The 71,069-nt window shown below is 47.3% G+C and overlaps 4 long non-coding RNA genes and 1 pseudogene across 4 annotated transcripts; 3 read left to right on the forward strand and 2 right to left on the reverse strand.

The window, feature by feature from the left end:
* Positions 1 to 5,955: 5,955 nt before the first annotated feature.
* Positions 5,956 to 23,748, forward strand: LOC121134149. Its single transcript, XR_005871180.1, has 3 exons — positions 5,956 to 6,044; positions 6,194 to 6,331; positions 23,011 to 23,748. It is a non-coding gene; the product is annotated as an uncharacterized LOC121134149 (long non-coding RNA).
* Positions 12,945 to 14,882, forward strand: LOC101841954 (annotated as a pseudogene).
* Positions 23,749 to 29,847: 6,099 nt separating the features above from the next.
* On the reverse strand, positions 29,848 to 31,653 carry LOC110340312. Its single transcript, XR_002382095.2, has 3 exons — positions 31,530 to 31,653; positions 30,871 to 30,953; positions 29,848 to 30,511 (listed from the first exon to the last, which is right to left on the reverse strand). It is a non-coding gene; the product is annotated as an uncharacterized LOC110340312 (long non-coding RNA).
* Positions 31,610 to 34,278, forward strand: LOC110340313. Its single transcript, XR_005871181.1, has 2 exons — positions 31,610 to 31,733; positions 33,133 to 34,278. It is a non-coding gene; the product is annotated as an uncharacterized LOC110340313 (long non-coding RNA).
* Positions 34,279 to 59,046: 24,768 nt separating this feature from the next.
* On the reverse strand, positions 59,047 to 60,153 carry LOC110340285. Its single transcript, XR_002382066.1, has 3 exons — positions 60,104 to 60,153; positions 59,777 to 59,877; positions 59,047 to 59,438 (listed from the first exon to the last, which is right to left on the reverse strand). It is a non-coding gene; the product is annotated as an uncharacterized LOC110340285 (long non-coding RNA).
* Positions 60,154 to 71,069: the final 10,916 nt, after the last annotated feature.

Below are 71,069 nucleotides of genomic sequence, written 5' to 3' on the forward strand. Positions count from 1 at the left end.
TTTCTCTGTGTCTTTGGATGCTGTCCTGGAACTCACTTTGTAGACCAGGCTGGCCTCGAACTCACAGAGATCCACCTGCCTCTGCCTCCCAAGTGCTGGGATTAAAGGCGTGTGCCACCAACGCCCGGCTCACAGGGGTTTTATTTAATTGGATTTGTTGTCAAGTTGACAACCAAGAATAACCATCGAAGTGTCCGTGTATAGTATTTATCTTTTTGCATACCACTACACATATGTGGAGGTCAGAGGATAACATTCATGAGTTAGAATTTCGCCTGTCACTTTTACCTGGGATCCTGGGACCAAACTCAGGTTGTCAGATTTGAGCAGCTGGCACCGCTGAGCCATTGCTTTTTCATGTGTGCATGTGTGGGAACATTAATAAACTGGTATTTTATTCTGTGTTAAAGCCCATTATTATTATCCTTTATTTCTTAAAATATCACAGTAATGTCATATGTAGCATTACTATTTAGCCTGCTTTTTATTCACCTGTTCATTTATTTTGGGACAAGAGTTTATTAAACCAATACATTTTTTTTTCTCTTTCCAAGACTTTTCCAAGCCAAGTGTGGTGATGCACACATTTAATCTCAGCACTCGGGAGGCAGGGGCAGGCAGATCTCTGTGAGTTTGAGGCCAGCCTGGTCTACAGAGGGAGTTCCATGATAGTCAGGACTACATAGAAAGACCCTGTCTCAAAACACCAAAAAACAAAACAAACATAAACAACAACAATGAAAACAAACAAATAATCATAAGACCCTTTTCCTGCTGTCCATCAAGGCCCTGCTGTCATCACAGGACTTTAAGCAACTGGTACTCCCCATAGTTTGTGCAGGAATCAGGAATGGGTGGTGCCCAGTGTTCAATGACAGGATTCTCAGAGAGCTCTTACACACCTCCTTTGGGCCCTTGCCTTGAGCAATGGGAGAAGAGGTTCCTAGTATTCTTCAGAACTTCTATCACTGGGCAGTTTCCAAGGGACTCATGGTTGCTACACAGTGATGGTTACATGATCCGTTTCTCATAGGTCTCTCCGTCTCTCTGTGGTGTTGTGATAGCTGCCTGTCGCCTGCTTACTCGGCAAACTTCTTTTTTCCTTTGGTTACTTTGCCTCCAAGTTTGGAAGAGCTGTCTGCCCCTTATATAGTTCTAGCTCATGTTCCAAAGCTGGAATGTTGTGTGTCCCTCAAAGTCCATGTGTAGGCTTGGTCCCCTGGGGGAACCTTTGAGAGGTGGGCCCACTAGGAGCCCTTAGGTGGCTTGGGTAGGGAGGATGCCACTGAAAAGGATTTCGGGACCCTAGTCCATTCCGTCCTCTCTGCTCCGTAGCTGATGGTTATGAGCCATTGTGGTCCAACATCGAAGCTTCTCATTGCCCTCTGGTACCCACTCCCAGATGCTAATCTCGGAATGGAACCTCCAAAATGGGGCCAAAATGAATGTCTTCCTTATTAGGAAATGACCTCAGGTATTTTGTAGAGATATGGAAAACTGACTAACGTAGCATGTGATCTGGCAGGGACTGGCCCAATCTGACCGCAGAGATCACCAGGATAATGCTGAAGTAGGCACATGACCTGAGCCGGGCTCCTGAGACTCAACACAATGTTGAAGCTTTTGGGAAAAGTGTTTTCCTGGGCTAAGGTTGGTAGACTGCTTGCCAGCTTCTCCAGAGACCTGAGTTTGATCCTCAGTTCTGCATAAGCCACGTGTGGTACAGTACACATGTGCCTGTCACCTCAGCACCGGAGAGGTGAAAGCAGTAGGAGAAGGAAGTGAAAAATGCATTGTTTTCTTTCCACTGGACTCGATAGTTACAGGGAACCATGTCACATGGGATTTCTGGGAGCTTTGTTGCCCTCATCAGTGACCTTGGTGGAAGAAGGGAAGTTGAGACAGAGGACAGGCAATCTTGGCTGACACTAGATTAGCCTTGATCTCACTAAGCCAGAACCCACCTACTCCTGGACATTTTAGTTTGAAGAGCTAAATAAGTCATTTTTCTTTTTGCTGGTTTGATTGAGGGCCCCTTTATTTGCAATGAAATATCCTAATTAAACTTACTTCCCAGAGCTTCAGATCCTCATGGAGTAGATAATTCACCCAGGCAGGACAGCAGGAGGCAGCGTCATGGCCAAGCATGTAAGGAGATCATGATAAGGCTACACTCTGGATGCTGAGAGCCCTGGCTGTTTATTTTCTGGGCTTTAGCTAGTCTACCAAAGCCTGCACCTGGTTCCATTCAGTTTTGTCTTGTTGGTGTGTGTGTGTGTGCATATGTGTGCACAAGTGTGTGCATGTATGTGTGCGTGTGTATATGTGTATATGCATGCTTGTATATGTGCCTGTGTATGCGTACATGAGCATGTGTGTATTCTTTTTCTTTCTTTTTTTTTTTTTTTTTTTTTTTTTTTGGTTTTTCGAGACAGGGTTTCTCTGCATTGTTTTGGAGGCTGTCCTGGAACTAGCTCTGTAGACCAGGCTGGCCTCGAACTCACAGAGATCCGCCTGCCTCTGCCTCCCAAGTGCTGGGATTAAAGGCGTGCGCCACCAACGCCCGGCTATGTGTATTCTTTTTCTTAGCTTGCAAGGTAGCTGTAAGACTCAGGTAGGATTAGTGCAGGCACTTACTTACCCTGTGTCTTCTCTCCCTCTCTGACTCTGTGTGACTTAAGGGTCTAGGTATCTTTGAATTTCCAGCATCCTGGATAAGAAACAGGGTGAGGGCCCAGTTGCCAGAAATTTGCACTAGTTGTAATTGACTTCTTCTGCTAGAGTGAGATATCTCATTACTGAATAACTTTATGTCACATATTTATGCAAATCAGTATTTGTCTTTGAGCTGACAGCCCTAGTCCTTGTTTTGTTCCGGATGCTGCAGCAGAGGCCAAATGTGCCATGTTCTTTCTGGTGATGGCTGCCAACTCTCCAAATGTCATAACAGGCATTTCACATGGGAGCAAGTGCCTGTGTTGAGGGTGGCCAGGAAGCATTTATGAGCTTGTTTTTTGTTTTCTTCCTCCCTTTTCTTTTTGTAATACATTTTAACTTTATTGAGCTTGTAGAAAATCATTTTATCAGTCAATATAGATAAATAAAAAATTGCTTTTTCCTAGTTCAACCCTGCTTTTTCCAGTAAGCAATGTAACTAAAGTCATGTATTTTTCTACACTTTTCCACGCACACATTTTCCCAAATTTTAAAATACGGCTATCCCTTTTAATTTTGTTTTGTTTTGAGACAGGGTTTCTCTGTGTAGCCTTGGCTGTCCTGGAACCCACAGAGATCTGCCTGCCTCTGCCTCTGCCTCTGCCTCTGCCTCTGCCTCTGCCTCTGCCTCTGCCTCTGCCTCTGCCTCTGCCTCTGCCTCTGCCTCTGCCTCTGCCTCTGCCTCCCTAGTGCTGGGACTAAAGTTAATTTTCAGTACAAAAAACTATCATCATCATTTATTTATTTATTTATTGAGAGAGAGAGAGAGAGAGAGAGAGAGAGAGAGAGAGAGAGAGAGAGAGAGAGAGAGAGAGAGAGAGAGAGAGAGAAATAGCTAGCTCAGCCCAACCTGGAACTCACAGAGATCTATTTGCCTCTGCCTCTGGAGTGCTGGGAATAAAGGTGTACACCACCACATTGGGCCTTACATTCTGTTTTAAAGCTAATAGTTATCATTTTTGGGTCACTGTTTATAGATACTGTCTTCTATTTGTGGGCATACCAAGCTATTTCTCTAACTGGTAGTTTATAGCTTTTTTTGATACTTATTACATGTAATGCTAAAATAAATAACTTTGCATGCAAATATATCTGTTTATGTCCAAGGAAACGTTTGGTAGTTCTACGCTCTTGGTTTACATATTGGAACCAAAAGACTGTTCCTATGTCAACATCTCCTGTGTCCGTCTGTCAGCAACACAAAACATCTTCCTGACCTTTCTAGGACATATTTTTGTTTGTTTGTTTGGTCTGGTTTTGGTTTTTCAAGACAGGGTCTCAATCAATTGTTTTGGAACTCGATTTATAGACCAGGCTAACCCTGAACTCACCTGCCTCTGCTTCCCCGAGTGCTGGGACTAAAGGTGTATACCACCACCTCCCTACTCTAAGGTGTGTTTTTAACAGTTTACTGAATGGAGCTTAGCTCCAGACCTGACAGACAGCCATAGTTCTGCCCTTCTCTTTCCTCTGCTGCGATGCCCTGAGCATATCAGCAGCCTCCATCATCAATGACAAGACGTTAGTGCCTTTGAAGTCTCTAGATAAGTGAGACAATAAACCTCTGCTAGCTGGGGATGCTGGGAAGGGTGAGACTACTGACTGGCCTCAGCAGTGCTGTGTGTGTAACTACTTAGCTAATATGAAATGAGAATAGTCAATACTGTGCCAGAAGTGTGGGTCAATTCTGAGACCTGAGAAGGAATGGACCAGATAACTGAAACCCACACACGAATTTCAAACCTGATCTTAAGAGCTAATAGGTTCAGAAGCTTTACCCCATTTTTTCTGGAACTGCTAAAGTCAACCCCTGTTTTATTGGTTTCATTTCCACGGAAATTGAGCTGTGAAATGGCCACCAAGATGAGCGCATCAGCAATCCCGTGAGATGAGACAGATGAGATGTGTGTGATGTCTTAGAAGCAACATCTGAATCACTCAGGTCAAGGCTGCCAAAGGGCCAGGCTGACGCGCCAAGAGACTTCTGAGCTGGGTGGAGCAAAAACAGCAGGATCTAGGGAAAGACGTAAATGAGTCTTGGTCTAAGATTGCCTGGTACGGCTTCTCGGTTATTCATCCATTCCGGCTTTTAAGACCGGACCTGAGTGCATTTTAGAAGGGACCTCATCAGGTCTCTGTATTAGGTTGCACCTCGCTCTCCTAGGCCACAGCAGTGGCATTTGCTATGGTCCCTTCTGCAGAGCACGGGGGGGGGTTGAATTGTAGGATTCCAGGAGTCCTCTCCTCCTGCTGCCTGAAGAATTCGGCACTGCTGCTCCACGGAGGGTGAGGGGAAGCGTTCGGCAGGAAGAAGGGACAGATGGCTCCTGCTGGACGGTGTTCAGAAACATGGTGTGTGATATACAGCGTGAATGAAGTGTGGTGCCCTTTAAACATAGCCTCCCCCTGTGCTCACTCTTCCTGGCTCGCTGGCTCTCATTCACCGCACACCGCCAGTCTCCCCCAGGCAAACCTTTAGACACTTTTGCACCGGAGCCTACACATACACCGGCAGACTCTGACACACGCTCTGTGACTCACCGCTGATCCATCAGTACACACACAGGGTGACTCAGCAGGGACCCTCACAGGCAGGCTCATAGGGCAACTGATGTGCACACACAAAAGGCCTCTGCAGTGGTAGCAGGCACTCCCGCCTCCCACGCGGGGTTCTTGGTTGAGCATCTCACCGAGGCCTGCAAATGATTTGCATTCTTGGCTCCTCAGAACTGCCTGTTCTTTGTCTTGTGTTTATGGCTCAACCCTTTCCTTACCTTGTTCTACTCCCCGGCTGCTTTGGGAACTCAGCAAGCGATCCCACAGTGGCTGGCTTTTGTTTCTAAGAAAGTTCTAGCCCTGGTGAGGGATCCTTTCCCCACAGGGGATGAGACCCCATTCTTCCTTGACCTGGATACCTCTGAGTGGCTTCCCAGAGCCCTTGCTGGGAAAGTCTCCAGTATTCATGTCATTTGAGTGGTACCTTTGAAAGAGGAGGGGGACTGAGGGTGAGTCACACAGATGGAGAGCCCTAGGTACCTGGACAGACGGTGATCACCAGGTCCCTGGTCCCTGAGGGTCTCCTCTTTTCCCAGAGGTCCAGACTGAGCAAGACCAGCTTTTTCTGGTTGTTTTTTTTTTTTTTTTTTTTTTTTTGTTTTGTTTTTTTGAGACAGGGTTTCTCTGTATTGTTTTGGAGCCTGTCCTGGAACTCGCTCTGTAGACCAGGCTTGGTCTCTCGAACTCACAGAGATCCACCTGCCTCTGCCTCCCGAGTGCTGGGATTATAGGAGCGCGCCACCACTGCCCGGCTGGACCAGCTTTTTCCGAAGGTCAGAGCAGGGAAGGCATTACATGTCTGTGTATCACACAGGCTAAGGGCCTCAGCTCCTGTGTGGACCTACCTTTGAGCGGGCGGGCTCCAGGCGGAGGGGAGAAAGTGCAGATGTTACGGAGGGCCTGTTTTTCTTCTCTTCCACAGGGTATCCCAAAAGAAGGATGGCCGCAGAGAAGAGCGTGAGAACAGGCTGGTGTGGCCAGGTGCTTCAGCCTTCATCTATTTCTCTCATATTTCCCGGCCTCCACCGCTTCAACACTAGAGTGTGCAGCAGCATGCTGGGTAAGTTCTGGACCGCTGAGCCGCATTCTTAGCTCCTCTCAACTCAACAGCCCTGAAGCCCCACTGAGCAGCTTTCCATTTGAGCTTGCGCCTTTGGTTATCAAATGCCCACAGACCCCTTTCTGTCCTTTCTTAAAGATGTGTTTATGGGAGCAGGTAAGACCAGTGTTGTGACCAGGCCTTGGGACACAAAGTGATATACAAGAAAAGCTAGTGAAAGGACTTGTGCCACCTACGCTTGGGAAGGCAGGAGCGGCTTCCTATAGGTCCCCCCTGACCACAGCAACAAGTCACAAAGTCCTGCTGACCTCCTCCCCTAGCCCAGATGGCACTGAGTTCTGTCCCGGGAGCAGGAGTGGGCTGTCCACAGGAATCCTGGCCAGGAGTCCATGTTCGCTTATATCTGCCCTATGATGCTTTATGCCTAGAAGCACAGGCATCTCACGCTAGTTGCTTATATCTCAGGATTGAAATGTCCCTTTCAACTCTAAAATTTTGAGCTTGGTAGGTCTTGGTTGTGCTTTTTTTCTTCCTTCGCTTTGTTTGGAGAATGTTATCTTTGGTTACCTTTGAGCCATACTGCAGAGCCAAATTCAAGAAGGAGCCATCTTGCTTTAGCTGAGTTTCCATGTCCTCAGCCAACACACTGCGGGAATTTCCAGTCATGGCTTCCCACAACTAATCTGTGGCTGACTTGGGTTCAAGACTGCTTTGCCTAGAATAGCGGAGAACACCAAGGACATTGCCTGACAGCCTCAGCGAACCCTGCTCCCATCAAGACCCTGGGGCTCCCAGTCCCTGAGGTGGAGAAGTTCCTTGTATACTGAATGTTGAAAGACAGGGCTGGTCCAGATGGATAATGTTGTGCTCTCAGTGGAAGTGTGCGGGAGTTCCTCCGCAAGCCCCTCCGTGCTGTGAGCCTTCTTGCAGAGATGATGTGGCAATGAGAACAGCTGCTCTATTTAAATCCACATGCATGGATGTGGAGGGAGGCCAGCTCACAGCTCACACATACCAGGTATAGAAAGCTGGCCAAGATCCACAACTCTAAGACGAATTTTCTGCTGTGGCTTCTTACAGTGCAGGTAATGGAATCCCCGGTACTGCCCCTAATCCTTGTAAGATGTGATTTATACCTCTGTTCCAGATAAATTTGACGTATGGAAATGTAACGTGATGTTTATTTAGTTCTGTTCTAACTTACTGTCTAAGCGCTTTTCTACAATATTGCTTCACTTAATTTTCATAAAACCCCTATGAAGTAGGCTCTCCTGTGTGTGTGTGTGTGTGTGTGTGGAGACAGGGCTTCTCTGTGTAGCCCTGGCTGTCCTGAAACTCAGGCTGGCCTCCAACTCAGATCTGCCTGTCTCTGCCTCCACCTCTGCTGGGATTAAAGGTGTGAGCTACCATTGTTAGAGGAATAAGGTCAGATGACACACCAAAGGGGATATGTGCAGTCCCCGGCGGTGAGTGTGGAGTACCTGTATGCCATGGGTGGTTAGCTTTGACCTGTCCCAGTCCTGGGCCCCCTGGTAAGTGCCTACAGAACCTTTTTCTCCAGTTGTCAGCCTCCATCCTCCTAGAGTTGTGGGAAGTGGTCACCTATGAAATGCATGACACCTTTGCTCTGGCCCCATCTTCTCTTCTACTAACACGTTGCCTTTGTAGGCCTCTTCCTTGGCCCTTCCAGGGGCAATGGCCACTGGAAGCAAAGGCCACACTGGCTGTGGTTCCCCTCACTGCCTGACACCCTCTCTCGGAGGCCCTGCAGAGCCATTGTTCTCCAACCTCAGTTATTGGGCCTCTTTTGGCAAGGCCTTACTGGCTTCTTATTTACCCATTAACAATTAAGCTCTAGGCATTTAACATATAAACATAGACAACATCAGCATAATTACAGAGATTTCAAAAGCTTTTGGCAAGGAAGGGCCTGAATATTTACTTAACAAAAGGATTTCTTACTCTAGTCTTAAGAAACTAGACACAATAGGATTTAAACAAGCTAGCTTCTCTAGTAAATTAAAAACATTCTTTTAACTCATTCAAAATATGATTTGTGTTTTTCAAACATGCCTCAAGCACAACTTTTCCTGAGAACACTCACTGCCTCAGAGCTCTAGACTTCCCCCTTTCTCACTAGATGGGACCTCCCTGAGTTCACTATGTGTGTATGAGTGTGTGTGTGTGTGTGTGTGTGTGTGTGTGTGCCTGCATGTGCATGTGTGTGTGAAACCCACCATTGGAGATCCTGTTGTAAACTTGTCTCCTAAAGATGAGCATCTTAGATTACCAAAGAAGACTATCTGTTCTGAATCTTGGCTCTGTCATGCATTTCCCCTGTGATTAGAGGAACTTAGGTCAGTCTGTTGGGTTCAGGGTTGAGGGGAGGGAGACAGAATGAGAGAGGCCACCAGTGGGGTTTACTGGGACAAAAAGGGTTGGTTCTCCATTCTCTTGTTTGATCTTCTGACTATCTATCTGTTATTGTTAGTCATTTGGGATGCAAGAGTAAATAAGAAAACAGGATAGGTTAAAAAGCGACCACAAGGTCGGCTACACAGTTCAATGGGGCTAGATGCCTGTTCTCCCTTTTTGGCCTTGGTAGGTGGATGTAACTTGGAACAGTTTGGGTAGGGCTGTGCAGAGACCACAATGGAGTTTTAGAGGATGAGGAACAACAATAATAAATTAATGCATGTGCCACATTTGCTACATTCCTGGCATTGAAGCATAGACATTGTGTGTATGTGGGGGGGGGGGTCGGGGTGGTGGTAGTGATGGTCTTGACAGGGTCTATGAACCACTCACAATTCTCCTGCCCCAGTCTTCTGAGTACTGAGACTACAGGCTTAAACTACCACATTAGGCTAGCCAGCATCTTACGCTTTGAGGTCATATAACCTTCATAAGAATAGCCATAAGGGCAGTCGTGGTACGAGCCTTTAATCCCAGCACCCTGGAGGCAGAGGCAGGTGGATCTCTTGTGAGTTAAAGGCCAACTTGATCTACAGAGTGAGTTTCAGGGTAGCTAAGGCCCCATAGAAAAACCCTGCCTGGAAAAATAAATAAATAAATAATAACCATAAGGAATTTTGTTATGGTTTGGATGTTGGGTGGTATTCCAAAAGCCATGTCTCAAGGGCTTGGTCCCCAGCCTGGTACTACTGGAAAATAGAATGGTTAGGTGGCGGGACCTAATAGTAGGTCGTCAGGTAGGTCACTGGGGATGTGATCCTGAAAGGGAGTACAGAACCCTCATCCACTGCTTGCCTTTGCTCCCTGGCTCACCATGTGCCAGCTTGCTCTGCCATACAGTCCTTCCATGATGGGCTCCCCATGTGATGCCCCTCCTGCTACCATAGGTACAAACCAGTGGGGTCACTGGAACCTGTGCCAGAGCCTGCAGAATTCTGAACAAAATGACATGGCCTTCAAGAGCACCGCACACAGACACAAACACATGCATACTAATGAAAGTATATCTTAGCAAATTGTGTGTGTGTACACAGGTACACGTGCTTGCGCATGTGAGCACACGAAAGGCCAGAGGCTGATGTCGGGGTGTCCTCCTTTGATGGGGCATGTCCTTTTGTACATATGTTTCTCTTATTGGTTGATGAATAAAACACTGTTTGTCCAATGAGGCAGGAAGATAGGTGGGACTAGGAGACTCAGAGAATTCTAGGAAAGGTAGATAGAGAGAGAGACCACAGGGATAGGAGAAACCAGTCTGGGCATTCTCTGGTAAGCCAAGACCACGTGGAAATACATAGATATATAGAAATGGGTTAATAATTAAGACAGAGCTAGCCAATGAGAAGCCCTAGCCATTGGCCAACAGTTTTATATTAATATAGCATCCGTGTGTTCATTTAGGGCTGGAGCAGGCAGCGGGAACTGGAGGGACAAGAAGCCACCCATAGCACTCTTTAATCTCATTCCACTTTGGTTTTAGTTGGACCTCTCACTTAACTGAATGGCTGGTGAGCCCCCAGGAACCCCATCTGTTTCCCAGTGCTGCACTCTTCGGCACTCTGGGAACTGCTTGGTTTTTTTTTTGTTCCTCGAGACAGGGTTTCTCTGTGGCTTTGGAGGCTGTCCTGGAACTCCCTTGGTAGTCCAGGCTGGTCTCGAACTCACAGAGATCCGCCTGCCTCTGCCTCCCGAGTGCTGGGATTAAAGGCGTGCGCCACCACCGCCCGGCTGAACTGCTTGGTTTTTATGTGAGTGTTTGGATCTGAACTCAGGCCCTTGTGGCTGTCAAGCGGTTCTTTACTCACTAAGACGTCCCCCCCCACTGGCTGGGTTTTCCTTAAAAATAGGGAAAATGGCGGGGGTGTGTGTGTGGTGGTGCACGCGTTGAATCCTAACACTAGGGAGGCAGAAGCAGGCAGAGCTCTGTGAGTTCGAGGCCCAGGTACCTACTCTATATTTCTAGTCCCAGGCCAGCCAGGGATGCACAGTAACACCCTGTGTCAAATAAACAAACCAATGAATAGGTAAATGCTTAGAAATAAATAAATGAAGGGAAGGGAGAGGGAAGCGAAGTGTGGAGGCACACACTACAACCCCAAACCGGGGAGACTGAGGCAGGGGGACCACCGTGAGTTCAAGGCCTGTGTGGGCCACATATTAAATTTAAGGCCAATCAGTAAGACCACATCACAAAACAAAGCAAGAGGCAGAAGGGGCTGGGGGGAGGAAAAGGGGGGAAAAGAAGGGGAATTACAGATACGACTGGCACCCCTCTGTGTACTCTGTCCCCAATGGCCCTTCTTCCTCCTGATGGCTTTTATAGTCTCCGTGGTGGTTAATATTGACTGTCAGCTTGACTGGATTAAGAGACTCCCATGAACCAGGTGGTGGTGATGCATGCCTTTAATCCCAGCACTCAGGAGGCAGAGGCAGGAGGATCTCTGTGAGTTAGAGACCAGCCTGGTCTACAAGAGCTAATTCCAAGACAGCCTCCAAAGCCACAGAGAAACCCTGTCTCGAAAAACCAAACCAAACCAAACCAAAAACAAACAAACAAACAAAAAAACAAAAACAAACAAACAAAAACCCACCCATGGTATTAATGAGGTATGCCTTTGGATGTGACTGTTGAAAGGACCAGGGTTGTCATAGGGACACATCAAGACCAAGTTCTCAACACAAAGGAGATTTATTTGTCCCAGAGGGACAAAGACAGGGGATAGGAGAGAAGGGAGAGAAGAGATAGGGGCAAGGGAGAGGGGAAGAGATATTTGCCTTGATGGACAAAGGACTGCCTCTGGATAGAGAGGAGACGGAATTGGCCCATAGGCAGATGGTCATTTATGAAGGGAAAGGGGGAAACCGTGCTAGGATAGTTGGCTAATTCTGATTGGACATGTTAATTAGGAATCAAAGGGGGCTTTTGATTGCTGGGCTTCAGGACTTTGACAGCAGCTTCTCAGTAGTCAGCCTCAGGAGGAGGAAGAGGCCAAGAAAGAGTCTAGATGTGGGTGGCTGGCTTTAAGAATATATTAGAGAAGCCGAGGGAAAATGGGGGAGGGCAAGAGCTGCCAGAGCCATGTTTTGCCATGCTCAGGCTCAGGAAGGATTGACAGGGGTCGGGGCTGCCTTTCCCCTTCCCGTGGGAAATAGGAAAAAGCCAACTGCGAGCCAGCACCCCCTCTCCCAGACTCTTGCTCATATGAGATATGAGGAGCTACCTGCTGTTGATTCCCGACTGTGACGGACAATGGCCCCTTAAGTATGAGCCAAAGCTGGTCTTCCTAGATGGACGTGTGCAGATCAGGCAAGCACCTACCATGGAGCTACACCCCCAGACCGTAGGCACTTCTTGTTAGGTACTTGGTCACATCAACAAGAAAAGTGACCAATACAGAAAACTGCTGGGAAGCAGGGTCATCGTTGTGACACACCTTTCTGCTTGGTTCTAGGGCCTTTGGAATTGGTTTGTAAGGAGAATTCAGGAGACTTTGGAGCTGTGGGCTGGAGATGCCCTAGCATACTGAAAGTGGAGTTTAGTGGAGCATTCTGGTAGGAGCTCATGAGACTTGGTTGGGAAATGAGCTAGAAGCTGCTTGGTTTATTCTTGCAAAGGAGCTGTGTGTTGATTATTTTTATGTCAGCTTGGCTCTCTATGGCATAGTAATTAAAGCTTTGGCTCTCACAGTTAATCTTGCAGAAGACCTGGACTCAATTCTCAGCACCCACATGGTGACTCACAACTTTCTTGTAACCCTGGTTCCGGGGGATCTGGCCTCTGAGAACAGGCATGAAGGAGGTGTGCATACTTGCATGCAAGTAAAACATTCACACACACACACACACACACACACACACACACACACACACAAGGTGAGAAAGAAAGGAAGTATCTTCCTAAGTGTCCTGTGGGTAATTCTATACATTTTCTTGATTAATGACTGATACGGGAATACTCATAGGCAGGCAGTCCTTTGTCATATAAGAAAGCAGACTAAGCAAGTCAGTAACAGCACTCCTCTATGGTCTCTGCTTCAGTTCCTGTCTCTGGGTTCCTGCCCTGAGTTCCTGCCCAACTTCCCTCAGTGATGGAGTATGACCTGAGAGTTGGAAACAGAAATAAACTCTTTCCTCTTCAGGTTGTTTTTGGTGGTGGTGTTTTATTCCCAGCAATGGAGACCCCGACTAAGACCCTCTGGTTCCTTTCTGCCCATATCATGAGAATTTGAGAGAGGCTGAGTTCAGAAATGATTGGCTAATTTGTTTGGTGGTAATTTAAAAGACAGTACAGCATTCAGATGGTGGCATAGTTATTGCTTACCGTGTTTACTCAAATTTATAATGAAAATAAAAGGAAGATCTGGTAAATGTGCACTTCAGCAGGGAAAGGAATGAATGCAGTTCCAGTTTTGAACAAGGTAGATGGAAATAGCACAAAGGTGACTGCAGTTGTTAGATTGGTGTCATTAAAGAGAATCCTTTGCCAGGACAATAAAAGGTCTCTTGAGGGGACCCCATCCAATGAAGGCTCCAGCTTATTTAAAATTTAGCTTTATTGAAAGGAAGAAGCTGAATTGAGCCTGCTACCAGAGATGCTGTTCCCTACTCCATACCTGGAGAAGTGTTTTCCTAGGTTCAGGCTCAAAGGCACCTGGAGGATGCTGCAGCTGCGGTCCAAGGTGGCGGTGAAAAGGCAGGCTCTATCTAAAGCTGGCATCATCCAAGTGTGTCTGTTTTTGCAGATATGCTAGATCCCGGAATGTAGGTGTCATGGTTGCTTTCCCCAAGGTTCCAGAAAGTCTCTGAGACCAGAGACTTAGCACAAGCTGGAGTCATCTGAGAGGAGGGAACCTCACCTGAGAAAATGCTTCCATAAAATCCAGCTGGGGGAGAGTTGCGCTGGCCTCCGGGTCTGAGAAGAGCAGGAGGAGGTGGCGGCCTCGGGAGGATGATGCTCTTTGGCGTAAATTGCAATCGATTAGGGATCGTTTCTCAGACTGGAGTTAGAGGTGAGAGTTCAGATAAGTGAGGCCGGCATTGCTGCGTTGAACACCTCAGAAGGGGAGAATGGATTTGTTAGGAGTGAAAAAGAAGAGCTTGCTAGGAGTCAAAGAAAATAATAAATAGTCCAGCACTGGGGCTCCTTCCCCTACCAAGCGCAAGGATGGCTCTGAAGAGAAGTCCAAGGATCGCTCTGAAGAGTCAAGTGAGAAGGATGGTGGCAGGGATAAGACTCGGAAGAGACGCAGGGCTTCAAGTGGAAACAGCAGCACCAGGTCTCGATCCAGCTCGACCTCCAGCTCGGGCTCCGGCACTAGCACAGGCTCAAGCAGGGGCTCTAGTTCCTCTTCTGCATCCAGCCGCTCAGGAAGCTCCAGCACCTCCCGAAGCTCCAGTTCTAGCAGCTCTTCCGGCTCCCCAAGCCCTTCTCGGCGTGACAATGGGTAGCGTTCCTGCTCCAGATCCAAACCACCTAAAAGAGATGAAAAGAAGAAAAGGCGGAGCCCTTCACCTAAACCCACCAAAGTGCTCATTGGGAGGCTTACCAGGAATGCGACCAAGGATCATATCATAGCTACTGCTGTGTTGGCACCCTGGCCTCGACCACACCCACGGCGATTAGGCCCACCCAGGAGAATGCTTCCACCGCCTCCCATGTGGCGCAGCTCACCCCCACGGTCACCCCCACGGATGAGGTCTGGATCTCCAAGGCACAGGACTCCTGTGCGTAAGAGGTCTCGATCTCCTGGCTGCCACCACCATAGGAGCGGCTCCAGCTCCAACAACTCCTGATAAGCAGGGATATTGATTCGTCTGTCTGTAACTTATGTTCCCCCAACTCAATTTTGTCCTTTCTCTAGCCAAATACATACCAGGGTGGTCTTTGAAGACAGCAGTTGAGATATTTCCTCTTCAGGAGGATTCTGGCTGCAGAGGTACTGTTGATTCAGGACTGTGCCCACAGAGGTACCCCGTAGTTTTCTGACTAGAAAGTTCACCCCTTCCAGTTCCTGAAAGCCCAGTTGGTAGCAGAGAATAGCTGTCACAAGCAAACCTCCATAATGCATCACACCATTTTCCACAGATGACCGAGGACCAGGCTGTGCCACATCTGCAGACAGGGGACCAAGCGGCTGTGCTGTTAGGTTTGACCATGTATCTTTCCCTGTCCCCATATCTCTGATACTCTCTGAATTCGGTGAGCCAGTTAGCTCTACGGGGTCCTCATGGAACCTACCACCAGCCGGTTATCACCTGCCATTCATGATGATGTTGCAGGGTTACCTGCATCCATTGCCTCTTTTTGCTTTCATTGTACAGTCAGTACTATAAAATTTGTTTTGAGTTTTATAACTTTGTAGCATTTTAGATAAGGTTGTGTTCCTACTTGTTTAGAAAGGACTGTGTTGAATAAACCTAGGATTAGAACGCAAAAAAGATCCAGCTGGGGATATTTTCTTAATTAGAGATTGATAGGGGAGGAGCTAGCCCATTGTGGGTGGTGCCATCTCTGGACTGATAGTCCAGGGTTCTATAAGAAAGCAGGCAGAGCAAGCCATGGGGAGCAAGCCAGTAAACAGCACCCTCCGTGGCCTCTACATCAGCTCCTGCCTCCAGGTTCCTGCCCTCCTGGAGTTCCTGCCCTGACTTCCTTTGATGATGGACATGATGTAGAAGTGTAACCCAGATAAACCCCTTCCTCTCCAAGTTGCTATGGTCACGGTGTTTCATCACAGCAACAGTGACCCTAACAAGTTTATACCAGAATTGTGGGGTGTTGCTGTGACAGACCTGACCATGTTGCTTTGGGGAAGGTTGTGGAAGGACTTTGGAACTTTGGGCTAAAAAAGAAGAACCCACCGTTCAGTGATGAGAGTTCAGTGAGCTGTTCTGTGGGAGCTTGGAAGAATGTTGAGAGCAACACAGATGATGGAGTTCTGGCTTGTGAGGTTTCAGAGGGAGCCAAAGACTCCCCAGGCCGTCTGTGTTAAGAAGCTGTGGTTCTGGTTAGTTAGGGACTGAAGAATCAGCTGTGATTAACAAGGTACTAGACCCACTAACATGAAATCTTTTACTTTGCTGGGCTAATGGATGCTGGTCAGCTGCGGCTTTCGAAGAATTGACTGTTATTAAGAAGAAACCAGCATCACTGAGGTGAAATCTGGGAAGTGTTTCCTCAAGGTGAGCACAGAGGGCTGTGTTCCAGAGGCAACCGAGGTTGAACCTCCTTTGGGAGCTGAACTCGGTGGTACGAGAGTTTCCCAGGTGCTACTGGTTTTGAAGGCATGAGGGAGTCATGGAGAGTAGCTGAGGCATGGTACTGTGTGGCAGGGCTGGAGTTCCTGAAGAGAGCTCAGGAGAGGCTGTTGGTGAAAGTGCAGCTTAGTTACTGAAGATACGCAGCAGTAGGTGTGGAGAGCAGCTGGCCTGAGCCTAGGAGACCATCAGTGCGCTGCAGAGGGCAGAGCCAGAGAAGTGACCCAAGCCCTTTGGAGGAGCCCAGGAAATCGTGAGTGAATCCCAGATTGGATATTGAGTTATTTACACTGTTGGAATTTGGTTTGGTTTTGTTCAGATTGTGACTGTTTCCTGGTTTTTCCCTCTTGAAGTAAGAAAGTATTTATTTTGGGTTTTGTTTTTTATTTTATGTGCGCTGGTGTTTTTCCCTCATGCATGTCTGTTTGAGGGTGTCAGGTCCCTTGGAACTGGAGTTACAGAGGGTTGTGATTGCCACGTGGGTGCTGGGAATTGAAGCCACGTCCTCTGGAAGAGCAACCATTGTTCTTAACCACTGCATCATCTATTCAGCCCGAAAGACTGAAGTTTTAAAAGATTTCAGATTTTGAAAGCAACTTTAGGTTTTTAAAGAGACTGAATTTTAAAGTGTTTGAATTTGTAAAGACTGTGGGTCTTTTTAAGTTTGTAAAATGTTTTATAGTGTGATGTTACTGTGTGACCTTGGGAATGAACGAGAGAGGAAAGGTTATGACTTAATTGTGTTATGTTTGGGTGTCAAGTTGATAAGAGGTCCTAGTAAGTTTTATGTCAATTTGACATAAGCTAGAGTCATCTGAAAGGAGGGACCCTCAATTGAAAGAGGCCTCCATAAGATCCAGCTGTAAGGCATCTTCTGAATTAGTAGTTGCTAAGGGAGGGCCCAGACCTTTGTGGTTGGTGCTTTTCCTGGGCTGGTGGTTCTAGCGTCCATAGGAAAGCAGGCTGAGCAAGCCAGTAAGCAGCACCCTTCCATGGCCTCTGCATCAGCTCCTGCCTGCAGGTTCCTGTCCTGATTGTTTTCTTTGATGGTGGACATGATGCAGAAGCATAAGCCAAACAAACCCTTTCCTCCCGGAATTGCTTTGGTCTGGCGTTTCATCACAGCAATAGTCACCCCAACTAAGACACCAGGCAGTGTCAAATTCCCCAAATGGAGCTCCTCAGTTGGCCATGAAGCTGTGAAGAGAAAGCCTAAGCTGCAATGGATAGATAGCCCAGGGTGTTGGCAATGCCAGATGGGGAGACACCCATCAAAGACAGTTGTAGGCACAGAGGCGAGTCGCCCAAGGAGAGGCTGTGTGTGCCGCAGATGACCAGATCGGAGGAGTGGAGCTTCCCAAGGCTGTTGAAACCCAGATGATGCCACCAAGAGCCGCCGAAGCTGGCATGCAGCGTTGGTGTTTGACTGTCCTCACTAGGTTTTGGTCTGGGGTTAGTACCATTTTTCCCTGTTGTGTCCTGTTTCTCCCTTTTGGAATGGGAATGTTTATTCTATATCATTATATACCGAACTATATAACTTGTTTTTAATCATTTTAGGGGTTCACAGTTAGATTGTTTTTTAGACTCAGAAAAGACTTTGGACTTTTGAATAGTGTTGATAATCAAGACTGACATTTCAAAAAATTTTTATGTGTGTGAATGTTTTGCCTGCATATATTCTGTATACTGTATACATACAGCCTGGTGCCTGCCAGAGGCTAGAAGGGGGCCTCACAGATTCACCTAGTCAACAAGCCCAGGAAGCTCCCTGTCTCTTCTCCCAGGGATTTCAGGCACTTATCACTCTGCCCAGCTTCTTTATGCGGGTGGTAGGATCCAACTGAGGTCTTGGTGTTTGCATAAGAAGCACAGTCATCTCCCCAGGTGCAGGAGCTAATTTTCACTGTCAAATTGATCGGATTAAGAAACACTTAGGAGCCTGGCAGTGGTGGCCAATACTTTTAATTGCAGCACTTGGAAGGGAGAGGCAGGCAGATCTCTGATTTCAGGGTCAGGCTGGCTTACAGAGTGAGTTCCAGAACATCCAAGGCTACACAGAGAAACTGTCTTGAAAACCCTCCAACCCAAAAAGAGAATGGAAGGAAGGAAGCAAGGAAGGAAAGAAAGAAGGAAGAAGGAAGGAGAGAGGTGGAAGGGGGAGGGGGACAGAGAAAGTGGACAAGTGAGGAACACTTTAGGGTGTGCCTGTGAGGGTATTAACTGTCCTCAATGTGAGTGTCATCTTCCCATGAGCAGGGATCCTGGGCTGAATAAAATAGGGGAAGTGCCAGCATTTTCTGTTTCCTGTTCCCTGTGGAGGTGAGGGATCTGTGGGGCAAGTGCCAGCCTTTTCTGTCTGTTTCTTGTTCCCTGTGGAGGTGAGGGGTCGCAGGTGCATGTTCCTGTCATGGTTGAGCTACCCACTGCTGGGCCTTTCTAACTGTTATGGACTGCATGTTCTTAACTGTGAGTCAGATAAATGTACCTTTCCTCAGGTCGCTTCTAGTCACGATGAGAAAAACCACACTCTGTTAAAGCAATGATGTATCTATTGACAGCATGTACACTTTCAAACTTAATTAGTATCATCTCATAGCTTGCTTTGGCATTCAGCATTATTGAGATTTGTTGTTAATTCAACATGGTCCAAATTTATTTGAAATGTATCTCATGAGGGCTGGCAAGGTGGCTCAGCAGATAAAAGTACTTGTGCCAAGCTTGAGGACCTGAACTTGACCATAGGACTCACATGGCGGAAGAGGGCTTAGTCCAGCAAGTGGTCCTCTGACTCCATATGCATGCCATGGCAGGTGTGCGCACACACACACACACACACACACACATTAAATAAGTGAAATAAACATAAACTAGACGTGGTGGTGCATGTTTTTACTCCCAGAGCTCAGTAGATAGAGGCAGGCAGATTTCTGCAAGATGTGAGTTTGAGGCCAGCCTTATATACACAGTAAGTTCCAGGCCATTCACTGTATGTTCATATTAATGTGTGGGGGTCTGTATTTGTTTCTCTCTCTCTCTCTCTCTCTCTCTCTCTCTCTCTCTCTCTCTCTCTCTCTCTCTGTGTGTGTGTGTGTGTGTGTGTGTGTGTGTGTGTGTGTGTGTGTGTGTGTGTGATTTAAGATGACTGTATGGCATTCTTCTGAATAGCTCACACGTAAGTTATTAGCTGTATTTTTCTGTTCTCCTGTATGTTACTTTTCTCATGGATGTGATAAGATTCATGACAAGAAACGAATGGAGAAAGGGCTTTGTGGCTTACAGTTGTAGTAGTTACAGACTGTCAGGGAGGGGAAGCCATGAAGGAAGGGGCTTGAGTCAGCTGGTTCCTTGCATCTGCAGTTGGGAAGCAGTCATAAGGACTCCTGGCTTATTTGCTGTCTCCTTTTTATTCAGTCTAGGAGCCCAGTCAATCAAACAGTGTCACCTACAATTAAGGTCGGTTTTCTTCCTATACCAAGCCTCACTCATCCATCATAAAAAGCTTAGAGGCTAATGGAATCCAGCTAATCCCCCACAGGTGTGTCCAGACCATTGCCTTGTGGGTGGTTTTAGTTTCTGTCAAGTGGGTCAACCAATATTGACCATAACACTAGCTTTTATTTTTTAATTTTTTAGATTTTTGAGATGGGGTCCATCTATGCATGCCTGAATAGAACTTGCTCTGTAGACCACCTGCCTCCCAAGTGCTGGGATTAAATGCATGCACCACCATGCATGATCAAACATTGGCTTTTAATAATGTTTGTATTACAGGTAATGCTACAACAAACGTCTTAGAACTTTCTTTTGGGGTGTGTGTGTGTGTGTGTGTGTTGGTTGAGACAGGTCTCATGCAGCTCTCCAGCTGACTTAGATTTGCTGTGCAGCCAAGTCTGACTTTGAATTCCTGATCTTGGATGTATCTCCCAAGTATCAGAATTACAGGTGCCAGTACTTTTTATTATCAAAGTACAGGTTTCCATTTTTGCCTTGTTATTTTAATAAGTTGAACAGTATTGTAACTTTTTTTTTTTTTGGTTTTACGAGACAGGGTTTCTCTGTATTGTTTTGGGGGCTGTCAGTCCAGCCCGGCCTCGAACTCAAAGAAATCTGCCTGCCTCTGCCTCCTGAGTGCTGGGATTAAAGGCGTGTACCACCAACGCCCGGCCAGTATTGTAACTTTAAAAATGATATATTTGTTTCATTTTTATGCCTCTGTGTGTGTGTGTGTGTGTGTGTGTGTATTTGTGTACATGAGTGTATGCAGGGTGCACACAGAGGCCAGAAAACCTTGGTGCTCATTTCTGTCACCCTCCATCTACTCCTTGAGGCAGGATCTCTCCTTAACGGGGGGCCCCAGGAATCTTCATGTCTCTGCCTACCTCAGAGATAAGTTGTTAGCCATGTGTGGAACCCTCGCTTTGCTGTGTGGGTCTGATGATTCTAACTCTGATCTCTGATCCGTATGACGGCTCTGCCAGTTCTCTTAAATGCCAAGTCAGGCCTCCAGTTCTGATACTGTAATCCTTGCTTATTTCTTCTGTTTACTCCTCCCTGTTTACTCTTGTGTACTTTGTTATTCTTACTGTACTATAACAGATCCCTAAGATAAACTTACAAAGCAGAAAAGTTTATTTGGGCCACAGCCTTGGGAGTTTCAGTCCATGTTAGGTGACTCTGTTGCTTTTAGGTCTGTGGTGAGGTGGAGCAAAGTGGCTTACCTCACGGACAGGTTTAGGAGAGCTGCTCACAGTGGCAAACCACTTCAAGGGCCTCCCACCAGGCACCCATTCTCAGAAGTCTCTTAAACTTCCACGGAGCCTCTCTGGAGATCAAGCCATTAACGTGGGTATCTGGGGGACACCCACCTATGAGCTATGGCACCTACTTACTGCTTGGCCTTTTTGTTTGGATGTCAGGTCTCTTCCTCAATTGCTCTTCACCTTAGTTTTTTTTAATACTGAGAGTCTCTAAGACCTGGAGGTCACTGGTTCAACTCGATGACCTCAAATCCTGGGGTTCCCCCATCTCCTCCTTCCTTGGTCTGGGGTTGTGGACAGTGCTGTTGTGCCTGTCTTTAATGTGGGTGTTGAGGAGTGAACCCTGATGTTTGTGCACCAAGCACTTATGCACTTCTCCCCAACCCCTGATTATCTCTTAAGATAGAAGGTCTAATCGAAAAATCTGGCAAAGAGCCAGGTGAAGTTGCAACTGCCTATAATCCCACTTGGGAGGCTGAAGCAGGAGGATGCTAATTTTGATACCAATTTGGTTATTGAGCAAGATGCTGTCTCTTAAAAAAACCAAACAAACCAAAAAACAAAAACAGAGGTTATAAGGAAGGAAATAAAATTGACTTCTTTGGGTACAGGCCAGAGTTTCAGCATGGGTAGGCTGTGTAACCACAATAACATTTAGGATGAAGAGTAATTATTTTACCCCAAGAGGCTAAATCACAAATATATTTCTTGAATAAATATGGAGCTATTTGAGTTGTCCATAAAGTTCATGACTTTCAAGGAATATATTAATTTTACCAAAATTACTAGATTTGCCTATATAAATATGTATAATATGCCCCTGCCCTCTTCTCCTTCCCTTGTTCTTGGGCTTCTTCCTACCTCAGCTGAGTAGCTGAGACTATGGGTGCTGTCACAGACAGTTTTAACTATCTGTGGGGTCTGTAGTGATGTCCTTTATCTCATTCTAGCTAGATGTTGGTAATTTGTGTCCTGCCTCTTTCCTCCCTCCCCGCTTTGTTAGCCAAGGTCTATCAGTTTCATTGTAATTTTTAAAAGCCTTTAGTCTCATTAATCACTGCTGTTCTTGTCTTTAATCTTCTGGTTTCTTTCTTCCTGATTGTTTTGAGTTTATCTTGCCTTTTCTAACCTCTTGAAGTAGCAGTTTTAGAACAGTCACTTGATACCTTTCTTCTTTTAAAAAATAAGCACTTCGCCGGGCGGTGGTGGCGCATGCCTTTAATCCCAGCACTCGGGAGGCAGAGGCAGGCGGATCTCTGTGAGTTCGAGGCCGGGCTGGTCCGACAGCCTCCGAAACAATACAGAGAAACCCTGTCTCGTAAAAACCAAAAAAAAAAAAAAAAAAAAAAAAAAAAGCACTTCATAGCACATCTCCCTCTAAGTCGTGGTTTGGCTATAACTTAAAATTTTTAATGTGTTGTATTTTTCATAGTTTCAGGTACTTCCTAATTTGGGGTGCTGGGAATTGAACCTAGGGTCTAGTGTGTCAAAACCATATTCTATCACTGAGTTACACCTCCAGCTATCACTGAGTTACACCTCCAGCTCCAAAACTTCCCTTTTTAAAATAACTAAAGTTTTATTTTTGTTTTACAAATATGTGTCCTTTGCCTGCATGTATGCATGTGTGTCTCAGGAGTGTCTGGTGCCTGAGCAGAAGGCATTTGACTCCGTGGAACTGGAGAATGGATGGCTAAGGGCTACCATGTGGATGCTGGAAATTAAATCTAGGTCCTCTGCAAGAGGCAACAAGTACTCTTAACCACTGAGTCATCTTTCCAGACCCTTCAAAAACTTGTGTGTGCTGGGTGTGGTGTCACACACCTTTAAACCCAGCTCTTGGTAGGCATAGGCAAGCAGATCTTTGTGAGTTTGAGGCCAGCCTGGTCTACAGAGCGAGTTCCAGGACAGCCAGGGCTGTTACAGAGAAACCCTATCTTGAAAAACCAAAACTCAAACCTCTGTGTGGGGGGAGGGGGAGGGGAGGAGGTGGAGGGATGGGGAGAGCATCTTGGCTGGCCTGGAATTCACAGAGATCCACTTGCTGTGGTCTCCAGAGTGCTATTAAAGGAATCATCGTGTCTAGATAAGACTTCCCTTTTGACGCACGAATTAATATGTTGTTGAATCACTTCTTTTTTCTTTTCTCCCCCTTCTCACTCTCTCTCCTGCCTTTCTTTCTGACAGAATCTCATGTAAAAAGGTCAGAGCTGGAGAGATGGCCCAGTGGTTAAGAACATTGGCTGTTCTTCAGAAGACCAGGATTCAATTCCCAGCGCCCACCTGGCAGCTCACAACTGTCCATAACTCCCAAGATCCAACACACTCACGGAGACCAACTTGCAGGCAAAACATCAATGCACATAAAATAAAAATAAAAAATATTGAAAACGAATTCCCCAATATGGCAGGACAGGCCACGTCTGAGAACATGTGGGAGGGGTACAGAGCTCTGGGTTTGGTTGAGAGATCCTGACTCCATAAATAATGTAGAAAGGCAATCGAGAGGATTCCTGACAGTAACCTTGGGCCTCCCAGCGTCTGTCTGTGTGTGTGTGTGTGTGTGTGTGTGTGTGTGTGTATGTGTGTGTGTGTATGTGTACGAATGTACATGCTCACACACACCAAGATGAGGGTCAATTTTAGGCTCATATGGCTCACACACATGCAAACGTACATTCATGTGCATTCTACACACACACATACACACACTCCACAAAGGAAAAGGAGTAAGATGGGTAGGGAAATCTTCAATGGATGCCATAGGGTCCAAGGAGCCGCAGTGGCGAAGGCAGCCAGTTGGAACAGGTTTCCCTATAGCTGTCAGGAGGAACCAGTCCTATGCCACCTTCATCTGGACATCTGACCTCCAGAAAGGTGAAAATAAACGTCTGTTGTTTAAGCCCTGGGAAAGGGTGATGGAGACACAGAGCACAGCTTCTGCTCACAATGAAATGTCACACGGAGGCTGGATTTGTGGCACTATGAAGAGTGTCCTGACACTCAAAGCCACAAGGGCGGATTCCCTCCCCAGGGGTTGTGTGTGGGGGTGAGGGGGAGTTTTGTCATAGCTGGAAAATGTAGGGTGTGGCTGGGCCTTCCTGTGTCCCACAGAAAATCTTACCAGAAAAGGGATTTAGGAGAATATCCAACACAGGAACTGAAAACATTGGTTTAAGACTGTGTTTATTTATACTTTGAAAGTTTAGGAAAAAGTTTGCTTGAAACCACCTGGAACAGATACCTCCATTAGCAATGCAGAATTTTAATAGCTGTTGGTTTAGTTTGACTATTTTTGCGTCAGTTTTGGTAGTTTATTGCTACCTTTCTTTGCTGAACTCTTGAATGCACAAACTGGAGGCAGTATCTTAGGGTGAATACAGGCTGCAGATTTGCCCCCTAATGTTGTTTGAATTCTTTCTTTTTTATTGGTCAGTGCCTTGCTGGACATTTGTCTGATTTGCTAATTTCCTCTTTTGAAAGGACCAGCATCCTTCTGGCATTTATTTATTTATTTACTTATTTATTTATGTATGTATGTTTGAGACAAGGTCTCATTAAGTAGCCCTGAATGTCCTGGCACTATGTCAGTGGCTCTTAATCTTCCTAATGCTGTGACCCTTAAACACAGTTAGTTCCTCATGATGTGGTGACCCAGAGCCATGAAATAATTCTTGTTGCTGTTTCACTAACTGTAATTTTGCCAGCGTTGTGAATCGTAATGGAATGTCTGATTCTTCCGATGGGGTCATGACCCACAGCTTAAGAACCTCTGCTGTATGTAGACTAGATCAGCCGTAAGCTCACAGAGATCTGCCTACTTCTGCCTCCTAACTTCTGGGAATAAAGGCATATGCCACCACACCCCGCTATTTATGTGTGTGTGTGTGTGTGTTGTTCAACACCCTTGTTCATGTACACTCATGTGAAGCTATAACTTTTGAAAGTTCATTCTATCCTTGTACCGTGTAGGACCTGAGGATTGAACTGAGGTCATACAGCCCTGTGGGATTACCTGCTAGCTATCTCAATGACCCAGTATTCGTTTTGTTGTTGTTTTTTGTTTTTTTGAGACTGTATTATGCTGTGTAGCCCAGGCTATCTCCAAACTTGTGGTCTTCCTGTCTCCAACTCCTGAGTACTGGAATTAGGAGTGTATAGTGCAATGCCTGCCTGGCTTCAATATCTTTATTTCCAATCCACACATAGATAATTAAAATGATTAAATGGTACAAGGTTTTCCCAATACAACAAGACCAATAGCCTATTGTCACTTTTTCCAGAAGGAACTTTTCAACCTTTTCCAGTTCTATCAGCTGGCTCTTCCGGTGGTCTCCCTTGTGTGCCGTGCTCACGGAGCTATTACCTTGACATATTTTGGTGGACATTCTCCTTGTCAGACTCACAGGGATCCGCCTGCCTCTGCCTCCTGAGTGCTGGGATTAAAGGTGTGAGCCATCGCGCCTAGTTTAGTTTATTATTTTATTTTGTTGTTGTTGAGACAGCCTGGGCTGGGCTGGGACGAGCCTGGCTTAGTTTATTGTTTTATTTTGTTGTTGTTGAGACAGCCTGGCCTGGGCTGGGACTCGACCAGGGCTTTCCCTTCCCTTTGCTTTTTCCTGGGGTGCACCTGCTTTATCTGCCGGAAGCCATCCCTCCTGCAGCTCTCTGATCCAGTGCCTTCTCCTCCAGTGCAGTTTGTTTTAGTATCTCCACATTTCAGGTGTAGCTTTATGTATCTCATGGTTTCCTCTTTCTTTGTTGACTTCCTGATTTTTGTATGTCACACCCTTCAGTAGCTTCCCTAGAGATAATACTTAGATAAAACATTTTGTACTTAGAAAATAAAATCCCTCTATCCTCACAGATGATTACCATTTTATCAAATGTGAATTTGTTAATTTTTTCCTTACAATTTTGGGGCTGTGTCTTACTATTTCTAGATAACTCTTTTTTTTTTTTTTTTTTTTTTTTTTTTGGTCCTCCTTCACACAGCGTCTTAAGTAGTAGTATAGGAAATCCTTGAATGTCTTTTTTGGGGGGGCGTGGCTTTGGAGGCTGTCTTGGAACTAGCTCTGGTAGACCAGAGCTGGTCTCGAACTGGCAGAAATCTGCCTGCCTCTGCCTCCCGAGTGCTGGGATTAAAGGCATGTGCCACCACTGCCCAGCTGCAACCCTTGCATGTCTCAAGTGGCTGAGGATGGTCTTGAACCTCTGATCCTCTGACTTCAACCTCCAGAGTCACAGAGCCTTGATTCTTCATACTGCATGCATGGATGCACATTTTTGTATGTGGAATATATCTTATATATTTTCCTATTCTGGGAACTTGTAGTGCTATTCTTCCCATTCCCCAGGGTTTCTCTGTGTAGCTCTGGCTGTCCTGGAACTTGCTCTGTAGACCAGGCTGGCCTCAAACTCACAGAGATCTTCCTGCCTCTGCCTCCCGTGTGCTGGGCTTAAAGGCAAACTATATTTTTCCTTAATCTTCAATGTTTTGAATTTCATTCATAGTGTCAAAATGCTAGAGGAAGAAAGGTTTTGTTTTTGTTTTTTTAATGTAGCTAGTATTTTTTTGGGAAAGGCTGTGTAGCCCAGGCTAGCTTAAACTCAAAAACAACCCTCTGCCTCAGCTTCCAAGTGCTATGTTACAGGTATGTGCCGAGCTCAATCCCCAGTCCAGCTTTTTTTATTTTTTAAGATTTATGCAGGCAGCAGGGAACCAAACTCCAGTGTTCTTAAAAGTTCTAGAAATGCTCCTCACCACCAAGACATCATGCTTGGTGACAGGAGTGTCTACCTACTGAGCCATTTCACCTGGTCTTAGTGTACCTTCTTTTGCTATCACAAAATATAAAATAGGAGATGATTTATAAAGAATAAAGATGGGGTGGAGAGATGGCTCAGTGGTTAAGAGTACTGCCTGCTCTTCCAGAGGACCTGGATTTAGTTCCCAGGCCGCTCACAACTGTCTCCAATTGCACGATCTGATACCCTCACACAGACATACATGCAGGCAATGTACCAATGCACATAGAATAAAAATAAACAATAAAGATCTATTTAGCTCAGTTATTTTTCTTTTAGGATTCAGTAGACTTTATTGATTCAACAATAAAAGGTTAAGGAAACCATGTTACCTATGACTCCTGAGGCGTCATCCACAGACATGAAAATCACCTTCGAAAGCTAGTTCACAAGTCTTGAAGCATGCTACTAGCTCCTTTTAACCTTCACAATAATCATGGGTACGGAACCAGGAACTTGACCAGGCTAGACATGTAGTCTACTGCTGAAACATACCCAGCCGACCTCTTCCTTTTCTTCTTTGGATGGGGTCTTGCTCCATTTCCTAGACTATCTTGAAACTTGCCTCCCCCTCTTGGTCCCTCAAGTACGACCAGAGATAAGGGCCTTGTTGCACGGGGAGAATGAGGAAAGTGCGTCAAAGTGACCTCACTGGGCTTCCCCTTCATGACCTCATTCCATTTTCAGCAGCTGTCACAGGCCTTGGATGCTTACCTCCAAACAGCTTCCAAATATGACTTTGGGACTAATTCCAATACAAGAATTCTTGGGAAGACACATTTTTAAAAAGTCTTTGTGTATGTGTGTGTTTTCTGTGTGTGACGTGTATGTATGGTGTGTTAGTACCAGGATGAATATGCCATGGTGCTCATGTTGGGGCCAGAGGGTAGTCTTGGGTGGTGGTCCTTGCCTTTCTACCTCCAGACAGGGTCTTATTGTTTACTGCTCTGTATGCGAGGCTAACTGGCTTGCAAACTTCTGGGATGCTCCTCTCCCTGCCCCGCAGAGACCACTGACTTGAGTACAGCTGCGCCTGACGAAGCCCAGCTCCACTTGAGTGATCCTAACCCAGGTCCTCACTCTCGGACAGCAAGTGTTTCATCCACTGAGCCATCTCCCCAGCTCTAACAATAGCAGATACTGCAAAAACACTGGAAGGAAAATGGGGTAGGAGAACAGAACTTTCAGATTACACCATCCTCGTGGTCCACAGAATCAGGAAGTCACTCTTATCAACAAGAAACCAGTGCAACACAGGAAATCTCCTCAGATATCTCACTTTGGGTGTAGCCCTGGGGTGGATGACTGCTGGCTGTAGAAATAGAATCCAGCCAGACTCCCCACAATCATGTCTGACCAGGATACCTGCTGCTTGCTCAAGGAGGATAGTGACTCTGCTCTCCAGGTCACCACCTGAATCTACACACAAAAGAGAGAGCTTAGAAGCTAAAAGTAAGACAAATTTATCAAAAAGACAACCTGGTGGCCATTTCCACCCTTGTTTCTAGATTCGCCTTTGGACACTCTCCCTTCTTGGTTCCTTTGTGATCCATTATTGTATTTTGGATGAATTTTTCCTTGCTGTCTTCCAACTCATAGCTCATCATTTTCCTCTTTATGACATACAGTCTAGAGTTTAACCCGAATGTTGATTTTTAAGAATATCACCAACCAATTATTTATTTTAGTTTCTTGAGACAGGGTTTCTCTGTATTGCTTTGGAGGTTGTCCTCACCAATTATTTTTACAGCTCAGATTTCCAATGAGGTCTTTGTTCAGTTTTTGTTTTGTTTTTTAAACTTTTCACATACTCATCTACCCTAATAGATGAAGTTTCCACTTACTATTTCATACATACTTTTAGTAGCTACCTTGCTTTTCCAATTTATTGGCACAATATAGATGAAAAATGTTTATGAAGGCCTTTTCTATACTTCTCTGTAAACCACTGTCAACTACAGTGAATCCATGTGGTTGATTTTACCACCACTAACCAAGAACATTAGATTTCCTCATTGTGTGTATTTTGGGATTTTGACTTTGTAGGCTTATTTTGAAAGACTCTAGTGTGTGTGTTTGTGTGTGTGCATTCAAGTTGGTAGTTTTGTGGTTGGTCTCCTAACCTCTCATTCCAGAAAAAAAAGTCCTATATTGTGTCATGGTTCTTTCCCCTGTGCTAGACTAACACCCATCTGGAAATGGAGCTGGTGGGTGGCTTCCTCCTTATGAGGTTGTGTTCTCCTTATCCTCTTAGCTCATCCTACCCAGTCTACAGAATCTCACAGCAGCATCTTCCTCTGGCCTCCTGTCTCCCAGGAAACCTTCTTTGTTTTGAAGAGTAAATGTTTCTATGAATGTATAATGAACATTAAAAATGTACACTAATCATAAATGACTACCCAGACGCTTTTCCAGAGTGAATGCTCCTGTGTCACAGACAGGGACCAGGGCTCTCTAGAGGGGTGCCAATCAACCCAGAATAAGAGGGTGAATGTTACGTCTCCAGAAGGTTCCTGGTCCTATCCTGTCACTGACCTTTTAAAAGTTACCCCATGCCTGGCCTTTCTAGCAATCCCCGGGAACCCAGAGCCCTGTAGCTCCATGTCACAGCTTCTTCACAGAGGAAGTTCATCACCTGTTTCAGCCCAACCCTGTGCAGTGAGTGCTCACTGCTGCTCTGTGGTTACAATAGAGAATTCACTATCCCATCCTGACTACAAGGCCAGCAGCCTTTGCACGAAAACCCATCCTTAGGACTGGGGACCAGGGAGACGGGAACAGATCGGTCAACTTCAAGTATGGAAAGCTTTTGTATGCTCCAGACTGAATTTGGATTTTTGTCCTTTAGGTAGTAGGCATTTGGTACAAAATTGCATGTAACTGAGTGAGACCTTTGGACAGAAATGGAGGGATAAGAGAGTCACTCAGGGTCACGAGCTGGCAACATGTCTCTAGCCCTAGTGAGGCATGCCCAGGGCCCACAAGGCAGAAGTGATGGTAAGACCGGAGGGGCAAGCCCAGGAGATAGGCGATGACTCACTAGATACATGTAGGGACAATTTTTAGTTTCTGGAAATCTGATGGAAGGTGAAACAACCCACAGAGCTTCAAGAAACAAAGGAGAAAGTTCGTGAGGATTCGTCTTTTTTTAAAAAACATTTATTCATTTATTTTTTTATGTGTATTGTTTTTGCTTGCATATGTATGCCTGTGTAAGGAACTGTAGTTACAGACAGTTGTGAGCCACCATGTGGTTCCTGGGAATTGGACGCAGGACCTCTGGAAGAGTAGCCAGTGCCCTTAACCTCTGAGCCATCTCTCCAGCCCCATGGATTTGTCTTATTTAGCAGTTTTGTCAGTGGCTACCCTGCAGGTCCTCTCTCAAGGTTCTGGTTCCCTGTTGGTAGGAACTGAAGCCTAGGCTTTTTAGAGTAAGAACTTAGCAGCATACAAGATCAGGTTTCCTCAGGCTGATGTTTTCTGCCAGTTAAGTGTGGAGGTATGTGGGGGACACTCACGGAAAGGGGAGAATTAAGAGCTCTGGAGATGCAATAAGGGAGACAGTCTTTCTTCTGGTTGGCCAAAATCCAGTCTTTGCTCTCCTGGCATACAACTTCTCTTCCTAATGGAGACACAATCCCTCCCAACCACCTCTTCAGCACTGGTGTGTGCAGAAGGCTGAAGCCGTTTCCTCTTTTAGTTCTTTACTTTTTTACCTACCCACCAGCATTTCCCTGTTACAGAACCCTCCAGCTTTCCAGTTACCCAGGCTGGGTGTTGCTGTCCCTCAGATTTATGTTACCTTAGAAGCGATCCGAGAAGGTTCTAGAAGCACACCACTGGAGTTGTAGGTTTCTGGCTTAGACCCTAGGAGTTGGCTCTGCGAAGGGACAAGACACATCAAGCCCAGGGCAGGCTGAAATATTTGAGTCCGTTTTCCTAAGACCCCACTACACAGATGGGCACTACTGGTGTTATTGATAACTTTAGGCTGAAACAGAGCAGGTTGCTATGACCCGTGAAATCATAGTCCCTCCCTATATCCCATAAATGAGGTCAGGAGAGGGTGTTACTTGTTTAGGGTCAAACCAGGAACAGTTTACTTAATTCTTCCTCTCTACTCCCAAAGGATTTTTGAGCCACCTCAGTGACCTCTGGGGTGCTATGGCCAACCAGATATTGACACTTTCTTTTTTCTTCTTTTTTTTTTTTGCGGGGTGGGGGAAGGGGCTTGCACACCTTGGTCCCGTGGGCGTTGTAGAATCTGAACTTGGGGGTCTTAAAGTCCTACATTCGCTGAGTTCTCCCTGCAGGCCCTGCACCTGGGATCAGAAGAATGAATAGAAAGCTTGTTTAGTAGGAATTTCTTCCCTCCGCTGTTTGCTTTGGGTTTTTTCCCTCTCGGTTCCTGGCTTCTAACCCAATATTTGGCTTTCTGTAAGCACCAAATAGATTTTTTTTTTCATGAAACCCCCAGAAACATGGCTTCCTACCTGCTTCCCACCACCGGATCTCCAGCCTGGAATGAAAACACTACCCAGAGGGCATGGCAGCACTGCTGAGCGGGGGTGGGGGGTGGGGGGCAGTTCCGGGGAGGGGGGAGGCACCCTGCGCCAGGAAAGGGAGCACTCACCCACGCGGGACATCTCGCAGTCCCAGGCAAGGGAGCATCGGAGGGAAGGAGGGAGGAAGGGAGGCAGGGCAGCCGCGCACTGGCTTCCTGTACCCTCTACTCCACCCGGGGCCCCTGCTCCTCTCCGGGTACTGTGCCTCTGCGCACCCCAGCACTCCAGGTGGAGCAGTTAGGGCCAGGGCACACGAAGAAAACTCCCATTACCCACCCTCGCGTCCCACCAACGCTGTGCCCTGGGGGGTGGGGGGCGGGAGGGTGGCTGCACCTTTCTGCTCCCTGTAAACAGTCAGGCGGTGGCGTGAGCTGAATGGAACCAGGCAGTGGAAAATTCCCCTTGCGCAGCTTCGCGGGTAGTGTCTGAAGGTGAAGCTGAAGCCACAGCTATTGAGTACCAGCCTTGGCCAGCCTGGCCCTGGAGATCCATCACTAAAGAGCCTGCTGGGAGGGAGTGGCTGCTCCTCCATCCGAGGTGGGCCAGCAGCGTGGGACCCCAGCTCAGCACCACCCTGACTCGAAAGAACCCATCCGCAGTAGCACCTGGTTTTCCAAATCTGCGGCCCTGGCAGTGTGTGTTTCTGTCTGGCCGGGCAGGAAAAACGCGAGACAGCTCCTTCCTACCCACTGATTTACAGCCTTGCTGTGTTTTAGTGGGACGTCTACTGGCTCTGCAGTTCGGTGGGGGCAGGCTTGCTTCCTGCCTGGGTTGGAGGTTGCTTCGGAACAGAAGTGGCTTCAGGGTGGCATCCTTCCTGCCTGAACTGCTTGCTGCCTTCTGCCCAACCCAGCCAGATGCATTGGTTCTCTCTCTCTCTCTCTCTCTCTCTCTCTCTCTCTCTCTCTCTCTCTCTCTCTCTCTCTCTCTCCCTCCCTCCCTCCCTCCCTCCCTCCCTCCCTCCCTCCCTCCCTCCCTCCCTCCCTCCCTCCCCCTCCCTCCCTCCCCCATAAGTTCTGGTGGCCAGCAGGGCCTTTCTGACCTTCCTCTATGCTCGTTTCCTCCTTCATTTCCTCAAGTGTCTGTCAACTGCTCACTAGGCACTGCGCACAGTAAGAACTGCCTAGGGACCGTTGAGAAGCTGGCTCGTACTGGCTAAAAGGATCAAATAGGGATGCTAACCTCTGCAACACCAAGTTGAATGCAGTTAATGAAAACACAAAATGTGTTTTATTTCCTACTCAGTTGCTAACCAAACCCTGCCTGGATGCTGCCTCTCAGAGCAATATGACCCATTGTTAGAAGTGATGGCTGTCGGTAACGTGGTCCACCCGTATTGCCAACCCTGGGTTAGCGCTCCCTATGAAGAGGCCTGTTGCATGGGTCAGGAGTGCTGGTCTAAACATCTTAGGTTCCTCCCCTAAGGCGGTAATGGATTTGGCTGATCAAGCTACACTTGGAGGTCCCTTGTCTGGATCCTTTTCCCAGAACTTGTGGCTCAGTCTTTAGCCAGAGTGAGCTGCCACATGACGCTTGCTTCCCTGTCCCCAAGCCTTTCCTCTGGACCATCTGGATCACCAGAAACTCTCCTCTTTGTTTTGTGTGGGATGGGAAGTTCTTCATTCTACTCCAACATCAGTTAAGAGCAGGTCATATGCCCGCACTGATGGAGGCTCAGGGAGACCCAAATCTGTTCTCTGGAATTCACAGCCCATTGGCGATTGTGTATCACACTCCCACTTAGCACTCAGCTTCCCTTCTCAGTCTTGTGGGCTAAAGGGCACCTGTAGTTACTCTTCTCAGTGTGGAGACACATAACCAAACTCAGAGCTTTCATTGTTCGCCCACATTCAGCTAGTGGTAGATAGATCCTTGGATTCAAGTTTTCTTTCTCCCTTGCCACTGTGACCTTTGACAATTTTTTTTTCTTTCACAGAAGGCCAGTGTCGGGTTTTAAAGATCACACACAGAAGACACATTAGAAGATTCCCTTCTTCACCGGCATGGGGTGTATCCTGTGTGAGCTCCCTGAATGTTGATTGGAATGGGAAATCCTACTTACATTCCCTCCTGCCTGCTCCTTGGGAAGTCCTACTTGCATTCCCTCCTGCCTGCTCCATTCCTTTGGCATGTATGGGGTCAGGGCTTGTGAGCAAGGGGGAGGATGCAGGCCACAGAGTGGGAGAGTCACTCAAGACTCAACTAACACCAGAACCTCGTCCTTGGTGTCTCAGTGGGCAAGGCTGGGCTTGTCATCTTGCCCAGCTGCTGGTGGAGGCAGCATAGACTTGGTGACAGCTTCCTCGGAAGAGATGAATGAAGCAATTGTGTACTTGGTGCAGAGAAGATTCCAGATGGAGGAGGTGTTTTCAATGGCAATAACCCGGAGATGGAATATTTCAATGAGTCAACAAAGAGATACTGGCACCGGCTTCCCTTTGGTCTTGTGAACGCTTGCGAACCTCCGGAGGTATTCTTGGCACGGACAGCCCTTGTCTAAAAGCTTTTATTTTCTTCTTCATCTCAGTCTCTCCTCCCATCTCCTGCAGGGATTCCAAACTCAAATTCTTAGACAACAAAGGCAGTTAACAGAGCCCCAGTGGGTGAGTTCTCAAGCCAGAAGGAGAGTTTTTCTCATGGCTCTATAGCCCCCCCTCCCATTTTTGTTTTGTTTTTAGAAGCATCGGATGGCCACATTTAAGGGGGCTCTTGGAAGTTGCTCCACACCAGTTTATAGTTTAAGAGGGAAGCTAAGGGTGTGTTAGTCCTACTAAATGTCTGCCTGGTGACTTTGCAGTTTAAGTATGCCAGAGAATGGTGGGCAACTCAGGAAATTTGTGTTGTTTAAACCACAGTGAAGGACAAGTCACATATGTGATGCCATTGGGACTGGGGGAAAGAGCATGATGCAGTCTGGGCGACAGCTGCAACATAGCAGGAATATGGGAGAGGTTGGCATAGGTGAGAGTTGGAAACTGGAAGTACCAGCTTGGCAACGGTCTGGGAGACAGAGGGACCTCCCCAGTCTCCGAAAGATTTACAAGCACCTTTATCTTGCCTAAATAAAGTAGCCCAAGATGGATGCTCCTGGTTTTTACTGGCGCTCAGGGACTGCCCTGAGATTGAATGAGTTGGGCAGTGGGGACCACTCTCCAATACCAAGAGTGTCTTCTCTTGTGTTGCTTGACCTGTGGTTGCAGCCAGGCCAATGTCCTCTTCTTGACACCAAAGATGGCGCTCCTGGGGGCTGGAGGATCAAGGTCAGAAACAGAAACTGTAATTAAATCTTTTTTTATCCTCCCTCATACCCTGCAGGAGGTTATTCTTAGTGCTCAGTGAGGGGGAGGAAAGAGCAAAAGGCTGCCTTTGACCTTGTGGCCTTCTGGTGGTTGGTAGAGGTTGAGGACTGAGTGCTCCTTGAGTACAAGCTGCTTCAGTGGCAGAGAGCAAGGCCAAAGTGCCCAGCGTCAGTATTTGCCACTCAGAGTCTGTCTACTCCTCTGACTTCGGACCTCGGGTTGAATGTGGGCGGTCCCCTGGAGAAGTTCTGCTTGTGTAGGCCGAGGCAGGTGCAGCTTGTATTCTTCTAACGGTGTCCCTGTTTTATTTGACTGAGCCAGTCTGAGAAACCTGCTGCTCCCTAACCTCTTCTTCCTCTGGAGTCAGTCCAGAGCCCACATTCCTGGCCCAAGGACCAGGGGCGGTGGATTAGCTGTTTGGCCACTCCCTTTCTTAAAAGTTATTCCAGGTGCATTAGAAAGAGTCATCCACTTTTCTGCCCCCCCAGGTGTGCTCTCCCCCATCAATCTCTCACTCCATTCTCTTCACCCCAAGAACGGATCTACCCCTCCCCCACACACACCCAGGAAGTCAGCCAAGAGTACAGCTTGGTCTGACCTCCTGTAGAAAGGATCCCATTCAAAGCCAAGGACTAGAAGAAATGGGACTTGGGGTTCAAGTTCTTGGAGCTTATGCTATAGACATTTCACTTCCAAGAAGACAAATTACTGTCCACTGTGGATTTGCCTCCAAAAGGAAGACCGGGAATCCTGTTCCCCTTGGCTACTCCTCCAGGCTGTGTTCTTGTTCACGTGTGTTTTATAAACAGCAGAGCCCCATATCATTGGGGGCATCCCTCCCCTTTAGTTCCTTCCTCTTTGAGCTCCCCTCTCCCCACCTGCAGAACCAGCTGGAGCCTACGGCATTTCCCACACGTGTATATACAATTTCCTGCCACAACTAATGGTTAGTTGTCTTGACTGGGACAGCACTGTGAGGTCTCTCTATATCAGAGGGGAGGGTGGGTAGTTCTTGAAAACCTTCATCCTTGACGGCTACTAAGGGTGTCCTGCCTGACTTCGTGTCTACAATGCTGTCTCCCCCACATCACCCATTCCTGGTTTTGTCATCTTAGATCTTACTCTAGATATTCTACCGCAACTCTGGCCATTGCTAGCTCTGCCGGAACTACCTACATGTTGGCATCCTTATCTTTTTTTTTTTTTTTTTGACAGGGATGATCTCATGATATAGTTTCTGGTCTGACCTGGGACTCATTCTGTAGACCATGCTGGCCTGGAACTCACAGAGATCCACCTGCCTCAGTCTACCGAGTGCTGGAGATAAAGGTGTGCACCACCTCACCGACCTCCTCCTCTTCATTCTTGTCCCTTCATTGTCACCCCATACTGAGGCCTGGTGATTTCTCTAAATTTCTAAGTGGTTGCGTCATCACATGCTTGGAGACCCGAGCAGCTCCCACATCTTGACGATGGTGACCGGGAGGCTCTGTGTAGTCCTTTTGAGAACCTTTTCCTTATACCCTGTCTCCCTGGGATCCTGATTTTCCATTAGCATGGGTTCTGGGTGTTGCCTCCAGATCTCTGCTGGGAGCATCATTGCTCCAGTGTCTGGTGTCTGTGAGTGTGTACCTGTGTACACACATAGGCACCCATGCACTGGTATCAACGAAAGCTTATTCAAGACCTGGGTGTGGTGGTGCACACCTTTAATCCTAGCTCTCTGGAGTCAGAGACAGGCCATCTCTTGAGTTCGAGGTCAGCTTTGTCTTCATAGCACTAGCCAGGATTACATTGTAAGACCTTGTCTCAAAGCAAAAACCAAAGACACACCTAACTGAGCTGCATAGCTTTTATGGAGAGATAGCTCAGCAGTTAACATTTGCAGTGCCTCCATAGGACCTGAGTTTGATTCTCAGCTTTTCCACGATGGGTCACAACTATTAGTAACTCCTGTCCTAATGAGCCTGATACCTTTTTCTGGCCTCTGCAGGCACCAGGCATGCATGTGATACACAGGCATATATGTACATGCAGGCAAACACTCATACACATGAAGTAAAAATAAACCTTTAAAAAAGAAAGTCCATCCAGCGCTCAGCTACCCGCCAGGAAGAATTTCTCAAATGCGGCCTCAGAGTGCCCTTTGGCTCTAGTTTGGGCCTTTTTTTTTTTTTTTTTTTTTTTTGAGACAGGGTTTCTCTGTGGCTTTGGAGGCTGTCCTGGAACTCACTCTGTAGACCAGGCAGGCCTCGAACTCACAGTGATCTGCTTGCCTCTGCCTCCCAAGTGCTGGGATTAAAGGCGTGCGCCACCACCACCCTGCCTAGTTTGGGCCTTTTAAACACACATTTCTCTGTGACACTGACTCTGATTGCCTCCTCGATTGCAGTCTATCTTTTGATAATAGGGTAACCTGTTTTTCGTATCAGGGTTCCCCTCTTCTGCTTGTGTACTTGGAGGAACATGAACCCTCTACTGAGCTCTGTGTCTGGGGAAGTAGCTTTGGTGGAAGCTAAGCCAACCGAGTCACCGAAAGCGGTTCCAGGGCGGGAGTGGAAACAAATTCAAGCCCCTGGCTGGGGGAAACGTTCGTTGATCTTTTCTGGCTAAGAAGTTCCCTTTGCCTCTGGGAAATCTCCAAGTAGGATGGTTTTCCTCTGGATCTGGAGGGGGAATAGCAGCTAGCTTGGCAACCAGCTTCAGGGTGAGGCTGCCCCTGGAGAAGTCAGAGCCAAAGCTCAGGAAGAGACTGGGTCCTGTTGTCACTAGCAGACCAGATGAATAGGACTGAACCTCAACCGCATTTCCAATCACGTGTCTAAATAACTGATGTTATTGAGACAGGTCTTAACTAGGTAGCCCTAGCTGACTGGAGCTTCCTAAGGCTGACCCCAGACTTGGGGCAGTCCTTCTGCTCCTTCTTGAGGTGCCTGGATGGCAGCAGAGCCATCCTGTTCTTCTCTTGTGATTTATATCTCTGTTATAGTTCACAAGCCAGGCCACCTCATTTCTCAAGATCTAGGCAGGAATCCTAAATTCTGCAATCTCATTTGTCCCACAAATTCAGTAAATCCAAAGTTGATCTTAGTTTTATTTGTTTGACATGGGGCTCTTGCACAGTCCAGGTTGCTCCCAAATTTGCTTTGTAGCTGTGAATGACCTTGAATTCCCACCTTCGTGGTTTCAGTTCCCAGGTGTGGGTATTACAGGCATGCCCTGCCATGCATAACTCCAACATCACAGATTGCGACTGTTGCTTGCATTGCTGAAGCCCGGGCCTTATACAGGCCGATCAAGCACTTTCCCACTGATCTGCATCCTCATCCCCAGGCTGACCTTTTAAATTACTCCCCACCAATCTGCTTCTGGTCCTATACTCCCTACCTTTGTTCATGGCTCCTCTGTCCTCCCTGCTGTCCTGGCTGTATCATCAGACAATCCCATATCCAATAAGACACCTCATCCTGTTAATTCTCCTCATTCACCCCGTCTGATCTGCCCCTTTGTCTTAGCCTACTTCTATATATTGACTGTAAATGAAGGCTTTCTGTCCAGCCCCATCCCATAGCCTTTGGCAAGTAATCAATCAGAAGCTTAATATTACTCATAAATCCTTGGCCCATGACTCAGGCTTCTTATTAGCTAACTCTTACATTTAAATTAACCCATTTCTATTAGTCTAAGTATTGCCACATGGCTGTGGCATTACCAGTCCACTGGCATGTTGTCCCTTGAGCAGCTGGATAGCATCTCTCAAACTCTGTCCTTCTTCTCTTGTATCCCTGCTTGGGTTTTCTGTCTGGCTCTATCCTGCCTTGCCATAGGCCAAAACAGCTTTATTATCAACCAATGAGAGCAATGCGTATATACAGCATACAGAAAGAAACCCCCCATCAATTGACCCAGTTGTCCATCGTACCTTATGCCTTCCAATGCGGGCTCCTCACTGAGGCCAGTCTTCTAAGTCACAACAGTGACCACTTATGGCTTCTGTCCAGCTGTTCCTCTCCGTCCTTGCTAAAGACGATCTTCTAGATTATGACTGTTCAGGCCTTCTGCTCTTCTGGAAGGCTCCAGGTCTCTCAGGACTTTAGCTGTGTGTGTCTTCTACTCTCTTGGTGCTTGCCTGCTTCTTTTTTCGGGAAAGCTTTCGTACTGGGGCTGGGTTAGCTGCCCACTTGTACGTCCACAAGTACATCTGGCTGATCACCTGTCAGTCCTGTCACAATATGTTGCTTTTGCAAGGTAAGCAAGGACACCGTGCCCCGTACTTCTGTCACCTCAATCTTCAGCAGAGTCCTTGGCTTGTAGTAATTGCTCAGTGGGTGTTCATTGGGATGCGTGAGTAAAATGAGCTTTTACCCCACATCCCACTCACTCTCTGTAGTCTTTTCTCCTCCTGACTCTGAGATGAGCTTCCTCTGTCTGGGGGACACTGTGAGGTCTCTAGGGGACTCCTGAGTTGTTGATCTGCGCTTACCGTCATTGCTAAAGGCAGTCTTTAGGAAGTGGCCCTCCTTTGGGGTGAGGCAGATGAAACGGGCCACAAAGGACCCCCAGGGTCAACTTGTGGCAGCAGCAGCATGTGTGAGAAGGAACTAGGATGTCTCTTCCTCAGGAATTCTAGGGCACTTGAGACCACTTTGGTCCCTGGAATTCCTAGTAAAATGCTGCTGTTTTTTGCTCTGGGGCAAATGTACTAAAACTTGGAATGTGAAAAAATAAGTTAGTAAAAAAGCAAAAAAAGCCGGCGTTGGTGGCGCTCGCCTTTAATCCCAGCACTCGGGAGGCAGAGGCAGGCGGATCTCTGTGAGTTCGAGGCCAGCCTGGTCTACAAAGTGAGTTTCAGGACAGCCTCCAAAGCTACAGAGAAACCCTGTCTCGAAAAACCAAAAAAAAAAAAAAAAAAAAAAAAAAAAGAAAAAAAGTGTACTAAAACTTCTAGGCTGTTAGGGACCAGGCAGGGAGACACTGAGGGTAGATTAGGTCCAGTTGTCCTGTCTCTGTTGGCTCACCTCTGACTGTCTTTATGTCTCTTTCAGGCTGTCCTGGAACTCGCTCTTGTAGACCAGGCTGGCCTTGAACTCACGGTGATCCGCTTGCCTCTGCCTCCCGAGTGCTGGGACTAAAGGCTTGAGCCACCACTGCCCTTCCTCTCCTTGCTTATGTACCTGCCCCTGTCCACTGTGAGTCGCCTCCGTGAGCCTGTGCTCATTGTGGAGGCAGGAGTGCCGGGTCACTCTCGTGCAGGCTTGGGGACCCCCACACAGCATGCGCCCGCCAATCTGTAGACACAAAGTGGGGACAGAGGTCGGAGGATCCTGGGACTACATTGAGTGGTAAATTCTGAATCCTGGTGAAAACAGCTGGCCACAAGCACACGATGGGAGGGAACTCGTCGTGACGTTGAGTCCTCCTCCTAGTGGCCCTAACTCACTGTGATGTCTAACCTCTCTCTAGTGGCCCTTCTACTGAGGTCCTGTTCAGGCCATAGAGATTGACTTCCCATTAAGCGCTGCCCTACCTACAGCAATTGCCCTTCTCCTGCAGTTGAGTGTGTTTCAGCCCAGGGACAGAGGCCCTGGCAGGGCTGACGTCAGCAGGGGTGGAGAGTTGGACAGCTGGGCCCTGGCTGTGCAACAGGGACATTATGTACTCCCTCCACCGGATGACATACCTCAAGTCCTTCTCCGGTGGGGAAGCAATGCTCTTTACATAAAAAAGTGAGAAGGATTCAGGGCCTAAAGCACAAGGAGCAGTAATTGGACACAGAGAAGACACAGAACCCAATAAACAGTAGCTCGGAACTGCTTGGAGTGTCTGCTGTCTGCTCTGTGCCCCCAAATAGCCCCTGTGGCTGCCCAGGCCTCTACCTGTCTGACTGCTCCAGTGCTTGGGGACCACTGTGCAGTAGTTACCGTCCCCTCCGTTCCCTTATATCTGCCTGCTCCTCCCTGCCTCCCTCCCACACTCAGCCATCCTAACACCCGCCCCTTTTAAGTTTGTAGAATTGCCATTCCTGGGGATGTCTGAACTTAGCACTTCTCAAAGCCTAAAGGCCCTTGAGGAATTAAGTATTAATCGGTGGATCCGATGGGCCGTGACCTAACAGGAGGGTCCCCTAGAGGCCATACTGAAAGGTTGTGCTTGGACCTTCTGCTCAGTCCCTGGCTTACCTTGGATTAGGCTTGACCCTGGGACTCAGAGGGGATGAGACCGTGGCTCTGTCTTGAGGAAGACCTCACATCGTGCTGTCTCTGCACAAAGATTGGCGTTTCCTCAAGAGGAGGAAGAGGGTCTCAGCTGAGAATAAAGATGCCGGTGAGTTCTCTGCTCTCTCTGGCCTCTCTGGTGAATTCCCTTTGGAGGGGCTCAGTCTGGTGACCTGGGGCTCCCAGGTCCAGTTTCCTGTGTGTCACCATTGTTCAGGTTTCAGCTCCTGTGGAAAGATTTGTAGCCAGAGGCCAAGGCCAGGGCATGGGGTGGGGTGAGAGGGCATTAGAAACCGTGTGAGCGAAGGGACCAGCCTCTGTGGGACACAGTGGGCCTGAAGGTTCTCAGGTCTTTCTTTCCCTCAATTTAATGATGTGGAAAAGGCCGACAGGGGAGGGGCAGGAAGCAGGCCCAGCCTCAGGTGGGAGCTGCTGCTGGCTTTGCTCTCCTGTGCATGGGTCTGAGTGTCCTTGGGTAATCCTATCAGTCCTTAGTCTGCCTCTGTGTCCCGTATGCCCAGTGGAAATTCTGTCTTCTCCTGATTCCCATGAGCCTGGATGTTTGTGACTCATGGGCGTAGCTATGTAATTTATACTGGAAGAACAGTGAGCCAAGAAGGGGTCCATTGAAGATGCACACACCTAGCCCTGCCCCCCCATATTTGCTTCACAAAGGGAGGTTCTCTAGCTTGAAAACAACTTGATATGAAAGTCTTTAGGCCTTGGTGGCAGGTGGTGGAGGCTTAGTCCTGCCTGAGGCTCTGAAATGGCACCTTGAGGGTTAGGGGGTCACCAACTCCAGTTGCTTCGATATAAAACAACTTCTTGTGCTTTTCTCTCTTCTGTGTGGAGAATAAGGAGTGAGGTAAGGTGTGTGTATTGGGTATGTGGTATGTGTGTAGTCTGTACATGTGTATTTGGTTTGTATATGTATGTATATGTGTAAATATGGTGTGTGTGTGTGTGGTGTGGTATATGTTGAGTATGTGGTGTGTGTGTGGTGTGCATTCATGTGTGGTGTGTACATGTATGTGTATGTGTGTATAGTGAATGTGGTGTGTATGTAAATATGGTGTGTGTGGTGTGCTGTGGTGTATAGTGAATGTGGTGTATATGTGTAAATACGGTGTGTATGTAGTGTGTATATGGTGTAGTGTGTATATAATGTATGTGGTGTGGTATGCATGTGTGTATAGTGAATGTGGTGTGTATGAGTAAATACGGTGTGGTATGTGTTTTCGTGTGTGTATTGTGTGTATGGTGTGGTGTGAGTGCTGTATGTGCATACATGGTATGTATAGTGTGTATGGTATTGTATATATGTACTCACATGACTTTGTGCCTGGTATGGCAGAGGAACAAGCTGAAGAGAAGCGTGAGTGCAACTGTGTGCTCTCGTTCCCACGACCCAGGGATGCAGGTACAGTTGCTTTCCTGCTTCTGCTTGCAGGGTTAGATGCCAGCCAGCTGTTTCGGCTGGGAGCCGAAAGCAGGGTGGACATAATGGGCTTGTTAGCAGGCACCTGCTGGACATCAGTCCTCCCCCCCCCCCCGAGGCTGGACATCAGTCCTCCCCCCAGGCTGGACATCCAGTCCTCCCCCCAGGCTGGACATCCAGTCCTCCCCCCGAGGCTGGACATCAGTCCTCCCCCCGAGGCTGGACATCAGTCCTCCCCCCGAGGCTGGACATCAGTCCTCCCCCCGAGGCTGGACATCAGTCCTCCCCCCGAGGCAGTAAACAGGGATAGAGGCCTGGCTAGGGGAGACTCCCGGTGAGGAGCAGGGAGGGAAGGGTTTCCAGACGGGCAGGTGACTAGATGACAGAAGGCAATCAGCCCTCCACCGAGGCACTTAGTATCCAGAAATGTGAGCTGTAGGAGAGTGGCCCCTGCCTTACCTGTGCTTACGGTCTAGTTGGGAGATGTGCCTGCCTTCACTCCCTTGGGGGTTGGAGCCATGAGCTTGTTTGTTTCCTGGCAGGGTCTGGCTCCTGGGAAGTGCTGAAGACAGGCTGGCAACTTGGGAGTGCACTAGAAAAATCATTGGCTGGACAGCCACCGAGCTCTGTAGAGTTTAGACGGTAAGATTCAGAATGAGGCCAGGGAACTGATGGCTGAAGATGGAGTGCTCTTGTGGAAAAGGTTTGGGTTGTTGGGAGACGGAGAATGCAGGGCGGTGAGCAGGGCGAGGTAGATACTGAGTGTGTGGGTGTTAGTGTTAGGATGATGGGGTGGCCCAGCTTTGGGCAGGTGTGTGGTTTCGGGAAGTTTCTTAGCCTTCCTGAATCTCATTGTTCCAAGTATGAGATGGGAAGAAAAGAGATCTTGTGGCATTGTACAGATCACCTAAAATACTCTGTCAACGCAGTGCCAGACAGATAGTAAGTGCCCAGAAGCAATGGTAGCTGCCTACGGTTAACTACAAAGACACAGTAGGAAGGCATGTTAGTAGGCAAGAACTTTTGTTTCAGTTGTGAAAGATGGAGTTGATTTGTGGAATAGAAGAGCTTAAAATTGTTTTTGACTGTCAAGCATATTTCTTTTTAAGACAGTGTCTCTCTATGTAGCCCTAGAAATTGCTCACTATGCAGACCAGGCTGGCCTTAAACTCAGAGATCTTTCTACCTCTGCCTTCTAAGTGCTGGAATTAAAGTCATGCACAGCTAAGCATCTGAGATTGTTTGTTTTTTCTTTTTTCTTTTTCTTTTCTTTTTTTGTGGTTTTTCGAGACAGGGTTTCTCTGTGGCTTTGGAGGCTGTCCTGGAACTAGCTATTGTAGACCAGGCTGGTCTCGAACTCACAGAGATCCGCCTGCCTCTGCCTCCCGAGTGCTGGGATTAAAGGCGTGCGCCACCAACACCCGGCTGTTTTTGCTTTTTTGAGACAAGGTTTCTCTGTGTAATAGCCCCGGCTGTCCTGAAACTCACTCTGTAGACCAGGCTGGCCTCGAGCTCTCAGAGATCCTTCTGCCTCTGCCTCCCAAGCACTGGGACTAAAGGCGTGCGCCACAACCACCCGGCTATCCAAGCATCATATTTTAAAAAGCATTTATTTATTTATTTATTTATTTATTTATTTATTTATTTGTGTGTGTGTGTGTGTGTATGAGAGAGAGAGAGAGAGAGAGAGAGAGAGAGAGAGAGAGAGAGAGAGAGAGAGAGAGAGAGAGATTGTTGTATGGCGCCAGAAGGAGGACACTGGTTTCCCTGGAGCTGGAGTTAGAGGTGGTCGTGAGCCACCTGATGTAAGTGCTTAATCTTAGATCTTTTGCAAGAGCAGCAAGGCTATCCTGGAACTCGCTCTGTAGACCAGTCTGGCCTTGAACTCACAGAGATCCACCTGCCTCTGCCTCCCGAGTGCTGGGCTTAAAGATGTGTGCCACCAACGCCCAGCTAATGTCTTTTATTCTTTTACCCACCGAGTCCAAATTGTACTGCCCATTTCTTATGGGTGTGGAGACACCCACTGGAGTGTAGACCTACGAGGGTCCCCACCCTAAAAAAGCTTTCTCTGTGTGTGTGTGCGTGCATGTTGGTACACATCTGTAATCCCAACACTGGGGAAGCTGAGCCAGGAAGATTGAGGGTTCAAGACCGGTTTAGGCAATGAGATTCTACCTCAAAACTAAAAGAATGGAGAAGAAAGACCCCTCCAAGGCCAGGTCTGAAGGTGTGCTTTGTGGGAAAGGAGGTAAGCTCAGGACTCTGGATTGTAGAACTCTGGGGAGGAGGTATGCTTTCTCAGAGAGGAGGTAAGCACAGGACTCTGTGGATTGTAGGATCCTAGGGAGTTACTCATTTGCTATAACTGGTTCTATCCTCAAATCTGGATTTTCATTGTTACTGTTTCCAGTGATGGGGACTGAAAATAGGGTCTTGCTTATTCTAGGGAAACGTTCTGCCACTGAGCTCACCATTTTCACACTAGAACTGAAATATATTTTATGCCTACCTGGGCTGTCTTAGTTTGAATGTCGTTGGCCTCCATAATCTCATGGGGAGTGGCACTATGAGGAGGTGTGGCTTTGCTGGAGTGGGTATGGCCTTGTTGGAGGAAGTGTGTCACTATGGGGGTAGGCTTTGAGGTTTCCTGTGCTCAGGATACTGCCCAGCATCTCAGTCGACTTCCTGTTACCTGCAAGATGTAGGGCTCTCAGCTACTTCTCCAGCATCACAGCTGCCTGCATGCTACCATGCTCCCCGCCATGATGATAATGGATTAAACCTCCACAACTGTAAGCAAGCCACCCCAGTTCAATGCTTTCTTTATGGACTAGAGAGATGGCTCAGCAGTTAAGAGCACTGACTGCTCTTCCAGAGGACCCCAGTTCAATTCCCAGCACCTACATGACAGCTCACAACTGTCTGTAATTCTAGTTCTAGGGGAACCTAACACCCATGACAAAACACCAATGCACATAAAAAATATATATAAAATGTTTTCTTTATAAAAGTTGCCATGGTCATGATGTCTCTTCACAGCAACAGAAACCCTAATTGAGACATTGTGTGTATGTGCCAATGTTGTGTAAGGTATGCATGCATTTACCCATGTAGGAGCTAGAGGTCACCCTCCAGCATTATTCATCAGGTGCTGTCCACCTTGTGTTTCTGAGATGGTGTTTGGTTGGTCTGGTCATTGTTTAGGCCAGATTGAGTATGCAGTGAGCTGCAGGGGGTTGCCTGTTTTTGTTTCCCCAGCGCTAGAATTCCAAACGTGTGACTTCACACCTAGCTCTTCTTAGTGGATCCTGGGGATGAAACTCAGATTCTCATGTTGACATGGCTACCAGTACCTAATGTCTCTCCAGTCCTGTAGTACATTTCCCCCTTTACTTTTAGATGTCACTAATACCATCTAAAGTTTGGAGACAACCAAAAAAGCTTTTAGATTGGACAAATGAGGTAGTTATTAGAAATCAAAGGGGCAAGACCCTGGAATTTGAGGGGGGGGGAAAGTCGTAATTCAAGAAATTGCTTTGGCTGGTGTTAAGTCCCAAAGTGTGAAATGTGCTGGTCTCAGGGGAAAGTGTATGCTATGACCTTGTTCCTGTCACCTCTGATGCTGGGAGAGATACTTCTTTATGTGGGACCCAAACAGTCTCCTTCCTAGAAGTTGGCCTCAATATGAACATCAATATGTAAAATAGACAATTCTTTTAACCTGATTTTCCACTGCTGGGAGGTAATCAGACAAGAAACAGTTTACGAATCTATTGGCGACGGTGGATTTAAAATGGAACACTAAGCCGTTATTAAGAACTATGGCCACACCTGTGTGTGTGGCTGCTGGTTGCTCTCTGAATGCTAAAGGAGAAAGCAAGATGACCACGTTCATGTTGATTACGCTCATATTTACATGTGCACGAAACCTCAGATGTGACCCACCCTGTCGCAGTGGCAGGCACCAGGGAAGAAATTATGAGCAGACGTCAGTGTTTAATATTTTTACATGTTACGAATTTTGAGTAATGTAATGCTTACTATGAGAAAGCTGTATTTCAGATTTAGAAAGAATTCTTGAGTTTCTTTTTTATGTCTGAGTTTGAAAGGAAACTTAGTCAGCGAGTGGCTTGAAAAGCAGCTGATTTAAGTATAAATACCGTGATGAAGAGGCTCTGTAGAAGCGATGTCCTGATGGTTGACACAATTAAAATCAATATCAGTTGTTTAAAAAACGATCATATCTACTGTGGATTACTTTAGGATGGTTTCGGTCAAGGCCCTCGCTTGTGATAAAGCCAAGTACATAAAATTAACACAGCTGTTGACAGGGAGGTTTATACGGTCCCTCACTCTAGCTCCCTCTGGGGGTTCTGCTGTGTGTGTGTGTGAGTGTGAGTGTGAGTGTGTGTCTGTCTGCCTGCCTGTCTGTGTGTCTGCCTGCCTGTGCGTGTCTTTGTGTATGTGTGTCTGTATCTCTGTGTGTCTCTGTGTGTGTGTCTCTGTATGCTATTTCTCTGTGTGCATATGCATGTGTCTGTGTATGTATACTGCTCTTTTCAAAGCTGGAGTTGAACAGGACCCGAGATTCAAGGTACAGTTCAGTGACTATATCTGTTGAGAACGTACTTCAGGAGGGCAGCACCATACAGTGAACTGGATTCTGCTGGATCATGGGGTACAGCCCTCTGGGTGAACTGGGATTCTGCTGGATTATGGGGTGTGCACCGCCTTGGTCTTTTGTTAGGACCTTGTCTGGGAACAGAGCCCTTCACCCCACATACTAACAAGCAAATGTTTAACTGAGGACTTGGTTCCTGTCTCACAGAGCTCAGGACCTGGAGGGAGGGAAAGAGAAGGCTGTTGCTCTCAGAAACTGTGTAGCCACCCCCTTTTCGGGCTCGGGCAGCCCCCCTGGCAATTCCCACAGTAGGCTGGTAACCAACCCGTCCATTAGGAAAGCAAGAGTGGGGATGGGGGAAGGGCTTGGCGGGGTGGCGGTTAAGATGGGAGGTGCCTCACTCGTGGTGTGAGGGGATGCGGCTGTGCTTTCTGAGGGGAGGATGTGGTGCCTGAGAGACCTGGAATGTATGAGGTCAGTGAGAGACAGTGCTGTGTGGTAACTGAAAGCAGAGGTGAGGGCTTTGGGTCTGAATGCTGCCTCTGTTGACTGACTGTGTGGCTTTTGGTAGGTTACTTAATCCTGAAACCCTAATTTCTTCTCTCAATGGGAAAACAAACACAAAAGCAAGAGGAATAATTACAGTTGACGATCCTGTAAGTGAAACACTTTGTGTAAAACCCCACCCACTTTATTAATGTTCCAGTTAGGGTTACAATGTCCAGTGTACAGAAAAGGGAACCGAGGCTTAGGGCAAAGGTCAAGCCAGTGATAACGTTTAAGAGTTTCCTTCAGAAACAGCCTCTCTCCCAGCCTTGTGCTGAGGGATACCCCTCTTTCCCATGTCCTCTTTCACTCTGTGTATTCTAGGACTCTCTGGTCTCTTCACTAGTGCATACGCGGAGAGACTGAAGGCCAATGTTCTTGACTAGGGTTTTGTTAGAAGACTAGAGAGAAGCAGAGTTGGGAGTCAGAGAGTTACGATGGCAGAGATGACCTGACAGTGGTGCTTCTAAAAATGTACAACATTTGGGGTTGACTAATGGGGCAAAAGTTCATGGCCTGTGAAGGTGCCAGAGCCTGAAGGACTCCCAACTGCCTTGCAGTGGAAGGACAGTGGGTGGTTGGACCAGAACTGGACGAAGGAATGTAGGTGCCCTGTAGACACACGTGGTTGAGGCCTCACTGAGAAGACGTGTAGGCAGCGGGGCCTTTGGGCATTAGAGACATGAAAGGAAGGCAACAAAGCTGGAAGCCCAGGATGTCAAATTCCTTCATCGGAAGACCCCAAGTCCTTGGGTCTCTTGGAGTGCCATGTGTCAAATGGGCATCAGGAGTTTATTTTTACATTTTTATAATTTAGAAGGGTTTCAAACAGATCTTTATGTATTTATTTATATGTGTAAGGTGTTATGCCTCCATGTATGTCTTCACCATGCATGTAGTACCTGTGGAGTCCAGAAGACAGCATCAGGTCCTCCAGAACTGGAGTTTACAGACAGTGTGAACTATCGTGTGGGTGCTGGGAATCAAACCCCGGTCCTCTGGAAGAGCAGCCAGCACTCTTAACCACTGAGCCATCTCCCCAACCCCCATTCTCACAGATTTTCATTTGTCACATATTCCTTTCTCCTATGTTCTGTGAGAACATCTTCATGAGGACAATATAGACATTGCTGCCTGTTCTGAGACCATCCATGCATAAGCCACCTTCTTCTTCTTGTTGTTCTTGTTCTTCTTCTTCTCCTTCTCCTTCTTCTCCTCCTCCTTCTCCTCTTCCTCCTCCTCCTCTTCCTCTTCCTCCTCCTCCCCTTTGCCTCCTCTTCCCCCTCCTCCTCCCCTTTGCCTCCTCTTCCCCCTCCTCATTCTCCCTCCTCATCCTCTTCCCTCCTTCCTTCTTTCCTCCTTCCTCCTTCTTCCCCTTTTAATTTGTCAACTCTCCACTGGAGGAGCAGAGAGAAAGGAGGGAATTACTGCTCAAGAAAATGGCCTCTTAGAAGCCAGTGTTAGAAGAGGGTGATCAGTCCCCATGAAGGTGGATGGACGGCATGTATGCATACACGTAGGCGGATGTGCCTAGGACTTCTTGTCAATTTAGTGTGGTGTTTGACATCACACCCTCTTACTGGGCTGGTGTGTGAGCCTGTTTTCTCCTTAAACAGGGACAACAGTAACACACAACAGCTGAGCCACAGTCTGGGGGTGGGAAGAGTGGCTTGGTCAGGCCATCTCTGCCCATCTTGAACATGTGTCTGAGCAGTGCTCTGGGTGGCAAGGTGCCTGCTCCCACCACGCCTGGGAACCAGTCAATCTGTTGAGCCACCAGAGTCCACCTCTGCCGAGTTGTGTTTGCTGGCAAGGTCTCCCTGGCTGATGTCTGTCTGGGCAGGTGAGTTGGCAGGCAGCAGATGGGTAAGTTATTTTTAGCAACACAGAGGGTGACGTATGCGACTTCCAAAGCCACATGCCTAGATTTGTGTTTATCAGACATATGCACACAGACCCTGAGTAGGACAAAGAAGACATCTCAATAGATGATGTCAGGAAAGGGGCCTCTGTTGGTCCAGGTAGAGCACACAAGTTAAAGGCTCAGGCTTAGGAAACTGATTCTTGAAGGTGTCCCCTCCTTACTAAGTATTTTGCAGTAATGTCTATTCTGTTATGGCTTGACTGATTTGTCTGCTTCAAAAGTCATGGTGTTTGTTTTTTGTTTTTGTTTCTTAAACATGGGGTCTTACTACATAGCCCAGGTTGACCTGGAACTTACTATGCAACCAGATTAGCCTGGACCTTAGTATACTCCTGCTTTTAGGTTTGTCTCAGGGATTCTGCTATGGCAACAGGAAATGGCCAAGACACCACCTTACTTACTGTTCTTAGACTTGAATTCTGGATATCCTTCTCAAACCTTTTCTTGACATCTTTAGGAAATATTAGTGCCCCATGTGACCTGCCTTGTTGTCTCTGTCACCACTGTTAACACACACTATTACAATCATCTTTCTCTTAAATGACACCAAGACCCCGGAGAAGCACAGTCCTGTCTTATCCTGGGTGTAATTGCTGCACACATTGCACCATACTTGGCAGGCAGTGGGTGTTCATAATGAATACATTATATAAAATTTGTCAATTTTGTGACATCTTTCCTTCCTCTTGGCCCTCACAAAGTACTCTAGGTTTGCATTAATTTCTTTTTAAATGACAATGAATCAAATTGCTTTTGTCTCAAGAGTTTTAGTCCCCTCCTGAGATATTAGAGGTCTGGGGAATGGAAAAAGACAGGGATGTGAATCCCTTGGGTTAGAAGCTGCTGTCTCAGTCACCTGTTGGATGTGTATGTGGGTGACCAATAGCACAGCAAATGCTGAACTTGACACTGCCTAGGGCTGACCTGCCCTTGGCAGAAATGTCTGCCAAGATAGCTTTGTGGCTGGGCCCCACCTTCACTCAAAGCTGTGCCCATAATGTGTTATAGCAACAAAAGGTCAGAGACAAGTGGGGTCTCCTGGGGATGGGGTGGTGGTTCAGCATGTCCTGTCTCCTCCTTCCTGAACTTGGTGAACTCTGATTGGGTTTGAAAGGCCATACTGGTTTGTATGTATTGATGAGTGCTCTTACTCAAATTTATTTGCATACATGCATGCTGGTGTGTACTTTCTACCACACATGCACACTGTGTATACATATTATATATGCCTTCATACTGGTGTGTGCTTCTTATATACACACATATTGGTATATAACTCTTCTTATCTAGGGACCTAATGGGGGATGTCCTACAGATGTCCAGGGTGTTAGGGCAGATAGAGTGTCTCAGGGAAAGGTGTCTGCTACCTTAGGCCTGCACCCAGGGCACACACGACAGTTCTGTTCTTGTTGCTGAGCTAGAAGTCCATCCAAATAAACTCCTGGATAAACTGACTTAGTCTCTTCTGTAGTTTTGACCTGGTACCACTGGGCGACAGTGGAAACTTTTAGTGGTAGGACCTAGTGGAAGTTCTTAGTTTATTGGCTGTATGCATCTGCTCTTGGTTGTTTTGTTTGTTTGAGACAGGGTCTCATATACTCCAGACTGGTCTCAAACTTAATACTTAGTTGAGGCTGGCTTTGAGCTCCTGATGCACCCCCATCTGCCTCTTAAGTGCTGGCATGGCAGGTATGAGCCACCACGCTCACTGGGAAGGGTGTGGTTTTTGAAAACTTAAAAGCCTGTCCCCAGTGACACACCTCCTCCAATAAGGCCACAGTTCCTAATCCTTTCCAAATAGTTCCACCAGTTGGGAACCAACTATTTAAATATAGGAGCCCATGTGAACCATTCCTATTAACATCACCACACAAGGATAATGGGATCCCAGCTCCTCCTCTCCTTTTCCATGCTACAGCCATGGAAATGAGCCCCACACTCGCTCTCCACCATACTACACTGACTTGTCAAAGGCCCAAAGCAGGAGGGCCAACCTGCTGCAGCTTGGAGCTTCCAAAACTGTGAGCCAAAGTCTGAAACTTTTCATTCAAAACAGTGGAATATTGCAAGTATTTTGTTATTGAAAAGGGAAACTGTCTGGAGATCCATTTTCAGGAGTAGGATACAAATGACAAGTTGAGAAAAGGGACAAGAACGTGACTGAGGTGAAGACTCCTTGCTGTGAAGTCTGGAGCTTGCTTTTGAAGCTCTCTAGGCCACCAGCCACGTGGGGGTAGGGAGCAAGACCATGCCTGGATTTTCCTATTTGCATCAACAAAATGAGATAGTAGGGACTCTGAGAGCATGTTCCTTCAGAGGCTGAAATTACACACTTGTAGCAGCCAGGATGGCTATTTGCAGTAATAACTATCCTAGCATGGTTAGAAAAGCCTAGTAAATGTTGCCCTCGTTTGAAATTCTCCCCTGATCCCCACCCCACCATCTCCTCAGTGCTGAACAGGCCGGGAGGCAGAGTGAGTATTTTCCGTTTGTTTGTGTCTCCAGAGCCAAGCTGTCTGGAACCACTGTCTGGAAGGCTTCTTCCCCATCCCAGCAACTGTACCCAGCAATCAGGAGGCACCGTGTAACCATCTAGAAGACCCAGAGGGGTCATTAGCTGAGGGTAGGAAATGTCTTTGTTTGGACCTCTGAGATTCACTAGGAATCCAAAACCAAAGGATGGCTTTGCCCTTTTATCTCCCAGGATTGCAAATTAAGCAGGGGAGGACCGAGTCCAGTTTGTTGCAGTGGGCACCATGGGGTTTTTAACACTGTAGCCGTCCAGGCTGAACTGTAGAGATTCACTTGGCTCTTGTGTAGAACAAGGGGCCCTGTGGGCTTCACATCATAGTGGGGATCCCCTTGTGCAGCTGAGAGAGACCCACTGGTTTAAGTGGTGAAGGGCTTTCTGATGGCCCTTTTGCCCGAGATGGCAGCTCTTGGAGGGGGAAAAACGGTGGGTGACACTTCCATTCCTTCAGGGTAGCCCTGATCCTTGTTTGTTGGTTCCCGACGAGCACCTCTCCATGCCATGTGTGTTTTGGAGTGGATATCACACATAATAACACCCTAGAGCTTTATATGATTCAGTCAAAGCCAGTGATGGCTCCTGTACTTTGTGGGTAGCTGAAAGAATCAAAAATATTTTTATTTTTTATGCATACGGATATTTTACCAGAAGAGCGTCAGTTCCCTGGAACTGGAGTTACAAATAGTTACGAGCTACCAAGTAGGTGCAGGGAATTGAACCTGGGGCCTCCAGCTTCTGCTTAACAGGTTTTTGAGTGCAATGCTGGCCACATGAGAGTTTACTTTCATTCATATTTCCACACTTGAGTGTCACATGACCTGCTTTCCAGGCACAGAGCCTTGCTTGTCCAACCAGCCTTTGCTTCCAGTCTGGCTCTCCCTAGGCATTCTTTTTTTTTTTTTTTTTTTTTTTTTTTTTTGGTTTTTCGAGACAGGGTTTCTCTGTGGCTTTGGAGGCTGTCCTGGAACTCGCTTGGTAGTCCAGGCTGGTCTCGAACTCACAGAGATCCGTCTGCCTCTGCCTCCCGAGTGCTGGGATTAAAGGCGTGCGCCACCAACGCCTGGCTCCCTAGGCATTCTTTTGCTTCTCTGTGGCCACTTCTTGTCAGTCTGTCTGTCTTTCTCTTTCTCTCTTTAAAATTCCTATGTATATCTTTTTTTGTGTGTGTGGGGGGGAGGAGTTTCAAGACAGGGTTTCTCTGTGGCTTTGGAGGCTGTCCTGGAACTAGCTCTTATAGACCAGGCTGTCCTAGAACTCAGAGAGATCCGCCTGTCTCTGCCTCCCGAGTGCTGGGATTAAAGGCGTGCGCCCAGCTATAACACAGATTTTGACTTCTAACCACAGCGTTAGGAGCTAGGTCCTGCTGGCCTTGTATAATTGGTGCATAGCTCCCTTACAAGTTGACCTTTGTTCTCGCTGTGTGAACTAATCCAATATGCCCTACCCCTACTGCCCAGCTTTGCTGTTGGAGACCTGTCTCCAATGAACTTGGCATTTGCACAACTCTAAGAGAAGGCTTAGCTTGGGCTCCTCTGGGTGGAGTCTTTCCTACAGAGATGGTGGCTTCTCTTTTGAGGGCTCCTCGTAATGGCTCTTAATTTCCTCTTCCTGGGAACTTCAGATTTTCTCTCTCTCCCTATCAAAATGAGGCTCATTCTCCGTGACACACAATTGCTGTTTATATTTCGGCAAGAAAAAAATTAAGGAGTTAATTTCTAACTGAAATTTCAGGTCATAGGGGAAATCAGAGGAAGAATTTGTGGGTGAGACAGCCTTCAGTGTGGATGCTCTTCAAACATGGCCATGCATTTTGTTTTGTTCGGGAGGGATGGGGGGGTAGAGGGGGGGGGCCCGGGGAAGGTAATGTTTGCCCACTTTCTGAAGGCAGAGATTAAAAAGAGAAATGAAACCTTTCAAACTTGCTTTCTGTCTTGGCTCACCCTACACATCTCCCTGTAGGGCATCTACATGGGGGTGAGGGGAAGTGTGTCTCAGAGTTTGTAAAAGGTGAGAACCATGACCATGGATATATATGTTCATGGAAGTGTGACGGCAAAAGGCAAAGGGTAAGAATAAGGCAGCCAGCTGGGAGAATGGGGGGGCCCAGTCAAGTCCCCCTAGAGGTGTCAGAGGCAGGTCAAAAGGTGACAGCTGTCACTAAAGTGAGCCCACCACCAACTCTGAAAAGTCTGGGGAAAGTGGCAAGTGACTCCTGCTGGGTAGAGCCAAGACCCACATCTGGCAGAACTGGCCTGGCTGACATGTCATCTGTAGTCTTTAGAGGCTGTGACTCCTGAGACCCAGGGTCCATAAACAATGGCTAGCCTGGCCCTACACAGTGGCCAAGTACTTCCGGGTGATATTAGCCACCCGCAGTTTGAGGGGGATAGAGCTGAAAAATCACTGCATGGAGTTCGTCTTCAGCCTCCTTTTCGTTGTTTTGAGACAGGGTGTCTCCATATAGTCCTGGCTGTCCTGAAACTCATTATGTAGAAAAGGCTGGCCTCAAGTTCACAGAGATCTGCCTGTCTCTGCCTACCAAGTGCTAGGAATAAAGGCAAATAACACCACACCCAGCTTTCATCTTCAGACTTCTAGCCAATATCCAATGGCCTTGGGCTGTCCATCAAGTTGTTTCTTTCTGACTCATGACCTCTCCTCCAGAACTGTATGCAGCCTTTGGCAGGCAATCCATCGTGGCCCTCTCTGATAACGTCTTCCCTCCTGGTAACCATGAGCACTGCATTTTTCCTCATCTCCTTCAGAGACAGGGGACTTAGGGTGACTGTCATGTAGACCTTGTGTGGCTATACAAATACATTGCACAAGCTACTTGAAGAGAAAGGTCCATTTGGGCTCAGAATCTCAGACATTTCAGTCCCTTGTGGTGGAGATGGGATGGTGGAGTGGAACAGCCAAAGTCATAGTGGCCAGGGAGCAGACAATATAAGATGCCTTCATTCGAGGGCTTTTCTCCTTGTCTTCTTTTGATTTTGTCTAGCCCCCACCCTATGGGAGAGTTTCTTTCACAGTGTGGATAGGTGTTTCTTCTTCATCATCTTTCTTCTTCTTCCTCCTTCTTCCTCCTCCCTCCTTCTTTCTTTCTTCTTCCTTCTTTCTTCTTTTTTTTATTTTATACGCATTGGTGTGAAGGTGTCAGATCCCCTGAAACTGGAGTTACAGACAGTTGTGAGCTGCCATGTGGGTGCTGGAAGTTGAACCCAGGTCCTCTGGAAGAGCAGTCAGTCCTCTTAACTGCTGAGCCATCTCTCCAGCCTGGCGTTTCCTCTTTCATTCATTCTCTGTAGCTACCCAGAAGTGTACTAACTAATGTTCTAAGTGCTTCCTGGTGTGGCCACATTGACAACCAGCATTATTCCCATAAGGAGAGTAGGCCACAGCCTGTATGCAGCTTCTTTACACATTGCTAGGCTCCCTAATTCCTTATAAGACTTTCATCTGTTGCCCTAAGTCCTCCTCAGTCACTGAGTGTGGCGTGCACACACCAGAGTCTCATGGGCAGTGTTACATTAGAGAGTGACAGAGGGGAGGGTTACATGGAATGAAGGGACAGCAGACACTGCAGAAAAGTGTGGCAGTCATGAGGAACCATACCGCCTACCTTCCAGTAGGTTTCTACCTAATGCCGATTCCCAACCTGCTGGGAGACTTGGCTGGATAAACATTTTTGAACCCATTCCAAATGGGAGGGGGAACTTTTGAAAAGAGCTGAACACAAAAGCATAATAATCTTGAGGACATTTGATTGCGCTATGGAGTCAACTGTTGAGAGAAGCCTTTTCCTTGCCAGCTGCTTTGGTTTTCCCCCACCAGTCACCTGGGCTCTGCCACGTTATAGTCCCCAAATAACACACAAGACGCTGTATTAATTATGAAGCTGTTGGCCTTGCTTGTTTCTTACTGGCTAGCTCTGACTTAAGTATTTACTTCATTTTTTTTTTTTTTTGGTTTTTTTCAAGACAGGGTTTCTCTGTATTGTTTTGGAGGCTGTCCTGGAACTTGCTCGGTAGACCAGGCTGACCTCGAACTCACAGAGATCCGCCTGCCTCTGCCTCCTGAGTGCTGGGATTAAAGGCGTGTGCCACCACCGCCCAGCCGTCCATAATTGTTAATCTAAGTATTTCTCTTACTGGAGAAAGGGTCTGGACTTCTTACCCCTATGGCAGCTACATGATGACTCCCTGTGTTTCTCCTACCCAGAGTCCTCCTCGACTCCTAATCCTTCCTATCTCACCTCCCTATTGGCCAACAGTGCTTTATTGACAAATACACAGGACTTCCCCATCAGTCAACATGAATGGAGATTCTTCCAGAGCATCCAGGTTGCCATCACTGTGCCAATGATTGGTAGCAGATCCTATTGGTAGGGGCCACCTGCTCATCTGTATAATCCCTATCCATGAGCCCCTGGAGGATGGGGTTGGATGCCCCCGTTCATTGGACCTGTCTTGTGCTTCTGCCTAAGCTGAGTCTCCTCCTTACCCAGGCCCTGGTGCAGCCATACAGGAGCCCTCCATGCCCAAGAACTGAGTGGAATGTGTGAGAATCCAGAAAACAGATTACTGACCTCTTTGTCTTTAGGTCACAGGTCTCGAGGTCTGGTTTTGTTTGTTGTTTCTGTGGAGAGAAGAGGAAGGATGGTAAAAATGGCCAGATGGGATAAGAAGCTGAGAAAACCTAAAAAGAATGGGAACACTTTAAGCTATCTCCCTCCAAACCTCTTGGAGGGGACCGTAGGATATAGATGTCTATAAACAGCCTGGGACATGCCTAAAGGAAGGGTGTTTTGAATTTCTTAGGAGAAAAGGAAAGTGTTCTCTGGAGGCCCAGATGAAGCTCTCTCTCTCTCTCTCTCTCTCTCCCTCTCTCCTCTCTCTCTCTCTCCCTCCCTCCCTCCTCTCTGCCTCATACTTTGCTCTTCACACAGCACAAGGCTGCTGCTGCAGCATAGACAATCTAGTCTTGCCAGGAGCGCCAGGTTCATGCTTGTTGGCAGGACCAGAGCCCGTTGGTTCCCCTTCACTCTCCCCCATGGTGCCAGATGGGCTGTGTATATTTGCAGCAGGTGTTCAGCAAACTTGCCCATTGCCATATTAGAGGATTTGACGCCGAGGCCAGGCAGCATCTTTCCATGGAATGATCTCAGCTCTCTTCGGGGAAGGAAGGTGCTGGGGTCACGGCGCAGGACTGTGTCTCTGTGTGTGACCTTGGTAGATGATGCTTTGTTACCTTGGTTCCCAGCCATATCCCCTCCTAAGTTTGTGGCTCCTGCTGCACACGCAGCGCCTTCCATCTGTGCACAAACGCTCCCAGTTCTGGGATGAGGCTTGGTCTGCCCAGGTGCAAACGAGTGCCATATCACTAACGTAGACATCCTCTTTTTCCCTTTCAAATTGTCTTTGAAATTAAGTTAAAAGTGGAAGGTTTGCACATTTAAAAATCCCCTACCAGAGATTTTTCCCAAGGCCACTTAAATCCACCCAGCAGTCAGCACCGACTTACTCATTTGACTAGAATGTTCCTGTGACTGTGTCTGAATAGTGCTACTGTTATTATTAAAAACATCGAGACTCGGAATATGGCTCCGTTGGTAAAGTGCTTGCCACAAAACCAGGAACTGAGTTTGTATTCTCAGCATATAAATGCTGGGGTCGTGGCAGCAATGGCCCTAGTGCTTGGGGCTTGGCTACAGGGACAGGCAGATCCTTGGAAGTTTGCTATCCAGCCAGTGCAGCCCAATCAGTGGTCTTCAGGTTTAGTGAGAAACCGTCTCAAAACTAGGGTAGAGAGCTGGCAGGTAAAGGTGCTTGCTGCCAAGCCTGACAGCCTGAGTTCGAGCCCCAGAACCACTTGGCAGGAGCCAACTGACTCTTGGGAAGCTGTGCTATGTATGCTGTTTGTATGCAATTAGGGCATGTCACACCTCACTCCCAAACACACAAAGTAAATGTGTGGCGAGCACCTGAGGAAGATAGCCTATGCTGACCCCCGGTCTACACAGAGGTACACACATGTGTAGACAAAAATGTGTCTAATGAGGCTCTTTCCTCCCTTTTCATCATAGGCCAGGGCTTCTTCCTCCATCCTTAACTATTTAAGGCTTTCACAATGGTACCCCACCTTTTTTTTCTTTTTAAGCATCTTAGATGGTTTTCTCTGTGTATCCAGGAGACATTTTATTTTCTTCTTCTAGGCAAGCGGAGTCGCATGGGGTGAGAGGTGCTGCCTCTGGCGAGCTTCTCTAGTCACAGACCTGGGCTGGGTCAAGGCCCAGGTCTCCTGACTCTCCCTCAGCTTTTAGGAAAGTGTCTTTGGAAAAGTGACTCAGGGAATGTGAAGAAATCAAAATACATTGTATGAGATTCTCAAAGAACTAAGGAAAAAGGAAAAATTGCGATGGCAAGAGAGCTGCATTTATTACCCTCACCCTGCCCGTTTCCCATGCTCCTCCTCTCCCACTCAGCATCATCAGCCTAAAGCGAAGTTGGTAACTTTGGTAGACCTTGTAACCCATTGACTGCATTCTGATTTTCCTACCTCTCTCTGTCTGTCTCGATTCATATATATATATATATATATATATATGTATATATATATATATATATATATGTTTTGTTTGATTGAGACAGAATCTGTGTAGCCCTGGCTATCCTGGAACTTTTGAGGTAGACCAGTAGACCAGACTGGCCTCGAACTCAGGGCTTCACCTGCCTCTGCCTCCCATATGCCTGCCCGGCTCAGATGTAGCAATACCCAGATAAGCATTCTGGGGTCTGGGATGATGGCTCAGCCAATAAAGTACTTGTGCCAGCATGAGGAGCTGAGTTTGATCTTGAGAACCCAGGTGAAAAAGGCAGGCACAGAAACAAAAACAAAAAACAGCTGTGTGTGGTGGCACAAGCCTTTAATCCCAGCACTTAAAAGGCAGAAGTAGGCAGATCTCTGAATTCTAGGACAAGCCAGGATTACGAAGAGAAACACTGTCTTGAAAACAAGTCACATATAACACCGTGCACCCAGAAATCTCTGTGCTGGGGAGAGAAGCTGCTCTTGCAGACAGCCAGACCAAATTCAGTTCCCAGAACCCATGTCAGTTGCTTGCCACTGCCTGTAACTCTAGCTCCGGGTGTGTGTGTGTGAGTGTGAGTGTGTGTGTAATTAAATATACATACATAATATATAATTACAATAAAAGATTTAAAATGAAAATAGAGAATGATTTAAGAAGATGTGACATTGACCTCTGGCCTCCACACAAACAGACTTGTAGGCTTGTGTGCCCCCTACACCTGTGTACAAGTACACATGAACATGCACACATGCAAAGATTACAGCATTCCAAATTGAATTTGAATTCCAGGTCAACAACTTAATTAAAAACTCTTGCACTAGGGACCAGCATTAGGGGCTTGGGAAGTCTTCTAGGTGAGGCTGGCCTTCCTGAGGTTTCGAAACCTCCCTGGCCTGTTGGATTAGCGAAGCCAAGGTTCAAGTAACTGAGGTGACGACAGAGCCAGAAGCCAGGAGGAAGGAACTGGAGCCAAGTCAGAAGATGAAGATTCTAGGGAATTGCTGTCAACACCATCGCTGTTTTCGGCTAGTCTTTATCTCCTGCAGGTGCAGCCTGTGCATAAGGCTGGGCCAGCTTAATGGGCCAGAAGCAAAGCAGACAGGTTGAGAAGTATTGCAGATGTTTCAGGAGGTCATCCTGTTCCCTTTGGAAGGACAACTCATGGGCAGTCACTTCTCCTGCCTTCCAAAGAATTAGTGTTCGTGCCTTTCCAAGAGAGCTCACCTGGCTTAGATATGATCGTACAGAACCAGAACTTTCCCTAGGATAGCTTAGTCTCTCTACTACTGACTGCAGCAATCTAGTTTTGTGCACGCCAGGAGTTCAGGGACCCCTCCACACTAATGCTAGACTGGGTGCATGCGGTTTGCTGGCCAGTCCCACCTAGATGGCCCGAAACACCTGTGTAGTACCTTGTGTGCAGCATGTCCTCATAGAGTAGCTGAGACAGTGCTTTCTGTTGAACAGACAGCCACATCTTGCCTTTCTCTTGTCTTCCTTTGGCTTCCTGTTGCTGTGATAAAACATACACCAAAAACAACTTGGGAGATGAAAGAGTGTATTTCATCTTACAACTCCCAGGTCTCATCCTTCAGTGAGGGAACTCAGGGTAGCAACGGAAACAGAGACCTCGAGAGAATGACTGGCTTGCTCAGCTTGCTGCTTTCATTTGAAAACTATTTGTATATAGTGTTTTGCCTGCATAAGTGTCTGTGCACCACACACAGTCTAGTACTCACAGAGGCCAGAAGAAGGTGTCAGATCCCCTAGAACTGGAGTTACAGATGGTTGTGAGGCACCACATGGGTGCTGGGAATCAAACTATGAAAGAAGAGCCGGTGTTCTTAACTGTTGAACCATCGCTTTGATCCCACAGCTTGCTTCTTTATATAGCCCAGGACCACCTGCCTAGAGTTGTTACCTCCCACATTGAGCTGGACCCTCCCACATCAATCATGAATCAAGGAAAGGCCTCCACAGTCTTGCCTACAGGCCAATCTGATGGAAATATTCTCTCAATTGAAATTTCCTCTTTTCAAATGACTCTAGTCTGTGTCAAGTCGATAGTTAACTGACCTATACCATGACCAAAGCAATTTAGGAAGGAATAGGGTTTATTTGGCTTGTACTTCATCATCACGGGTTTATCACCAAAAGAAGTCAGGATAGGAACTCAGGCAGGACAGGAACCTGGAGGCAGGAGCTGATGCAGAGGCCATGGAGGGTGCTGCTTACTGACTTGTTCCTCCTGACTTGATCAGTCTGCCTTCTTATAGGACCCAGGACCACCTGCCCAAGGGTGACCCCACCCACAATGGACTGGGCCCTCCCCCATCAATCACTAATTAAGAAAATACCTTACAGCCAGATCTTCTGGAGGCATCTTCTCAATTGAGGTTCCCTCCTCTCAGATGGCTCTAGCTTGTGTAAATTGACATAGAATGAGCCAGCACGCCCCTCTGGCTCTAGCATTATTTGCTGAGGTAACACAGGGTCATCTGTTTTTCTTTCATTTGAAGACACTCCCCTGGTTCCCATAGTCTTGTTTCCAGTAGCCTCCATTCTTGCAAATTTCCTAGAATGCATTGGCTTTTAAGAGATGTAGGAACTGCAAGTAAAATTAGTCAAAAAGCTGAGATATGAGAAAAGGGCCTAGGATGGGCTAGCATTTGTGATGAAGGCCTGACAACCTGAGATCAATCCCTCAAACCCATGAAAGGCCAGAATGAGCAGTTTGTGTCTATAATCCCTGTACTCTTAAAAGATGGGAAGATTAGACGTCATCTGGCTTGGAATATGGAGAGCTACATAAACAGGGGGACCGTGTCTCAAAAAAGTGGAGGGGGAGCTTCTGAAAACTGTCATGTGACCTCCACAGTGTACCTGACACATCCATGCCTACACACACACATTCACACAGAAACAGACACACACAGACACACGCACATTCAGACAGGGACTCAGACATACATTCAGACAGACAGACAGACACACATTCAGAGACAGACACACACTCAGAGACAGATACATACAGGCATACAGACAGGCAGACACACACAGACACATACAGACATAGACACAGACATAGACACACAGACACAAATACAGACAGACACACACATAGAAACACAGAAACAGACAGACACATACAGCAGACATAGAAACATACAGACATAGATACAGACTTGCACAGCCAGGCACAGCCAGACAGAGATGCAGACACACAGAGAGACACACACCGATAGACAGGCACAAACATACAGACATACAGACACACACACATACACACTCACTCACAGAGGCTGGTCTACACAGTAAGCTCCAGACTACATAGTGAGTCTCTCTCTCTCTGTCTGTCTCTCTCTCTTTCTCTTTCTCTGTCTCTGTCTCTGTCTGTCTGTCTGTCTGTCTGTCTGTCTGTCTCTCTCTCTCTCTCACACACACACACACACACACACTCACAAAGAAAAGGAAGCTAAATTGTGGCTCAGGGGGACTAAATTGAAGCAGGGAAGAGAAACAGATCTCAGAGTGAGACAATGAAGAAACAAGGTCTTTAAGACTCTGAGTCCATGGGGGAGGGGTGACTGGGAGGGGGGCACAGGGCTAATCGGGGCCACATTAAGTTATGATCACCCTCTGATGCTCAGGTCCTTGGTCTATGACTCGCTTCCAAGTCTCGGTATGGCAATCTTGTACTTTACAATTGGTGTTTTTGGACCTAACTACCGGGCTTTGCCTAATCCCGATTAAATTTAATCTTATTTATGCTAATTAGCTGAAACCATTTGAGCCCATTTCTGGAATGTGTTCTGTGTTCCTTTCAGCTTTGTGTCAGGCATCAAGTTTGTGACCTCCCTTTGATCTCGGTGTCTAAACGGTTGACAAAAATGTTGGCCAGTAGCTCATTAGAGCTGTCTGTCAAACAGAACCCTACATTAGTCCTCACAGCTGGCCCTGGGCTGGCCAGATAGCTGTTTGCTCTTTTTCGTGGGTAATAGCTGTTTCATTCAGGATGGGATCTTGTTCCAACGGTGCTAGGCAAAGGCAGTGTTGGGAATGTGTCCGCCAGCGTCCTCTTTGTCAGTGGGGGACTCCCAGGGAAATAGCCAGCTTTCCTTCTACCACTCTGACAAAATGCCTGAGGTACCCAGTTTATAAAGAGAAGAGGTTTATTTGGGTCAGCTGTCAACTGGTCCCACAACTTTGGGCCCCCGATGATGCAATTATCAGGATAGTCACACATGACAGAGTAAAACTACACACAGCATCAGCCAAGGAGCCAAAGGGAGCCAACCATGGGGCTGGAGTCCTGTAATCCCCCTGAGAGTACATACCTAAAGACTTCCCACCAGACCCTACCTCCTGAAAGTCTCAGCATCTCCCAAGAAGTACCACCCTGGGGTCCAAGCCTTTACACATGACTGTTTGTGGGGAGGCAGATCCAAAGCACAGCAGAAAATTTGCTCCTTGAGGAGGCATTAGGGCAGAGTCTTATGCTCTAGAATTCTCCTTCCAATTGCAGCTGGGTGTTGGTGGCACACGCCTTTGATCCCAGAACTTGGCAGGCAGAGGCAGGCAGATCTCTGAGGTTGAGGCCAGCCAGGTCTACTGAGAGAGTTCCAGGACAGCCTCCAAATCTACAGAGAAACCCCGTCTTGAAAAACCAATTTTTAAAAAAGAAGAAGGAGCTGGAGGGCAGGAAAGAGATGAAGAGGAAAATTGTTCCTTGCCTGACCAGCCTCTGTGTGGAAAAGGTTCCCAGACTTCTTGGGGAAAGGACTCGGCCTCTCCTTGGCTCCCTGCTATGGTTTAGATAAGGTGTCCCTAGTGTCATAGTACTGAGCTGATGACATCTTTGAGGTAGAGTTCAGTAGAAGGTAGTTGGGCTGGTTTGCTCCGACCTCATGAATGCTTTGAATCTTCAAGACTGTGCTATTAAAAATCAATGCCATCCCATGCCTTAGCCCCTTCTGTGTATAGCTGGATCCCTCCCAGTTTCTCTGACATCTTGTGATGTAGCCAGAGGGCTCTACCTAAGGTACTGGGATCATGCTATCTGGATCATTCAATGACCAGAATCATGAGAAACCCTCTTTAGGTTTGTCACCTAGCCTTGGGTGTTTATAATAACAATACAAAACAGACTAAAACACCTCTTCTAGTAGGAGTATCCTACTCGGCTGTCTCAAAGCCCTTAGCTCTATCCTCCTGCTAATCACTCATTCCTTCATGTACAAACACAGGATGCTCTGGCCCCACACCCACCCCAGACAACTGGAATGAGGCTGTTCCTACCCCTTCAAGGCCAGAAAGCCTTGCATTTTAGGAATCCCTCATCCAGAAACAAGGAGGATCTATTATGGGATAACTTTATGCCACCCTCATATATTTCTCTCCAGAATGTGACCAAACAGCCTATATGTCTAGTTTATATGAGTGGCAGTCTTACAATAAGAAGATAAGAGGCATGGACAGTCAGACAAAATAGCTGTGTAGTGATGGGATAGGCATTGGAGCGTAGTTCTGCAGATAAAGGAACTCTGGGGGTGTCTGTTAAACCAGGAGAAGCTGGGCAGAGGTGTGGAATGGCTCTCACTTTGGGTTCCAGAGGGAGCACGGTTCTGCCAATAATGCCTATGACTCAGGACCGTGAGTCAATGCGTTTAAGCCACTTGGCCTGTGCTACCTTCTAGCTGAGGCACTAGGGATCTAGTACCATGTCTCCCTATGTATGTACCAAGCACTCTCCGCTGGGCCTCAGAAGTCGAGGGGGATTGAATACCTTGAATCATGCTTCTAGGCTGTCCAAATGCTCTCTGGAGAATTTCGTCCCCCCTCAACTCCAGTGGATTCTGCAGTTCAGTTCCAGGGAAGGAATGTCAGTGTTGCCCCTTTTCAGGCATTTTTAAGTTGTGCTGTGGTTCCCTTGGAGAGCCCTCGAAGGGACAGGGAGAGCTCTCATGGGTATTCTAGTATTCTAAAGTCTAGTGAGCTTCCTTCTTGTTCCCCAGCCCTTTCATGAGCTGGTGGGGGGGCTGTGGCCATGACAAACCAATTCTATGACTCTCAGTGTGCAGCAGGTGAGATTCTAAATGTGGTTTATCTTTCTTGCCCCTGCCTGGGGTCTCGATAATTTTGGGTAACAAGAGGGTCCCCTTTTCTTTCTTTTTTTTTAAAATAATTTATTTAACCTTATTTTATGTGCATTGGTGTGAAGGTATCAGATCCCCTAGAACTGTGAGTTTCAGACAGTTGTGGGCTGCCATGTGGGTTCTGGGAATTGAACCCAGGTCCTCTGGAAGAGCAGCCAGTGCTCTTAACCACTGAGCCATCTCTCCAGCCCTCGGGTCCCCTTTTCAACATGTTTCTCTCATTAGAGTAGACCTCCTGCTTCACCAAGGTCCCCCTAGTAGACTCACGCAAGGCAACTGCTTTGAGATGTCAAAGACGAGAGAACCGTGGGCAGACCCTGCCTCCCCCTTGAGGAATTCAGGTCCCCAAGATCTTTGACAGCTCACCTGGACTTCTGGTGAGGCCAGGTCCTGGGCAACCAGGAGACTGAAGCTGGGAATCTCAGTGTGTCTGTCTAACTGAATTATTATTTTTTTTCTGGAGGAAAAAAAATCTTACCTTTAAGAACATCTCTGGGCAGAACTGGAAGTAGGAAGGGTCACTGTCTGACACAAAGCCTGTGTGTGTGTGTGTGTGTGTGTGTGTGTGTGTTTTCAGACTCAGAAAGTCAACCTCAAGCCTTGCCTGGTTCTATCTAAGTGGAAGATGACTTTAAGACAGAATCTTCCTGTTAGGGTTTGGGTCCATCCGCCCCTACCCTATTTTAAAGAATTAAAAAACCTTTCATATAGCCTAGGCTGGCCTTGAACTCATTGTGTTGCTAAGGGTGACTTGAACTCTGCTGAGATTACAGGTGCACACCATCATTCCTGGGTTATAAGGAGTAGGGATTGCAACCCGGATTCTGTGCACTCTAGATGAGCAGTCTGCCAACTCAACTGCATCTTCTGTTTGGATCTTAGTTGCCCCCAAAGCTGGTGTGCTGGCTTCTGACGGGTGGAGCTGTTGGGAGGCAGTAGAAGAAGGAGCTCAGGTCTAGTTGGAGGAAGGAGGGCACTGGGGACATATCCTTGAAGGGGAGATTGGGAGCCCGGCCTCTCCCCTCGCCTCAAGCTTCCACAAGGATGCTCTGCCTCTCCACGGGCGCAAAATCTACCCTGCTAAGGGCTGATGAGACGGCTCAGCAAGTAAAGGCACTTGCTACCTCGCCTGACAATCTGAGTTTGATCCCCAGGACCCGTATGGTAGAAAGAGAGGGTATTTTGTCACAGTGACACAGAGATGACTAACACACTACACCCTGCCCCCTCCCAACACACACACCAGTTTCTGTCTCTGATAGTTGACTGGGTCTCAGGTGTCTTATCTAGGTCATCCTTAAGACTACTGAGATAAATGGTTTCCTGTGGTATTAGAAACAGATGTTAGGCCGGGTGGTGGTGGCACACACCTTTAATCCCAGCACTCGGGAGGCAGAGGCAGGTGGATTTCTATGAGTTCGAGGACAGCCTGGTCTACAGAGTTCCAGGACAGGCTCCAAAGCTAGAGAAACCCTGTCTCAAAAAAAAAAAAAAAAAAAAAACCACCAACAACAACAACAAAAAGGAAGGAAGGGAAGGAAGGGAAGGAAAGAAGGAAGAAAGGGAAGGAAGGAAGGAAGGGAAGGAAGGAAGGAAGGAAGGAAGGAAGGAAGGAAGGAAGGGAGGGAGGAAGGAAGGGAGGGAGGAAGAGAAAGCAGAGCAAAGCAATTACTGTTGGGTGCCAGGCGCTGAGGTGGCCTTGCCCATGTATCTGCTTCCTTTCTGTGTCTGGAAGCTCTCCATGACAAGTAGTCGATGCCGTCAGGCTCTTTGGTGGGCTCTGTCATTTGCTTTCCTAGGGATCCTGGAGATCACAGGGGCTTGTGGTATTTTGAACAAGAATCACCATTGCCCCCTACTAAGGGTCTCTAAGAAGGTGTTCCTTGCTAGGTCCTCAGATCCCTGACGGAGCACTGGGCTTGCTTTTCTCGGTGTGTCTCCTTTGGGTCTAGCTTCCCAAACGGTCTTTTTTGTCCTCCACAAATATGGAGGAAGCTTTTCAGAAGGACCTAATTCTCCACGTGCTGGGCTGCTTCAAGGTGTGCTAGGGGGCCCAGCAGTGGAATGCCCCAGGCTTCATGTGCCCTTGGACCAATTTTGGTGCAATTAAACAGCCAGCCCTGTGCAAAGGGTAGCTCAGCGTGGGGCCCTGAGCAATTTGGTGAGTAGAGCTATTTAACATGGCAAGCCATTAGCAGCTTTGCACTGACTTCTCCAGCTCAAGGGTTTGCCTTAGGGTGATTTCCCTTCCTCCTCAGCTCCCCCCTCCCTCCTTAGGCCTTAGGATAACTTGTCTCAGCGTAAATTCCTGTGATGCAAGAGATGTGATCGGAAACTCACGGGTGATGCTGGAAGTTGGGAGGCCAATAAAATGGGGGGGGGGGTAAACCAGTTTAGCTTCTTTTTTTAAAAAAATGCATTTAAAACCTGTATTTTACGGTCTACAGATGTTACTTCTCATCTGCATTGACCATCTGGATTTCTGAAAGTGTAGAGACTTAATTTTTTTTTAAACAAGAGCTTGTTTGATTTAGTTTCTTTTCCTGTGATAAATACTTTAACAAAAGCAACCCAGGGAAGAAAGGTTGTGTTGTGACCCACAGGGCAGCGCAGTCAAGGCAGTGGGAGCTTGGGACAGCAGATCATAGCACATCCACAAGCAGGAACAGAGATGAACAACAGAAGCTGTCTCTGCACTCTTCTCCAGTTACTCAGTCCAAGGTACCAGCCAGGGAATGGTGCCACGCCCCAAGGGATGAGCTTTCTCACCCTAATTAACCTAATCAAGATGGTTCCCCATGCATGTCTAGAGGACCAAATCCCAGGTGATCCTCGATTCTAAGGTGCAACCATTGTCTGATTCTTCACTAACATTAGATGCCCCCACAAAGATGTATTTATTGGTTTTTCAAGTGTGTGCACAGGTGCCAGAGGAGGCAAGAGGCCTCAAATTCCCCTGGAGCTGAAGTTACGGGAGGTTGTAAACTGCCCGATGTGGGTGCTGGGAACCTAACTCTGGTCCTCTGCGAGAGGAATCCATAGTGCTAACTGCTGAGCTTTGTCTTGTGTTCCGGGAGCTACACAGGGATGATACACAGCATTGCCTATAGCCTTGGTCTGGACAGCTGTTGAACTGGGGTCATCAGTGAGCACATCTGGGGTTCCTGCTTCTTTAATGCAAGTTTCCAGACCCCTTGAGTGGCCAAGGGTGGTTCATGCATGATACTGCAACACTCTTCTACTGTGTAACACAGGGGAATGCAACCACACTTTGAATTCGTTATGCATTTGATCTTGAATTCACCTTTTGGTTCTGTTTGCAGATTCAGACAGCTTTCACTATGACAACCCCCCTCCCCCAACTCTGTGTTCATGGTAAGGATGTGATCCATGGTTTAAGAAGCTGAGCCTAGCTTAACCCAAGTGTGGAGGTGCTGGCATGACTGTCAAGTTTGAAGCTCAAGGGAGAAATAAAATCTGTCCCCAAGAAGCTTACAGTAGTGTAATTGTAATCTCAGTTATCTCCGAAGTGCCAAATAGTGCAGGCAGGGGTAACAAGTCCTGATGATGTATTTCTTTCTTTCCTTTTTTTTAAGTCAAGTACCCCATGCAGAAATTTAGTTTTGAGACAGCTCTTGCTATATAGCCCAGGCTAGCCTCAAGCTTTTTATCCTCCTGCCTCTGTATCCCGAGTACTGGGATATAAGTGCACACCACCAGTGGCTACATTAAAAAAAAAAGTATGTGTCTTCATTTTTTTGGCATTCATCTAAAAATAACACCCATGAACTTTTGTATTCATGTAATTGTTAAGGTAGTGGTGTTTGCCGATAGGTCTGACAATCTGTATTCAATCCCCGGGCCCCACATGGAGGAAGGAGAGAGCAAATTCCTTAAAGTTGTTCTCTGACAGCCACACTGGCGCTGTGGGATGTCCATGCCTGTGCACATGCGCACACACACAGGCACACACACACTTTTTTTGTTTTGTTTTGTTTTGTTTTTCCAGACAGGGTTTCTCTGTGGCTTTGGAGGCTGTCCTGGAACTCACTTTGTAGACCAGGCTGGCCTCGAACTCACAGAGATCCGCCTGCCTCTGACTCCCGAGTGCTGGGATTAAAGGCATGTGCCACCAACGCCCGGCTTACACACACACTCTTAATAACAAATGTTTTAAAGGAATAAAAATAGTAACTTTTTAAAACTATAGTCTAACATCATCTGCTGCCTCTTCCTGGGGTGCACCCTGTTTGCAAAGGGTGGATCCCCTTTGCAGAGGGTGTATGACCCTTTTCAGATCAGTCCCCGGTACGCTGCATGTGTTCACAGCGGTGGATGGTTTTGCAGGCTAGATGACTGAGAAATGAATGAGTTGATGCTGTATCTTGAAGGACATGCATGGTCTGAAACTGAGTGCGGGGAACAGGAACCAACAGAGAGCCTCCTTCCTAGGGTGACCAGATATATTAACCTACTAATAGCAGCATTAAAGCTAGACCTGATTGGAGGGCCTGAAGGCCGAGGGATGATGAATTGTTTTAGTTAAACTGAATCTGTTTATTTATCACCCACTTCCATTAGCAGAGAGGCCCTATTCCTGCATTCTGATGGTTTGACCATTTCCTGGCCAGGCTAGCCTGTCCTAGGAGATTCTATCAGTGAGAAGAAAAGCCCTTGGGAGAAGGGATGGGAGAAGAGCCTCTCAGGAGATGGAAGTAGGCAGTCCTGGCTCTTAGTTAATTAGCTGCACAGCAAGTCTGAAGGGAAAGTGAGAGGGGTGGGGGATTATTTATGGTGCCTGTGAATTGATTTGTTGGGGGGGGGGGGGTGTTCCCCGTTTACACGCAAAACAGAAAGTTGGTCATCAGATGTACTGGCTTTCTGCACGCAGAGAGCAATGGAGGGTTCCAAGGATTTCTTTGCAAACTCAAGGAGCCTCTAGGGAAGGGGAAATGGTACTACTAGGTATCTATCTCTCAGAAGAATTGGAGGCTTGGCTTTGTGTTAGTAGAACTGCCAAGTGTGACATTCTCTGCCTGGTGCTGTAGATTATAACAGTAACACCACATAGCTCTTAACCGCACCCCATCTTCAAGATGTCCTGAGTCCAGGCTGGCTGACACTAAGTTCTCAGGAGGGAGGGTCTGGGAGACATGCTCAGAATTTCCTATTTTACAGCTGAGGAGATATGCAACAGTCAAATAACCTGCTGAGTTAGTTAGTAGCTACTAAGTAGCAATTGAAGGATATAGAGCAATATGGCCCCAACAACCTGCCCTGAATTGCCTTTGACTCTGTGTTTGGCTTAGTTTCTTCATATCACCACCTTCCTTCGCCCTCAGAACCTCCGTACCCTAAACTCCTATTTCCTGAGTGTCTAAATTAATCTGGTCTTACATCCTTTGTTCACACTAAAGTGTGTATGAATGCTAATTCCTTAAACGATAAAATCACTGGGAAAGCACATTGGCAGGATACAGAATACTAAGTTGTTCTAGCATAGTGATGCATGCATGCCTTTAGTCCCAGAATTTGGGAGGCAGAGGCCAGATCTCTGCGAGTTCAAGGCCTCCTGATCTACAGAGTGAGTTCCTGGACAGCAAGAGCTACAAAGTGAGACTCTGTCTAGAAACAAACAAGCAAACAAAAACCAGAATGTTGAACGAACGAAGAGGAAGAGTCTCGGGGAAATTCTAGTTATCTATGGCAAAGAGGATATTGGGTGACTTCAGCATCACACTGCAGAGCAGCAGGCAGGGAAAGGGCTTTTTCATATGGGGGCACAGCCTCTGTGATGCCCAGGCAGCTTCCCTCGCTCTCTGCAGGAGCCTGCAGGGAACACCTCGGAGCATGGCAGCTGCTTACCACCGCCAACTCCACCACTACACATCCTGGAAGTCGTTTACAGTTTTAGAAATCTTACTTTGACAGAAATGTTTCCCAACTATGTTCTCCTACCAACCCCATCGTCACCAGTGGATGTATGGGTGTGTGGATGCTGGATCAAAGGTGGGAGGGGCCTAGAGAGAGCCCATTCACGGACACGGGCCTCAAGCCTCATCAGGTGTCACTGCACATGTGGCCTTTAGAGAGAGGCTTTTGCTGGTGTCCTGGGGGCATCCAGGGTTGCAGATGGGGACTACAGAGGTTCCTACCACAGGAAAGCAAGTGCTGTCTGTACTGTGACTCGTGTGTGGCCTTTATGGGCCATGACCAATGGCTCAAGACCTGGGCTGGCAGCCGCAAACCTTCATCCTAGGCAGGAATTCTAATTAAATGTGAACTCCTGGGTCTCACTTACCAGCTGTTCAGCCGTAGACCCTGCGTTCTGAGGCCCCACCCGGCTATCCATACACTTTAATGACACCCGCAGCAAATGGAGATCCCTTGCTTTTCTCCACGGGGGCCTATGGAGGTCTGGGCCGACTACTGCTCCTTAGGATGTGTCAGCTTTGGCCCAGCTGTTAGAGAAATGCTTTTGATGGTCTTGGATCCCACTAGGGATTTGCCTGTAGTGTCCTCTTATATTCCTTATGCTCCTCTTATCCCT

The sequence above is a fragment of the Mesocricetus auratus genome, unplaced genomic scaffold (assembly GCF_017639785.1).
Source record: "Mesocricetus auratus isolate SY011 unplaced genomic scaffold, BCM_Maur_2.0 Super-Scaffold_100026, whole genome shotgun sequence".
NCBI lineage: Eukaryota > Metazoa > Chordata > Mammalia > Rodentia > Cricetidae > Mesocricetus > Mesocricetus auratus.